The 72,089-nt window shown below is 39.3% G+C and overlaps 2 protein-coding genes across 4 annotated transcripts; both read right to left on the bottom strand.

Moving 5' to 3' along the window:
- Positions 1–3,197: 3,197 nt before the first annotated feature.
- On the bottom strand, positions 3,198–18,468 carry LOC140334992 (uncharacterized). Its single transcript, XM_072417319.1, has 4 exons — positions 18,252–18,468; positions 10,621–10,965; positions 8,986–9,243; positions 3,198–6,277 (listed from the first exon to the last, which is right to left on the bottom strand). Exons 2-4 carry the CDS (start codon positions 10,931–10,933, stop codon positions 6,225–6,227), a joined length of 624 nt encoding a protein of 207 aa, XP_072273420.1. The 5' UTR covers positions 10,934–10,965; positions 18,252–18,468; the 3' UTR covers positions 3,198–6,224.
- Positions 18,469–30,773: 12,305 nt separating this feature from the next.
- On the bottom strand, positions 30,774–65,918 carry LOC140334990 (uncharacterized). 3 transcript variants are annotated; one of them, XM_072417311.1, is made up of 10 exons: positions 65,761–65,918; positions 45,910–46,239; positions 44,664–44,963; positions 37,907–38,206; positions 37,685–37,795; positions 35,351–35,488; positions 34,073–34,285; positions 33,548–33,688; positions 33,297–33,437; positions 30,774–33,173 (listed from the first exon to the last, which is right to left on the bottom strand). In XM_072417311.1, exons 1-10 carry the CDS (start codon positions 65,804–65,806, stop codon positions 32,935–32,937), a joined length of 1,959 nt encoding a protein of 652 aa, XP_072273412.1. In that variant the 5' UTR covers positions 65,807–65,918; the 3' UTR covers positions 30,774–32,934. The 3 variants fall into 3 exon arrangements, with proteins under 3 accessions (XP_072273412.1, XP_072273413.1, XP_072273414.1); XM_072417312.1 differs by lacking the exon at positions 35,351–35,488; XM_072417313.1 differs by lacking the exon at positions 44,664–44,963.
- Positions 65,919–72,089: the final 6,171 nt, after the last annotated feature.

Genomic DNA, 72,089 nt, shown 5'->3' with positions numbered 1-72,089 from the left:
GTACTTTTAAATGTACCACATCAAGAGCCTTGAGCTTCACTGGGCAAGAAGGCACAAAACAGCACAGTTAAAGCAGCCAGTCATCATCATGTGGCCGTCACCCCATAGCGAGCACATTTGGGATCCCCCTGAGGCATATATCATTTCTCCTACTGCGATTTTCAAGTCATCAGTGCGGCGAAGTAAGGAGATAAACTGTGATTTAAAATGGCCCACATCAGATTCTAGGGTGGTCACAGAGGATTGCATAGCACTAGCTTAAGAATCCATGGCTATTACTCTAGTATCAACTACTGACATCTCTTGCTTAACTGCTTCCAAATCTACAAGTATGGAGCCGTCCAGCCTGGCCAACATATTACAAAGGCACAGAACAGTACAGCTAAAGCAGCCAATTATTATCATATGGTCGTCACCCCATAGCGAGCCATCATCAATTGTACATTAGGTCGCCAGACCTGCCATAATACCCAGAAGATAAGGCCATGTAAATAGCTATATGAGAAGGGGCCTCAGCCGACAACCCCCCAAGACCTCGAAGACACTGAGGCAGTTACCACAGCATGATAACCCGGTCCTCCAAGGCGATCTAACTATTCCCAGAAAACATTTCAAAATTAAAGTCATGAAGTCATAGATCGGCTCAACTGTAATGGTAATACTACATTCAACAGCAGTTCACGAAGAGGACAAACCAACAAACCCAGATAGGCACCAGGAAATATAGGGTGAGAATCAAAGTTCATTGGCCGTAGGGCCCAGTGGGATGCTCTCTCCTTGTGTCGCAACACACCCAGATCTCCGGGGAAATTTTCTCCTGCAATTCCATAGCAGAGAGGCCGCCTCTTCAGTAGGAGAATCCAGCCAATTAGGAATTACAATTGGGTCCACACCTAGCATGAAAAATAATGCATTTCAACACAACAATGACCCCGCTCATACATCCAGACCAACAGAAAAAATGGTTTCACAAGAAGAAACCTACAGTTTTAGAAAGAAGACCTAAAATCAATAGAAGATCTGTGGGGCAACCTAAAGAGGGCAGAGGAGATGACTTTACAATCTGACAGTGGGCAAATTTCAAGTCAAGATGTGCCATTCTGATAGACTCTGACCCAAGAATAATGAATGCTGGAATTACATCAAAAGGTGCTTCAACAAAGTAATTAAGGATGTGTGCACCTATGCAACCAGGTTACAACAGTTGAGAGAAGGAACCCTGCAAATCTGGGAGACCTGGAGCAGCTGGAAAAGGGAGAATGGTCCAAAACACATGTAACGTAATGTAAAATACATCAGTTATTTCTTCCAAAGGCTGAGCTACAAAGTATTAAGTTGAGGGTGCCAATAATTTTAAACCAGGCCAGATTTTCTTTCTTCTTTTTTGTGTTCTTCCAGTGCCAGCAAAATAAATAAACATGACAATACCAAAGCATTTGTAATTGCTACAATTTTCTGGAGAAGTGGTGCACTTTCTGACCTAAATGCAAGTGTGCCAATGTTTTATAACTATATATATATATATATATATATATATTCCCCAGATATGTTTGTTTTTAAACTGAATTGTTATAGGTTATAGATCACAGTAAATGCGTGAAAAGTTAGGAAAAATCTGGCATTTTAACAAGGAAGTTTTACACTTTTTATACCCACTATAATGATGTTGCTACTCTCTGTAATATGATAAGCACTTACTTGTTATGTATTTAGTGACAGGTACAAATGGTTTCCCCTTACGGTATTTTCCTACTGACTATAGTAACACAGGGACAAAAGTTGTCCTATTAGGCAGAGTGCTGAATGAGCACTATGTGTGACCTAGGTATCTCAGATACCACATCCAAGGTAAAACCTGTTGTCTATAGGGAACTAGCTCTGGTGGTCATTCAAAATTTCTGTTCGGGTTTTGCTGGGAATTTGCAAGAACAGGGTCTGGTGGGTTCCCAGTTCCAGGGATATATTTTCCTAAGGCCTGGAAACCTATTTAGCCAACCCGTGCTAGGCAGCAGCTGGCTGTAGGTTGAACTAATTGTGGGTCAGTCTGTGTTTGTCTAAACAGAGTTTTATTTTGTTTAGAGAGCAGGCAGTTCTGTGCTTGCCAGGAAGTTGTATATTATTTTTGTTTGGACTTTTCTGTCGCTAAAACCAACCTCTTGTAAGGGTACATTGCCTATTTGCTGTTGCTGTTTGACCAATGAACAAGTCCAAACGCAAACTGGAGCTTTCTGTAATATGATATAAAGACTACACATGACAGACCAGATATCGGCTAAGACAAAAATTGCCAACCTATTTGCACCTACAGACTACTAAACTCACAGGCTCTGGACCATGCACTCACGGGAAGCTGTGTGCCACTCAACGAAAAAGAAACTTCCCCCCTAAGTGATGTCATTATGCCAGGACCCGCCCACTCTCCCATCGCAGGTCTAAGCCTGTCCAGAGACACAACCTGCTCACCGCTTTGAGCCTGCAATGTCTCCAGGAGACGTGGTCTGTTGCTCTGGCCCCCAGCTAGGTCCTTCCCCTGACTCTGCGGGGAGCTGTACCGGCCTGCGCTGCAGACCATCAGTTGGCGACCGCTGGGGTAAGAGACTGACTTGAATAAAGACATGCAGCTTGATTTTATGTTTGCGGCGATGTAAGGGAAATTCTTTTGAGTAGGATTTGTGATATTCCATTATTTGCATCATCATTTCAGTTTTCAGGACAAGCTTTCAGGAATGTACTTCATTTTCATAGATCCAAGCAGTAATGATAACAAGGTCATTTAGCAAAAGCCTAATAAAAAGAATCCAGATAAGGACTAGAATATTGTACTATGGAATTGGTAGGCGGAGGGGGAAGATAAGCTACATATGAATGCTAGATAACATTTGTTATAAATTAACAATTCCCAAACGATCAGCATCCTTGGAAAATAATATTAAATTCAACATATGGCATTGATACATTCATTCTCTGATGTTATAAAACCACTATACTGACTAAAGATGCAATCATGAAGACATCATGGATATGTCAAGTAACTTCCATCCAACCACAATCATTCACTCATCTACTGACATCTCTACACACGCATGAAAATGAATGATATTTGCCTAAGGGAATCCATCAGCATGAAAAAAAATTTTCATTAAAATACCTGATAACAGCTCAAACAAAAAAAAAATTTCACTTGCCAAGGTTTTTTAAATATATTTAATGTATTTCAGGACTGCTGAATCCAGAAATTACTTTAGTTTAATTGAATTGGCTTTAGTTCTTGTGATACAGTAATCCAAATATATGATTTTACCAACAACAAATTTTAACACAGCATATTATTATCAATCTTTATTTACACCATTGTTTTGCATTCTATATATTAAATGTAGCATTATTTTTATGAAACTTTCATTTGCCTTCTTTTTTCAGACAATTTAATTTTTTACAGAAATATGAGTTTTTCAAGAAGAAGTTGTTTAGATGACCCTAATGTATTTTGCTGCATTTGTGGTGAGTATTCCCAGCAAAAAACAGAAACAAATTACAGAAGAAACATTACAGAATTTGTGAAACAAGCATATCTTGCATATTTTGGTACAATGGACAATTTGGTGTACCTATGGTATAGCCAGACTGTAAAAATCATCATAATGTTTGTTATTTTTGTGCTGAAAGTAAAAGGTTTCAATCATTGGAATTGCTGGAAGATAGGATAACCATTTAGAGGACAAGAGAGGTGACACTCCTACCATACTTCAGTGAAGATGGAGACTTTGTGTACTGTTGTAACATCCCTGGACTACTAGCCCATATGGGAGTACCAGAATACATTTGTAGATTCTTCCCTGGACTGAGGAATGAAAAATTAAAAGCAGGAATCTTTGAGGGACCCCAGATTCTGAAACTGATAATTCAATTTTCACAAGTTACATTACTGATACTGATGCTTCTGCCTGGCACAGCTATGTCATGGTTGTCAAGAACTTCTTGGGTAACCATAAAGCACAAAATTATGAAGAACTGGTACAAAATTTGCTACTATGAGCGTAGAGGTACACTATCTCCATAGCCATTTGCAAAAATTTCCAGAAAACCTTGGCAATTTCAGTGAGGAACAAGGGAGAGGTTCCATCAAGATATAAAGGTGATGGAAGAAAGGTATCAGGACAGATGAGATAGACACATGATGGCAGACTACTGCTGGAGCCTTCAACGTCATTATCCTGATCATCAGCATAAAAGTAAATCTTACAGAGTTTTAACAATTACTTATTTGTGATTAGTTCTGTAAATATACTGAATATAGAATTTAATGACATTAAGTATTTAAAAAATTTAACTTTGAATGCATAGGCATATCTAGTTTAATTTTGCCTATTTTTCATGTTTCATTAGTTTTCTAGGTTATGAGGTTTATGAGGTTATTATTGAGGTCGTTATTTCAAAAACTAGAGCCAATCCAGCAAAACCAGTACCATATTTGGAATCTAAGCATCAAACATACCTTAAGATTACTTTAATCTGTTTTGCAAGAAAATGTTTCTTGACCAGTGTAATAGTTTAGAAAGCTAAGATCCACATTCAGCCCATTAAGCATTGGGCCAAGTGGAATTAGTATTCCTATTTCAAACATTTTCAGGTGTTCAAAATGTAGTTCCTATCTTTATAAATGGAGCAAAGCCATTATCAAGTAAACTACAGACTGGTAAGTTTAACTTTCTTTTATAACTTTAACTTTTATAGGTGATAGTCAGCATGGCTTCAAGAAAGACCGAAGTTGTCAAACAAATTTGCTCTCTTTTTTATGAGGAAGTAAGTAAACAGGTAGACAGTGTAGTAGCAGTCGATATAGCGTACTTGGTCTTTGCTAAAGCATTTGACACCCCACAGACTGTTAATATGCAAATTAGAGTTTATAGGTTTCAATATTTAAATGGATAGATTATTCAATATTTAAATGGATAGATCTGTAAATGGATAAAGACCGCATCCAGAAAGTAGTGCTTAATGATTCATACTCTGAATGATCTACGGTTATTAGTAGTGTACCCCAGGGTTCAGTTTTGGGACCTTTACAATTTAACATTAAAAATTGATGGGTCCCCATATAGAAGATAACTCTTTCCCTGTTGTTTGTGACACTTGCTGCTTGAACAGGACTCCCAAACCTAAAATCTCATTCCTCAAACCCAAATACATAAACAGCAAACTACAAATGCACCCATTTTATACCCCAGTGGTCACACTTGTGGCTGCAAACCATTCCCAGGTACATGACAAACTGATACACCCAGAAAAAGTAAACTACACCATGGATTAATGCGTTTGCACGTGTTGCCCTTTAAATTGTGGGTGCAATATGAGACCTCACGACTCCTCCAGGAACTCCGCCATAATCCACAGCAATGCAAACACAACTATTTCCAATAGCATGCACGAAGTGATTCCCAGCTTGTTAAGTAATTTTAGTCTTGTAACATAGAATTTCAATGTTCTTTTCATACAAGAGACTCTGCATGAAGTTTGTAAATTCTCTTCACATCTGTGGGGAGTTTCTGACAGTTTTATAAACATTTCCACAAATGAACGTGTGAATGGAGTTTAGGTGGCAGTCTGGCAGACATGAGATGGATGGTTCTAGAAATGTCCAATGGGTTAGTGAGAAGCCCTGAAACTCACTAATCCCTAGCACAGAAATAATATCTAATCACATAGGTATTACATCCAGGTACCATAAATGCTAACAGCATGCAGTTCACTTTAATGTTCAGTTGTTTAATTACAATTTACGGAATTACAAATTAAGAAATGAAGTTGGTATAGGTATGCATACAGACGGCTCAGTTACAAAAACACATATGCCATTGTGGACTATCTTGGAAAGTTATACAAATATCTTATTTTCCATAAAATGTATCCCGAGGGTCTAGGATGGGGTTGTTTCCATGTGCAAGATACTGATAAATAACTGCACCCCTACATTGTAGGACCTATACAGAGGAGGAAGAAGGCACAATCCAATCCATACAATATTAGAAATAAGCTGTAAAAAAAGTATAATCCATGTAAACAACAATAATCTTATCAGATTAATATTAATAATAATGGTTTCACATTTAATCACATTACATTTTTATCACATTTTTTACTTAGCAGCAATATTGTATTTGTAATACGCAGCATGTAGTGTGATCTTCTTTACTTCATTTCCAGAACTCTTATCAGATTTATTTTTACTCTTTAGGTCTCTGTTGGAGAGATTGCTGCTCACCTTCTGTTCTTCCTCCTAAGGCAAGAGGAGGCAAAAACACTGTTAGTATTTTTTTTTTATAGAAGAGTGTGATGGGTTAATAAAAGGTCCCCTGTGAGAGCAGTCCTGTGAAATGCAGTATCATGGATTGGGTTTGGCCATATGGGACTTTGTTAATTTATATATTTATTGATCTCCTACATTGTTTGCACTCCTCATATTTTTGTAAATTCTGTGCTATAACAATTACCAATCACAACAGTCTCTATCTTGCTGAATTCTGTAAATCTACTATATTTTCAAACTGCTCTAGGTTATACGTTTGCAGAGTGTAATTGTAAAACATGCTCGTGAGATGAAATCTACTAAACTAAAGGACAGACAGCAATGATTTAGTACAAATCCATGCCCCACATTTTCCTTAAATTACATGCAGAACACAAAATATGTTTTTATGACATTGCAAGATTTCAGCTCATCTGGTTTAAAAAAATTACTTTATATGGACAGACCTACTGTTCTCTATAATATGTTAACTGAAGGTATGTTAATCTCAGACATTGTTATCATTTACAGAAAACAGTAGAAGTGGTCCATGGTTTAGAAGGCTCATTTGTCATTGTCTGTTATACAGTAATGTCACCTGTAATGCTGGTTGAATAGCTCACATTAAAGTGAATGTTGAGAGAATTCGGGTAATTTTTAGAGACTATTAAGGGCTGCAAGAGCAATCAGCCCTAGTTGTATGTGTTCTTGGGTAGAGTTTGTCTATCCAAGAACACAGGGAGTCCTGTGTTCTTGGATAGGGAAACTCTATCCAGTAACAAATACTATAGGACTGCAACAGTGATCCTGATTGCTGTTGCTAGTAGTATGTGTTTTTTGATAGAGTGTTTCTCTATCCAAGAACACAGGGCACTAGATGTGATGAATGGGGAAACTTGTCCCCATTCAACCTCTAGTGCCTGGGGATCGCTTGCAGCCACAGCTGTGACCGCAAAGTTCCCACGGACTGTGGGAACTGAACTGCAGATAAACTCTGCAGTTCCACTTCGATCCCCGGGGCACTACAAGTTAACTAAACTGTAGTCCCTTTGGGATCGCACAATCTACTCCACAGACACAGCTGCAATGGTTGAGAAGATGCCCCACAAGTATCTCATAAGCTTCGTACACACTTCCAATTATTATCATTTGTAAACGAACGACGAACGATCCTGCACGATATCTGCGAACGATCGTATAGCACCGATCCTGTACATACAGATAACGACATGATCGTTCAAAGATATTGTACATACGTATATATACACACATACACTCACATACACAATACAGCCTGTATCGATCAAATGTTCCTTCATCGCGCATGCTCAGAACATGCACGATCACTGAACGACCGTAACGATAGATGGTCAATGATCGTCGTCCAATCCGATCCGCCGGTCCGGTCGGTCATTTCCAACGACTATCCTCGTTTGTCGGCGTCGTTGGTTACTTTTTTTTACAAACTATTTTTGGCCAGTCGGTCGTTCGTCATTCATTTCCAACGATAAAAATTGTACGCAGCTTTACGCTCTAACACACTTTTCAGCACAGTAACATCATACATTTGTTACATTGTACTCTGTATGTTACAGAGTAAGAGATATCTTTGTAGGATAACCTGTAGAAAAAAAAAATTAAATAAACACAAACACTTGATAAATTTAACAATCTTTTTTTAACACTTTTTTTATCCAAATTTTTGCCGTTGAATTTTGTTTTTTTTTTCAGGTTGGGTCTACCCAAATTCGAACAGTCATATTTGGGTTGAATATAAGGACAACCCGAAATCGAACACCAACACTAGTCCTACCTTTGGTTCATTCTGCTGCCTCTGCCCAGGGGGTGAAGTCTGTTCCTCTCTCTGAGTAATGCTACCTCTGTGCTTTGCCAAATACAACAATTCTGCAGCCAGTACAGGGAAAAATCCAAGCTATTATGTAGACCAAAACCAATAAAGTATCCACCATCCCAGACAGACTACTCCATAATGCAAACTACTAGGACAGAGGAAAACCGGAGATTTTTGCTGGGAAGACACTAAGAAGACACTCTCCAAAGTGCCATGACCAATGAGAGACCCCAGGAAATGTCTGATATGTAAAAACGTGTTATATTCATGACTGTATTATAAGGCTGCATCACTTGCTGGGTGAGGAAGGTATTGTGATTGAGCTCCTGTGCCTGCTGAAGGTTATTGTGCCAGATGTTGCTGTGGCTGGGAGTTACTGTGTCTGATGGGGGTTTCAAAAGGCATTGAGGATGCTTTCCTAATGGAACATAAGCTGCTCAGCAGAATGAATTATTGCCTTGCAATGCATATATTAATTGTCTGGACAGTTAAACTTGGAGTAAACTAAGAGTTTCACCTCATGCACAAGGCTTGTTACTCTGCAATGTGAACAGACTTTTTTTCTATAATAAATTAACCCCGTTGTTTCATCTCAACTTCTATAAAAGCTGATTTCTAGTTTGCCTTTGAATGAAAGTTATTTCTGCATTTTCTGTAATTGTCATGTTCAATTCCCTGGTATTAAAACAATTTTTTTAAATATTTTATAGTTCAAAGCGGAAGAGAAATTATTAAACCTCAACCTGCCACCTTTTTTTCATAGAAAGTGTGTTACTGGCAGGATTACCAAGTAATAAAAAAGACCAAAAAATGGAAACCAATGCAGCCACCACATTTAGGGACTTACTATTGTCTGTTGTGTTAGGATTCTCTTCTTGTAAAACAACTCTGCTTGTTGGCGTTTTACCGTCTGTTTCTTCATCTCCCTCTTTTGGTGTCTTCAGTTCCTGTTTTTGGCCAGGTGATTCTGAATCCTCTTCCTTTGGTTGAAGTTTTTTTTCAGGTGATCCAGGACTTTTATTACCATTTTTTTCTGTTAATTCTCTTGGTTTGGTTGGAGTTTGTTGCGTGTCTGTTGTTGTTTTAGCTGGGGTTTTCTCACCCGCTAAAATATCAATAATTCATTTTATATAACATTGGACAACTATAAAAAGATGTTTTACAAATAATAATCCTTCCATACATGGTCCAAAATATAATGTCTAGGTTTGCTGCTGGGGGTTATTGTACTGGAGGTCACTCTGTGTGTTGGGGGCTTTATTGTTGTTTTTCTAAATGATTATTGGTTGTTCACTTAGCAAAGTGTATTATTTACTTGAAATGGATATATTGCATAGCTTAGTGAAAATTCACAATACCCAATTACTTAGAAGGAAATATAAAAAAAACCATGATTTTTGCTTCCACATGATTGTATAGTTGACGTCAACAGGACATCATCTCATTCACTAAGCTAAGATAATACTACCACTTAATTATTAATTGATAGTTCTAAACAGAAGATACACTGCATTTCTATATTAGATAAAATAACATTTCCCCCCTTGAGTCAAGTGGCTCAATTCAGTATAACATTCACTGGTTATTTGTCCTTGTGAACATTGTCACCAAACAGAAAGTGATGGTACTCAAATGTTTGGCTGTCCATGCACTTTAAATATACATTTAATACATTTTTATATAGTGCACAAAGTCCTGTGGTTACTGCCTCTGCTGACTGTTAGGAGTTAGCATTGTTCCCCGTTTTCTCCCCTCCTTGTTATAGAGATGAAGAGAGTAGTAGATGTAGCTGTAGTTCTGCTCCTCCAAACATTCAGTTCAGCAGTTAAGTGTTGTTACCATGGGACAGAATGTGTGTTATTGGCAGGATTGTCAAAAAAGCCAGTCAACTTTTCTCAACAAACTGCTTTTTGGGAGGTTGAAATTGGACCTATAAAATGGACAACTCCTCCTGTCATTGTCTCTGCCAAAAACTGATAAAACACATTTGAACATAAATACCTAATGGGACATCTCATGACCAACAAGTTAATCAGCATAAAGCAATAAACATCCCTCGGCCACTGTGTAGACCCCAGTGCTATCTGTCTTACTCTACCTGACATTCCATCATGGCGGGGGCACCCAGTACCCGATTACATTATCTTCCTTATAACATGAAGCATATGATTTCTGTATTACTATTATTTTACCTAAAATCTGGATGCACTAGTCTCTTTTTTCCTGAGGAAGCATATTCTGCCAAATGCATTGACAGCTGAATGAGACTGAAATGTGCACCTTGCAAGTTCAATGTTTGCTGATACTTGTACATTTTGTAAGGATTCTAATAAGTTATGTTTTTATAATAAAAGGTTGTGATGTGGATGTACTTCTTATAGAAGTATCTATTGTTATATATCCCCTATATATTATATATCTGTATTATGTTTGTGTACTGTCATTCTACATTATTTTGGTATAATATAGAGAAACTGCTTACCTTTCACATGTATCGGTCCTGTACGTCTTTCTATCACACGATCTGAGTCTGGAAGGGAAACTCTCACAATGAATTCTGACCCATCATCTGATTGCTCTACAGGTAGTAAAGCCAGGTAAGCTATGGTGTTTTGTTCATCAGATGTGTCATCTTTTTCTATAGATGGTTGCTTCTTTCCATCATAGGTTGCATAAGTTACCTCACCAGTAGATTTCACTTTTACACGCCATATACATTGATGTTTTCCAATATTATAGTTAGAAATTTTGCAAGATAGTTTGGTTATTTTGCCTGCTATCAGTTCTGGTACCATTATTTAACCAATCATCGGGTCAGGCAGTGGTCCTGTAAAAGTTCAGGCAGCATATCAGTGTACAGAAAATCATATATATATATATAAAATAGGATTATTCCCCTCAGTTGTCATATCTGCAATTATACAAAAAGTAAAATTGATGGTCAAAGAGAACCTTTTCACCCAGTTGGTAAACCCCAAAATCAGGGAGTTTTCTGGTACATATATTTTGTTTTAGAAAATATCAAAACATTTCATACCTATTTTACACAAGACTTGTAATAAAATTATACAAAAAAATTCAGTTTGTTTTAAAGAAAACAAGGTTAGTGTCTCACACTAGTCTAAGTATAATTAAATCAGTTATATTTTTATGAGTATTGACACGTGTCGCAGGGTGGACCTGCTTCTTTAGGGGGATATCACAGAAGCCTAAAAGAAGACTGTTTTAAAATAAAGTGAAATATAATTACAAAAACAATCAAATTGTTGAAAATAAAGGCTAGTACGTAAGTAAATTCTAAATTGTGAAAATAATTACCCTTTGAAACCTTGTGTTGAGAGAGATACAAATGCTTTGGTCTTGAGAGAAGCTCACAGAACAGGTGTGTTGATAGATTAGTGTGTATTTGATGATACAATAGATTTCAGTTCAGTTGTATAAATACAAATTTGAATAAATGTATATATAAGGATATTAATAACCATCTTTAGGAAAATTATTTAAGTATAATTGCCTTCAACTAATGCATAGAATAAATCCAATTCCAATCAAACTACGATAAAGTGTTTTGGTAAAAAATAGAAACATAGTTTTAGATTATGGGCTCAGACTTGATTGTCCAACTTCCTGTTGGATCATCATAAAGGTGATGTTTCAGTTCCTTTTTTGATTAGTCATGTTTGTCTCAAAAAACTTTTTGTAAAAACATTACATTGGTTTTGATGACTCCACAATATTTGGTACAAATTCATATGCATGGTAATTGTTCAACGCGTCACGGAACTTTCACTTCATTAGGAACAAATGCCTAAAACAGCATAATAATTACCAATTATATACATTATGATTTAATGATATACATCAAAAAATAAAATACACAAAAGTTTTTAAACTCACATTCACTTCACCGGTGGAAAGTGCCTAGATCTACATGGCGGTTCTTAAATTGTAACTGTTCAGTCGGCTTCTGCATCCAATGAGTCACCAGGGAGTTCCCGGTGACATCGGTGCATGTGTAAGTTGCCGGTGGGGCGGGAAATTCAAAATCCATTTGTATTGCATTCAATACAAAATACTGTATTGAATACAGTACATTGGATTTATATGTGTAAAAGCAGTACATTGTTTTCAAGAAGATTTATTTTACAGTATATATATTAGTATGAGTATAATATGTATTTTTTTTTAAATATATAGATTTTTTAATTTATTCAATTTATTATTTTTGCATTGTTTTGTGTTTCAAACTTTATTATAGTCATACTATTATATTATACTGTAAAATACATTTTCATGAAAAACAATGTACTGCTTTTAGACATATAAAACCGGAAATAAATCAACCACTAGGGAGGTTAATAAAATTTCATACTAGTTTTCATTTGTATTTTTGACCACTTACGCCAAGTGTTTTACACCCAATTATAAGCTCATTATCCTGTATGGTGAGTAATCTCATTCCTATTCCTATACCTGCATCAGAAACATTAGCATTTATATTTTAATGCCAATATTAACCAGACCAATCAAGGCATCATCTATTTAAATTCAGGTATTGTCCCAGGTATTGATAACATCTCATCAGAAGCAAGCCGCATGGTAGATGACTACCTGAGACCATTTGTTTTAGGACTACCTTCTTATTTAGAGGACACTTTAGATGTCCTGAAGGTAATCTAAGACATTAATGTACCAGCAGATGCGTTGATAGTAGCCATAGACGTTGAGGCGCTATACTCTAGTATCCCTCATGGTCTAGGTCTACAAATTATAAGGAATTGGCTATCAGAAACTAGTAGAAACCTTCCACAAAGAAACTTATTTGTACTCTCCGTGTTACCGTATATACTCACCCCGAATAATTTTGTATTGAACAAGAAGACCTACCTGCAGGTACAGGGGGTTGCAATGGGGACAAGATGTGTCCCCACCTATGCAAACCTCTACCTGGGAGGATGGGAGAAGGAAATTTTCACTGGTGATCTCTTGTGTATGTACATGCGCCACATATTAGTGTGGCAGAGGTACATAGACAATATTTTCATGATTTGGCAGGGTTCTTTTGCCTTATTGTCAGATTTTTTTGACAAACTGCAAAGTAATCGGTTTAATCTTAGATTTACAATGCAATAAAGTACCAGAGCAATCTAATTTCTGGATCTTAAAATAAGCAATAATTCAGAAGGAACACTAACATCAAAACTATTTAGGAAACCAACAGTGGGAAATACTGTCCTGGAAGCTTGAAGTGCACACCCTATCTCCTTGAAGAATAGCATACCATACTCGCAATATTTGCGTAAAAAAGGAACTGTTCTAACGAAGTTGATTTTAAGAGTGCAGCTAATGAATTTCATAAAAAATCTGAGAGAGGATACAGTAAAAGTATCCTTAAGAATCCTATACTCACCTCAGATGTCTATATAAGTAAATTTATGGACCCTTACCCTAGGTGTACATACAGAAAACCACCTTCATTAAGAGACAAATTAGGGGAACCGAAATTGGTACTTTTGCATGTGGAGACTATAAAAAGTGCAGGTGGATTTTTTTCTCAAAAAGACACATTTCAGGTTCCTATTTTGGTTAGACCTAAATTGAAAGATAGAATTAAATGTAATATTATTTAGTCTTCTGTAATTGTGGTCGATTCTACATCAGAAAGACGAAACGTTGACTACACAAACAAATATATGAGCAGGTTTATACTATTAAAAGTGGCTAAATAGTGACCCCCCTAAACTATCATATGGGGGTAAACCATAATTTAGATGAAAATGAAATGAGATTCATCTTTTTTGAATGTGTTCATCCTAATAGGATTGGGATTACTCACCATAGCAGGATAATGAGTTTATAATTGGATGTAAAACACTTGCCGTAAGTGGTCAAAAATACAGATGAAAACTAGTATAAAATGTTATTAACCCCCCTAGTGTTCTAATTCTGTGCAAATTTCCATGCAAAATGTGTTCCACTTTTTTTTTGCATGGAAAGTGAAATTTTTGTGAAGAGAGTCTAAGGGGGATATGATCACCCTGTATAAATTTATAAATGGTCCATATAGAGAACTCGCTTCCCCATTATTCTCTTTGAGAACATTATAAGAACAAGATGGCATGCTTTGCGTCTGAAGGAAAAGAAGTTTAAGCCTAAGGTCTGTGAAAATGTGGAATCGGCTCCCTCAGGAGGTAGTTTCAGCAACTTCTATAGATTGCTTTAAGAAAAAGCTGAATGATTTCTAGAAGCACAGAATATAACTAGGGATTAAGGCTTTAAAGTAAAAATAACAGAGACCCCTGATCCAGGGAACATCCGATTGCCTCATGGAATCAGGAAGGAATTTTTTTCCCCTCTTGAAGCAAATTGTACCGGGGTTTTTTGTTTTGCCTTCCTCTGGACCAACTATGTCTTAAAGGGTTTTAAATTTCAATATTTTTTATTGAATTTTACAAGTAAATATACATTTAGGTCAACAGAAAGTACAAAAGATCAACAGAAATATAAAAACGGAGGATGAAAAAATATGCGTGTACACAGGTCAACATTGAAGATCACATCAGATAATGACTGGGCAACAGAATTATTATAGGCCAGGTATATCTAGTAAAGAAGACTGATTGGGATCAAAAAATTAGGGAGTCTTATAGGGTTTTATATCTGGGATATATTTATTACCCAAGTGGTTGAACTTGAGGGACTTATGTCTTTTTTCAACCTAACCAACTATGTAACTGTGTAATTGTAGGCTATAATTCTCAGGCATAACTCATCGACATTGAATACATTTATTAATACATTTTAAACAAAAAAAAAATCTGTAAAGGATAAAAACAAAATATTTAGACATGTAATGTAACATTACAGTAGCATATATATTATATATAACATTTATTATGTATATATATCATTTGAATATTTATTTGTTTTGGATTCAATACAGCTATTTTGTATTGAATCCAATACAAAATGATTTAAATTTCCTGCCGATCTGCCTGCTCCGCCCGCTGCACCGGCATTATCCGGAAACCCCAGAGATCGACGCTGCATTATGCGGCTGGAAATCAGAGGAGCAGTTTGTGTCCCCAGGACCTGCGGGGACCAGCAGGACGCTGGGGAACACCAACGGAACAAAGTAAGTGTTTTTTTTTTTTAGTTTAAAGTGACCCCCAGTGTGACTTGGGATTACCGCTTTTGGTACAATAAATCCACCCTGAGTCACACTTGGGATTACTGCTAGGAGGTTTAATACTACTTTATATATTGTTAAGTTCCTCCTCTCGTGCATGTTGTGATCGTCATCCACCAATTGAACAATTTCATTAAAGAACTGCCATGTAGATCTAGGCACTTTCCACCGGTAAGCCAACAACCTAAAAAGTGAATGTGAGTAAAAAACCTTTTGTGTATTTTATTTTTTTGTGTATATCATTGAATCCTAATGTATATAATTCTTAACCGTTTTAGGCGATTTGTTCCTAATGAAGCGGACATTCTGTGAAATGCGTTAAACAATAACCATGCATATGTATCCGTACCAAATATTGTGGAGTCATCAACATCCATGTAATGTTTTTACAAAAAGTTTGTTATTGTAAATCTGAATAAATTCATGTCTTTAATACATTCATGACATAAGTGAGATCTTAATAATTGTTTGCCTTAAAAGTCCTTTAAAATACCTTTTCTAGTATCCATAAATTTCAAATTATGGATGTGGCATTAGATTGTAACCGTTGGTTAAACTGAGCTGTCAATGTTGCTCTATTTTTGATGTGTGTGTGTGTGTGTGTGTGTGTGTGAATTTATATATATGTATCACAAAACTCCTTGCTTTTCAGGTTCACCATCTGGGTGAATATTTGACCACTCATTTTTCTTTGTAGATATTTACTTAGGGAGGTGGGGAGCTGCTAATTTAACTGAATGTATCTTTTTTGGTGGACTTACCTCTTCTAATATCTGCAATTATAATTTACGGCAACACAATAACAGTAATATTATTAAAGCTGCACACTGGGTTTTGAAAAAAATGTCCCCATAATAATATACATATACAGAAATGAAAATGGTTATTATTTGTATATTAATTTTTATTATTTTTAAGTTCTTCCTAATTGTTTTTATTTGGTTTTGTGTGTTAGTAAGGTAGTTACATGGATACTAAAAAAAATATAACTTTTTTGCCAAACCATCATAAATATAATAAAAAGAAAATCCGGAAAAGGGAGGAATTTTTGGACTACTACATTGACTACTTAAACTTATTTGGTAAGATTTGATTCCTTTTCCTTTTGACTTCAAACACTTTCCTAATTATTCATACCAATACCAAATTACCAATCCATTCAATTATTTACCATTTCATTTTCTCCTTTGGCTTACAGTACCATCTGTATGCTGATGCATCAAAACTATCTGTCCACCCCTGACTTGTCTCCTTCATTCCTGGACAATGTTTCATGTTGCCTGTCGGCCATATCATCATGGATGTCTGACTGATTCCTGAAACTCAAATTGGATAAAACCGAACTCACCATCTCCTCACCCTCTAATTCCAAAGCTCCCCCTGACATATATGTAACTGTTAACAACACTGTTATTCAGCCCTCCCCTCAGGCACGTTGTCTTGGTGTCACCTTTGACTCGGCCCTCTCATTTACCCCCCATATTCAGAACATATCCAGGTCCTGTCACTTTCACTTACACAACATCTCCAAAATCTGCCCCTAGCTCCCCCAGAGACCACGAAACTCCTTGTACACGCCCTTATCATCTCTTGTCTGGACTACTGTAACCTCCTCCTCTCTGGTATTCCACTAACCCGACACTCTCCTCTTCAATCTGTTATGAACCCTGGAGCGAGACTCATCCATCTTTTCCACTGCTCCTCTTCCGCTGGATCTTTTTGCAGATCGCTACACTGGCTTCCATTTCACCTTAGAATCAAATTCAAGCCCCCGTGCTTTGCCTTCAAATCCCTCCACAGTTCTTGTCCAACTTACCTTTTTGACCTGATAAAAAAATACTCCCCCAGCTGGTCTCTTCGCTCCTCCAATGACCTACTAATGACTTCCTCACTCATAACCTCATCAGACGCACGGCTCCAAGACTTTTCCAAAGCTGCCCCAACTCTCTGGAATGGTCTTCCTCATTCTATTCAGCTTGCTCCTACTTTCTGCTCATTTAAAAGAGCCCTCAAAACCCATTGTTTCAAACTTGCCCACACATCTTCTGTCTTTTGAAACAGTCACTACTTCCCACCACTACATATCTCCTCTCCTCTTGTGTTTTACTACCCCACCTTTTAGATTGTAAGCTCTTCGGGGCAGGGTCCTTTCCTCCTGTGTCACTGTATTCGTCTGTCATTTGCAACCCCTATTTATTGTACAGCGCTGCGTAATATGTTGACGCTATATAAATCCTGTTTAATAATGATATTAATATTATATATAAACATCTATTTTTTTTTATTACTTTATTTATATGATTTATTGTGATGATTTTCAACTTTCTCTCCAATATGCGATGAAGTATTATGATTCTTTTGTATATTTTCCAGAAAACATTTGTTATAAATGTAAAAAAAAAAAGTACAAAAAAACCCCTCCTTTTTCCTGATTTTCTTGGTTCCCAGTGTGGTAACAACTTTCCTACTCTCTATTAGCCCTGGTGAGTATTGATTCTAAACTGATGGTAAAAAGATAAAGTAAAAGAGTAAAAAGAAAAATGAAAAACTTAAGAAAAACTTTTGGGAAAATTTAAAAATGAAAACTAATGCAGTCAAAATATCTATGGATTAGTAGGTTGCAGTTTGTGTCCTTTAGTTTGTACGTATGCTAAATTGTCTTCACGTCACTTGTAAATTACGTTACATACTGTTCACTGTTGTGTTCGGATTTTCTTTTAGTAAGACAGATCTGCTAGCTGGAGTAAAACTTTTTCTGTCATCTTTTTCCCTAAGTTTAAGAGGCTAAAATTAAAACCTATGTGGCTCACAGCTGATAGTTAAAAGACCCATAAGTCATTTGCAACCCTTATTTAATGTACAGGACTGTTTAATATTTTGGCACTATAATAACCGTGTATATCATTAATAATAATAATAATCACCTCTCTCCAGATTGGTGGGAGAACTAGTCACTGCTATGTCAATGTTGTCTTTCCCCTCCATATTTACAGGACATTGTGGTTGTTCCTCATAACTTTCTTCTGGGATTTCATTAGATGGTTCACATTGCTCTTCCTGCTCAGATGATTTAGTTTCACCATTATCTGCTAACATTTCTTCTTTATGTGATTCTACGCATTGATCTTTTCTTTCCTGTGTGCCTGTAAATGCAAACATCTATTAATATAATTAAACATTTAAAATAAAATGTAAGTATATAGAAATACATAAGATAAAAACATCAATGCATGCAAATATGTTTTTTTTTACATACAGGACAGTAAATTGAAAAATAATAATGATCTTTGATAACATTTGTCCCTTGACCACTATTGAGAACGTCATGTCTGGCTTCTGAGGGGTGGAGACACCTTGTCATAATCAATATCTTCCACTAATATCACTTATCAAATGATTTCCTTTACTCTATGAAGATGGTTCTGAAGACCGTATACTGTAGAAGATGGGAGCTGCTGTCAATCATTATAGATTATGGGCATATCAATGTACTATGGATATGTCATAAGAGACTGCAGGCTTACCTACTGTTCCCTATATTAATATACCTGAAGGTATTTCAATTAGTCTCAGCCATTGTTATCATTTACAGAAAACTGTAGAAGTGGTCCATGGTTTGGAAGGCTGATTTGTCACCGCCTGTTATACAGTAGTGTCGCCTTAACCTTGGGTCATTCAGCTGCCTCTGCCTCTGCCCTGCCTCTGTTTCTCTCTCTGAGTACTGCTACCTACAGAGGCAAGCTAATTTGTAGGCCAAAACCAATAAAGTATCCACCATCCCATACAGACTACTTCATGAGGGAAACCAGATAAGAAGGGGGAAACTGGGGATGGTTTCTGCTAGGAAGACAAAGTGCCATGACCAATGAGAGAGCCCAGGAAATGTCTGATATGTAAAAACGTGTTATATTCATGTCTGTATTATAAGGCTCCAACATTGCTGGGTGAGGAAGGTATTGTGATTGGGCTCCTGTGCCTGCTAAAGGTTATTGTGCCAGATTTTGCTATGGCTGGGGGTTACTGTGTCTGCTGGGGGTTACAAAAGGCATTGAGGTTGCTTTACTAAGGGAAGGTAAGCTGCTCAGCAGAATGAATTATCGTTTTGCAAGCGATATAGAACTTGTCTGGACAGTTAAAGTTAAGAGTTTCATCTCATTCACAAAGATTTTTACACATTAATGAATAAATTACCCTATTGTTTCATCTCAACTTCATATGATACTAGTTCACGGGCAGTGCCCCTGATTCATCAAGCAAAATCGGGCGCTCGCTCGCGCATTCGTATTCGCGAGCTGAAATCGGAAGGCATCGCGCTAGTCATCAACTGGATAAGATCGCGGCCAAAGCCGCGCATTTCCGGCAGCTTTACACTGGCGAGCAGGCATCAAAAGTCACTGTTCCCCTAAAAAATCATTCTTTCGAATGGCACACATATCACCCTTAGTCCTAAAAAAAAATGTTTGCGCTGTTAAAATGTTTAAAACATTTACGTGCGCCAAGAAAAATATTTTAGAATCACTTATTTCTTTTTTGTTAGGCAAGAGTTAACCGAGTTCAACTCCTCTCCATAGGCGCCTATGTAAAAGCTTCTGATGCCTTGTGGGATACGTGTAAACGAGCGCGATGCTGCGGGCCTGACATCGCACAACTCTTTTTTTTCTCAATAAAGTAACAAGCGCGCACACGCTCTTGTGCTACTTACGTATATGTGTGTGTGTATATATTTATTCCTATCCTACAATAATTATAAATAAATATATATATATATACAGAGTGCAATTTAGTTTAGATTTGGGCAAGCATTGCTTTTGCAGCCAGAAAAGAATGAAAAATACAATCCAGCAGCATGTAGTTAGAACTAAAGCATGACTACCACATCCTAATAATGTAATCTATTTGTTTATAGGGCGATAACATCCCTCTGCTGTGCTGCCTCTGGAATGTCACATCACAGGCTACCAGACATTCGTGGATGATATTCTTGCTTCCGGTTGAAGAAATCCACCTTTATGTTCCTCCACTCCCAAGCTGATGTGAGGAAGTGACTATATAGTGGGCCAAGGTCTAAAATGGCATTAAAACCTTCATAAACACCCAGGAAACTGTACACTGGCTCAGTGCCCAAATTTAGGGCGACGTGGTTTGAAAGGACACCCTTCCTAAAATATAGAGAGAGTCCAGGAGCCTCATCATTCTTGGCATTGCCTAGCTTCTCTTTGTTTTTGCTGCAATTTTCCCTTCCGGCAAGATGTACAGGTTATGGATGACCGTGCGGGACAGGCATAGCAATAAAATATGTCTGGCACCAAGTTAAATTGTCCCTGGCATTTTTCTATACAAAACCACTAATACGATTAGAATCATGTAAACACATAAATAAAGCACACACTATCAACTAAACAACTAATTGACAACCAGTTTGGTTGGAAGTGTGTTTGTATACAATAGTGCTAAGATCAGGCAGCACAGCACAATGACAACAAAGCGATAACACAACTACAAATGAACCCGGGAGTTGTGTGGTTAATTGCTATGATCTCATCTTAGATCCTCCTTAATCACGCATCTGAAATCTAATCGCCTAATTGCTATGATCTCATCTTAGATCCTCCTTAATCGCGCATCTGAAATCTAATCGCCTTAATTGGCGGATTCGCAAACATCCGGCTTGGTAGTGAATGCGAATAAACGAGCGCATATGACTCCAGCCTGCAGTAATCCGGCTCGATATAACAGCGCGAAACAACGCACAACCAGCGATCTAGGAATTTCATTGATGAATCAGGGGCCATGGCTCAGGAGGTTGGTGCCAGCCAGACTTCTAGCTGCGATGAAGTATCAGCTTCTGGTGTCTGGCTGTTTTGTGGTGTCAGACGAAGTTTATTGCTCCAAAATGGGTACTCCAGTGGCCCCTTCAGCTCCCCTAGCTCCCAGTCCCTTCAGCCCACTCTACCTGAGTTCTGTGCAAGGCATCAGGCTATGGGCCCAACCAACAATGAGTAATTGAGCTCAATTCTTGTCTAGCCAATTATTGGCCTTGCAGCTACTGCGGTACAGCATTGTGGACTTTGCTCCCTTCCGTGACCTGATGGCCTGTGTCGAGTGGCGGTGGAATATACCAACCAGTCATTACTTCTCCTGCACAGCTGTACCCAGTTTACATGCACATGTAATGGGTAACCTCTCCCGGGCATTGGTAACCATGGACAGCTGGACAACCAGGCACGGAGTGGGACACTACCTGTCCTTCACCGCTTACTGGGTGGCCTTGCATAGCTCAGTGGCCGGTAGTCTGCAAGAGGCATTACAACACCTGGTACGCCCGAGGGGTATGGTGGGAAAGCATGGACCACCCCAGTCCTCTCCCTCCTCCTCCTCTTCCTTCATTCCTTCTACAAGCAAACCCTCTCTTTTCAACACTCCTCCTGAAAGGTCAGCAGAGGAAGACACTATGGTTAAGCAACGACAGCTCCCTCAAGCACATGCGTTGCCAGCCAGTGCTGAAACTGGTGTCCTTGGGTGAGAAAAGTCACACCGCCAAAGAACTTTTGTCCACTTTGCACAGAGGGGTTGAGGCTTGGCTGACGCCCTCCCAGCTCACAACAGACAGTGTAGTGTGCGACAACGGGGCAAACCTTGTGGCCGCGCTGTGCATGGGCCACATAACACATATGCCCTGCTTTACGCACGTACTGAACCTGGTGGTGCAGAAGTTGCTCCGCAGGTACCCAGGACTGCAGGACTTACTGAGACAGGCTTGCTCAATCTGCAGCCATGTATATCGATCCCCTACCGCCGCCACAGCACTTAGCAAGAACCAACGCCTAAGGTACCGGACCCCTTATAGTGGTGGCAGCAGCAGTAATGGCAGCAGGCCACACACATCCAAAGGTCTAGGCCAAGGCAGGGGGGATTTTCCGGATGCCTGGCGAAACCTGATGCAGCCACCTCAAACAAGTGAAGTGCAGGGGCATAACCATCCAGAACAGATGAAGCACATGGTGCACGATTATGTTGGCACTTTTCTGGGTGGTGCTGGTGTTGACAACAGCAGTTATGAGGAGGATGCCTCTCCGGACAGCAGTGACACCATTAATTTTTGGGTCAACAGGCTTGAAATATGCCCGCAGTTGGCACAGTATGCCATCAAGCTTCTTTCGTGCCCGGCTTACAGTGTTCTGTCCGAAAGAACCTTCAGTGCCTTCAGTGGTCACGAACAACCGATTACGACTGTTGCCAGAAAATGTAAATCGCCTCACCTTTTTGTAAATGAATGAAAGGTGGGTTACTAACAACTCTCATATCCCCGCTGTAAATGTTACTGATTGACTGACACAAGGACTCACTGGCCAACCAAGATGCCTCTGTGAACCCACACTGCTCCTGTGCTGAGTCTATGGCTGCCTATTACCATCACCCTGTCAGCTAAGCCTGCCTCGGTTGAATTTTTCTGCTAGTTATCGCAACGTCCAGGAGTGGCATTCATCGCCAGTGTCATGTTTTCCATTGTGCCAGCTAGCAATATACTTTACATTTCTGCTGCTTCCAGGGGGTCAACAAACTGCAGATGAACACCCCAGTACTGCCATACTGATAGGTACCATTGACTTTGCTTAATTTTTCAGCCAAGTATTGTAGAACTGAGGGTTGGCATTCATGTCATCCACTTCATGGTGCACACTAGCAAAAACATACTTTCCTACTTCTTCCGGCACCACAGACCACAGCAACAGTGCTGGCGCACGAAACGTCTTGGTCTGGCCCTTCACAAATTTTAGATATTTATGTTACACTTCTGGGTGGCATTGACGATGCACTACACCCAGTTCTAGATGCCAGTTACCAATGTGTTCCATGCTCCGTCCCAAGGCCTACCGCCTCCTCCTCCTGCTGTTACTGCTGCCATCTATCAGTACTCCATTCACTAAAATTGTATAACACACTTCTGGGTGGCATTGACGATGTAATACACCCAGCTCCAGATGCCAGTTACCATTGCTGTCCCCACTCCTTCACAGGGCTCACCATCTCCTGCTGTTGCTGCTTCTGCATGTCAGTACTCCATTCACTAAAATTGTATACTTCTGGGTGTCATTGATGATGCAATACACCCAGCTCGAGATGTCAGTTACCAATGCGGTCCCCACTCCCTCACAGGGCCCACCGCCACCTCCTCCAGCTATTGCTGCTGCCGCCTGTTAGTACTCCATTCACTAAAATTCTACACTTCTGGGTGGAATGTGGTCCACGCTCTGTCTCAGGGCCCACCACCTCCTCCCGCTGCTGTTGCTGCCGCTTGTCAGTACTCCATTCACTTAACCTCCTTAGAGGTATTCCCGAGTGTGACTCAGGATAGAAAAAAGATGGTAAAAGTGTTAACCCCGAGGTAACACTGGGGTATGTAAACCTATGGGAAGGTAAGTAAATACAGCGTTTACCTGATCCGCTGGCGTCCCGCGCTGTCCATCGCCTCAATCTCCGTCTTCTTTCTTCTTCCTTTGGCCAGCTTCTGCACGCGATGAGTCACCAGGGAGTTCCCGGTGACGTCGGAGCGTGTGTACGTTGCCGGCAAGGCGGGGCGGGAAATTCAAAATCCATTTGTAACGCATTCACATCAAAATAACTGTATTGAATGAAATATTTTTTATGTGTAAAAGCAGTACATTGTTTTCAAGAACATTTATTTTACAGTATATATAATAGTATGAATATAATGTGTATTTTTTTAAAAAAATTTAAATATATAGATTTTTTTAATTTATTTAATTTAATGTTTTTACATGATTTTGTGTTTCAAACTTTATTATACCCATACTAATATATTATACTGTAAAATAAAAAATTTTCATGAAAAACAATGTACCGCTTTTAGACATAAAAACAGGGAAGAAATGAACTGCTAGTGAGGTTAAATTGTACACTTCTTGGTAGCATTGATGATGCACTACACCCAGCTCTAGATGCCAGTGGCCCATGTGGTCCACGCTTCTAAGGGACCACTGCCTCCTCCTGCTGCTGTTGCTGCTGCCGCCTGTCAGTACTCCATTCACTTAAATTGTATTACACACTTGTGGGTCGGTGGCATTGTCGATGCACTACATGCAGATCTGGATGCTAGTTACCAATGCAGTCCATGCTCCGTCTCAGGGCCCATCGCCTCCTCCTGCTGCTGTTGCTGCCGCCTGTCAGTACTCCATTCACCTAAATTGTATTACACACTTCTGGGTGGGTGGCATTGTTGATGCACCACACCCAGCTCTAGATGCCAGTTACTAATGCGGTCCACACTCCGTCTCAGGGCCCACCGCCTCCTCCTGTTGGTATTGCTGCCGTCTGTCAGTACTCCATTCAGTAAAATTGTACTACACACTTCTGGGTGGCATTGACGATGCACTATACCCAGCTCGAGATGCCAGTTACCAATGCGGTCCCCACTCCTTCTCAGGGCCTACTGCCTCCTCCTCCCGCTGCCGTCTGTCAGTACTCCATTCACTAAAATTGTACACTTCTGGGTGGGTGGCATTGATGATGCACTACACCCAGCTTGAGATGCCAGTTAGCAATGTGATCCCCACTCCTTCTCAGGGCCCACCGCCTGCTTCTCCTGCTGTTGCTGCTGCCACCTGTCATTACTCTATTCACTAAAATTGTACACTTTTGGGTGGCATTGATGATGCACTACACCCAGTTCTAGATGCCAGTTGCCAATGCGGTCCCTGCTCCTTCTCAGGGCCGACCGCCACTTCTTCCTGCTCTTGCTGCTGCCGCCTGTCGGTACTCCATTCACGAAAATTGTATTACACACTTCTGGGTGGCATTGACAATGCCCTACTCCCTGCTCTCCATAACACATACCAATGTTGTCTCCCTGGCAATAGCTGAGCAGAGGCCACACACTTCTACTGCTCTTGCTGACCCACACTCCGTCGCTTGTCCTCCATTCTTTTGTCTAATGTCACCACGCTACTTGTCCACAACTTTATGGGTGGCATTCCTAACACATGTCATCCTGGTGCCAGCTAGCAATGTGCTCCCCCGCTGTTTTGATGGCAGAGACTGCTGCTAGTGTGTTGAGTTCACACTTAGTGCCACCCTTTCCCAATGTCCTAATGTTTATGCTGCCTTCTGTACGCTGTCCATCACGCAAAAATCCTATTTGCCTGCTGTCACTTTGCCTGCTATTTTCTGGAAATCCACAAGGTCCTTTGTAAATTTTGTATTTTTACCTTGTTGCCACTGTTCTTCTACACATACTGAGCAAATTTGGTGGTTCTAACATGTATCGGGCTTTTGCTATTAATGTTTAATGTCAGCCCATTGACTTTAAAGGAATTTGCGAAATTGGTTCATCGAAATTTTGCAGACCCATCGGAAGTTCGAGGAAATTTGCGAGAGACTGTCAGAGGTCTTCTCGCTTATCCCTGTAAATAGCCATATTTCTAATGTTTGGGAACAATTGTACACGTAAACTGATGGGGTTTATTTTCTATGAGATGTATTTTTCTATATAATGGATATGCCAATACACTGTTGATTTGTTCTTATATTAAAAATTTAGGCTCGGAGATAAACCCATTAGTTCAACATCTTTCTTAGTACATGCACTATACTTGGATTGAATACCCAGAGTAAATCCATCACATGCACTACCTTGAAGGTCCATAATAAAAAAAAAAAAAACGAAAGAAAAAAAAAATAAAACTCCCATGCAATACAGGTATCACTATTTATTCAGGACCTATTTATTTAGGACATTTTCTCTTCATATGTTTTTGCCACAGATTTTTATTATTATTAGTTATTTTTCCATATTATATTTCATCAACATCAAAATAATGTGAACTTTGATATCCATCAGAGGGATCATTTCAGTTGATGAATTCCAGGCGAGTAAGCCAGCGCCTCGGATTTGGTTAATAAATTGATTTTAGGGCTCAGATTCCAGATCACTAACATGCGGGCGCGTCGAACTTCAGATTTGGCTTGATTAATCGATCTGCCCATATTAAAATCCAAAATGGGGATTAACCAGTTAATTGACAGTGTCTGATGCACACTCACAGATAAAGGTGTGTGAAAGGATCTGCTTCTAGTTCCTCGAATGCACCGTGACTTCTACTGCACCAGAGAGACAGACGTCTGGAGAGATATCCCAATAACATACACGCACACAGTATGGTTTTAGGAATATACTCTAATGTTTACTTGACGAGGTGGTCCTTTTATACACTATACAAGGGGTGGTCTTTAGTTACATACAGGTATTTAGGTTTTAGCCATATATGGTGTTATTCGATACATTGTATTTCAAAGATTTTTGCAACTTCCAACATCTGTTTACATTTAAACTGTAAAGACAAGAAGGAAGAAGTACAACTTTCTTACAGGAGCATATATGGCTCAAGCTAGATCAGCTATTTTAACCCTTCAATCCTCTCTTAAGTCATGAACATGACTTATCTTCTTCTAACATAGAGAAGTAAATGGCATATTTTTGTCCAGGATCTGTGGGCTTTGGACACATAGCGCTGAATGTTTGTATAAGGGAAGGAATACATTGGATACAATAACATAACATAATCAAGGAAGCAATTATAATTACAATAATGATAAATAATGTTCTTAACCAACTCAAATCTGGCAGCCAGGTCAATAACCAGTCCCACCAGGAGGATGAATCAACGCTTGAATATGGGACTGGATTGATTTGGAGTGGTCAGATAAATTAAAACAACACATTCCTTTAAATCCTGCTATATCCTAATTTCTGACATTCCCCACAGAAGTCATACAAGGGAATAAAAGATTGTGTATTTTTAGTAATTGACCAAACTTCAAGGAGGGATTCATCGGGTGTAGGCACAGCGATAACACATGTTTTTATAAGGTCCCGTGGGCTCTGTAAGTCTTCAAGGCACAATGAGCTAACATTTAGGGCATTTGCCATCCTGACTATACTATTCTGTTCAGAATGAAAGGCATCAGGAGCAAAAGGATCTTGCTCCTGAGCTCTTTTAGATATTGACTGATTATTCAGTGTACCACATAAGGAACTCATCTCCTCTGGATGATAGATACAAGTAGTAATAAGCCAGACTGGCAAGAAAATGCAAAGATTAATAATTATCAACAGACAAACAAATCTCCCAGAACATTGTGGGGTCATCATCTTTAGCCTGTGGCAAGGCACTTTTCAGGGATTTCACACCTGCTTCACCCTCTTTGTCTCCGTTTGACGCCGGAGAAGAAGCCTCAGGGACCTTTTTTACTCTGCTAGCATGAATCCAGATTGGAGCCTCTTCTGTGAGAATCACTGTTCTGGTGACTGCTACCACTCGGGTGGGTGGTCCAAACGGGAACTCTGTCTGTTTTCGTCCTTTTGCCAGGCGATGGACTATCACCACATCTCCTGGTTGGAAAGGATGCGTAGGCTCCTGTGGAGAGAAAGGAGAGGCACGAGCAACATTTTTCTCAACTTGATCTAAAGTTTCTACAAGTTTTCTCACATATTCTGCCTGTACTACTTCTAGATCCCCTTTTTCTATCACAGGGGCCTTTGGACCCCAAGGGGTGGGGAAGGGTCTTCCCATTAGGACCTCAAATGGTGAGTAACCAGTATTCTTGTTAGGCTGCATCCTAATTTCTGCTAGGACTACAGGCAAAAACTTTTTCCAATTAGTAAACGTGCCTCCAGTAATTTTCCTTATTTTTTCTTTAATTGCTCTATTCATCCTTTCTACTATCCCAGAACTCTGAGGGTGGTAAGGGAGGTGGAACTTCCAGTCAATCCTAAGGGCTTTAGAAAGCTCCTTACATACTCTGGATGCAAAAGCTGGGCCATTATCTGAATTAATTTGAACAGGGCATCCCCATCTGGGGATAATTTCCTGTAACAAATTTTTTACCACAATTTGTGTGGTTTCATTTGTAGTAGGAAAAACCTCCGGCCACCTAGAGAACATATCCACAGTCACAAGGGCATATTCCTGCTTTCTTCCTGTCTTTGGAATATGGGTAAATTCAATCTGTAAATGAGTGAATGGTGAAGTCGGGTAACTCAGATGCTGGTGTTGGGCCTTCTTGAGTTATTTGGGTTGTTTCTGAGACATATAATACATCGTGAAACATAAGATTGTACCTTTGATCTAAGGCTTGGTATAAAAAAATCTCTCCTAATGAGGTCAGTGGTTGCCTGTGTTCCCCTATGGCCAAGGCCATGATATTGTGCAAATAAAATTGGGGTGCTTGCAACTGGAATACATGGTTTCCCCTCTTTGCAGATAAGACCCGTATCAGGGTCTTGTACTGCACCTACCAAGTGCCATTCTAACTTCTCACTACTTGTTGCCAAATCCTGGAGGCTTAGCAATAAATTGTCAGTAAGGGTAATTTCTGGGACTAGGGAGGGCATTTGAAACATTGCAGCCTCCTTAACAGCAGCCTCTTTTGCTGCCTTATCAGCTAGGACATTTCCCCTCGCTATGCCTGTCTGAAGACCAGTATGTGCTTTACAATGGATGATAGCGACTCTGCTTGGTAACTGGATGGCAGCTAGGAGATCATGTACTAGGGTAGAACGTGAGATTTGCATCCCATCTGCAGCTATGAAGCCTCTTCTCTGCCAGATTACCCCATGATCATGTATAACCCCAAAGACATATTTGGAATCAGTGTATATATTCACATCTCCTCCCTCAAAAAGACAACAAGCTCTAGTGAGAGCAATCAGTTCAGCTGCTTGGGCTGACTGAAACGGTATAGGATTTGATTCTAGAATAACATTAAGGAGTTGAACTACAATATATCCCGCATGATAAGTGTTGTCATTGGGGTGGGAACAGGAGCCATCCACAAAAATATCAGGAGCTCCTTTAATGGGTGTGGACTGTAAGTCAGGTCTAGGTGAGGTATGTTCATGTATGAGTTCAGAACATTCGTGGGGAGGAGGCAAGTCATCCTGCTCTCCCTTATATCCAAGTAGGGCATTTAATATAGCCATTGGACCGAATGTGGGTGCTATATATTTAATATGAAGTTGGGGGTTAGATAACAGCAAAACTTCATATCCACTCAGTCTTTGTGCTGACATATGCTGTGTGTGTATGTTTTTCAGTAGGGCTAAAACATTATGTGAGGTATGTAGAATGGTGGGATGACCTAGGGTAATAGGCGTAGCCATCTCAGCGACCATTGCACATGCTGCCAAACTCCTGAGACACGCAGGCATGCCCTGAACCTGTACTGGAACCACTTTTGAGAAAAAAGCAACAGGGTGAAATTTGCCTCCATGTTCCTGCGCCAGGACTCCTGGCATGGTTTTACAATTGTCCCTGGCAAATAAGTGAAACATCACTCCATAGTCGGGTGGGCCCAAGCCAGGACTTGAAACCATTGCACATTTTAAATGACTAAAAGCTTGTAACATTTCATCAGACCATTTAATACAATCAAGCATATCAGTCTTAGTAGCTTGTCTCAGAATATTGTCATAATAGGAACAATCAGCTATCCATTGGCGGCAGTAACCAATCATGCCAAGAAAGGTTAACATGTCTTTCTTGGTTTGTGGGCGGGGCAGACCCAGTATGGCAGTAATTCTGGCATGGCTGATTTTCCTTTCACCTTTACTGAGAACAAAACCCAAATAATCAACACTTTCCGTACACCATTGTAATTTTTTCCTTGAAACCTTATGTCCACATTCACATAACCACAGTAATAAACTAACACAGTCTGCCTGGCAGGCCTCCCGAGTAGAACTACATATGAGGAGATCATCCACATATTGTAGAAGGACAGAACCATGAGGGGCAGTCCAAGAGCGCAGTGTAGCTTGGAGGACAATGGAGTAGACTACAGGGCAATCTACATAACCCTGAGGCATTCTACACCAGGTATACTGGCGATGTTTAAATGTAAAGGCAAAAAGTGGCCGTGTCTCCTTGTCAACTGGGACAGAAAAAAATGCATTCTTTAAACCAATAACAGGGAAAAACTCTGCATGGGCAGGAATAGCTGATAGCAGAGATGGCATGTCTGGAACCACAGGGGCTATGGGTATGATCTGAGCATTTACTGCTCTAAGATCCTGGACAAACCTAGAGGTATTGTCAGCCTCACTGGGTTGATAGGTGTGTTGTAGGAAGAAATAATTTCCTCAATAACCCCTGCTCCTAGAAATTCCATCACCATAGGCTCAATTCCCCTTTCTTTTTCTGGGGAAAGTGGGTATTGTTTAATATAAACAGAAGCAGTGCCGGGCTTAAGCATTGCCTTGTATGGTGTACAAGAGATTAGACCAACATCTTGGTCAGTATTTGCCCAAACCCCAGGAGGAACCTGATCAAGTAGCGGATCCTGTGGTTGGCATTCTGTAAGCCGTGTACCGGGGGCTTTCTAGGATACAGCGAAGTCACAAACAAGGAAAAGCAGCCCACTGACACCAATTTATATAAAACAGGAAGTACTTTACTGCATACTATCACAATAAACAAAATTCCAAACAATAACACAAAGAAAACACATTAAATACATTCACCCCAGAGGTCAGCACAGCGTCCTTTTTTAAGATTGGTTATTATGACCTGCCACATACATAGACCCTAACTCACTAACTATTGCAGGTATAATCTCAGTCTCTGATATTTCAGGCGCCAATCCTATAATGTGGTGCGTGCACGATTTTACTGACCCGGGTCTTGTTCTGGATCCATCAATGTCTTTAAACTGAAAAACAGCAACAAGTCTCTTCAGCAAACATGAGGTCCTGCAGGACAGACAGCTCTCGGTTCCTCAGCTTCTCCCAGCCTTTCTGGACAACAATCCTCTTTCCTCTGGACAGGATCTACCTTGGATGGTTGTCAGCTTCACTCAGCCACAGCTTCTGAGTCTCTAGGAACACACTGCCCCTTGGATGCGAATGGATTCTCTTTTACACACACAGTCCTTGCAAGATGTCTGCTCTCCTCCTTCCTGTTTCCTGCTTCCTGTCTTTCCCAGCACAAGCACACCCCCTATCAATATACAAATACTGGCCACTTGTTTAGCTGTGCTCAGAAACAGCGGCATCTTGTGGCTAAAATGCAGAACGACAGTAGTTCTATATTTTATTACAAACATTAAACACATGTGCTGTTTTCTCAATCTCACAATTCCAAATATAAAAAACAATTACTGTTTGGTACATGGATGGGCATGACTGAGGATGTGACATGTAGGTGTCTCGTCGTACTAATCCCCAACTGCAATCTCAATAGAACAAACAAATCTCTCCATAATAAATTCACAGGACAATTCGTAATGATCCTGAAACAGTGTGTGAACATTAACTGGTGATTGTATGGATGTTGGATCGAGAGAGGAGGGGTTTTATAAGGTCTTATAAGTATCCCATTAATTCCCACAGAGGGCTCAGCATTCTCTCTTGGACCACTATAATAATCCTCACATAAAGTGCTACAAGTAGCAGCAGAATCTAAAAGAAAAGGGAGATGACGTCCTTCTATGTTTAACACAATCAATGTCTCCTAAACATAATCCCTTAACCATGTCCATATGGAATTAATCATTTGCTCAGTCCCTAGGAAAAGAATTCACGCTTCCCATCCCCTCTGTTCATTCTGCCATATTATCCATCCAGGGAATAACTAAATAGCAATCAGTCCCACAGACCCGAGCTACATAATCCTTACATGTTTTTCCTACACATGGAGGCGGTGGAGAGACCTTTCCTTGTATTGCACCCATTTCTTGTAACTTAGATGAGACGGAAGCAGAGCTGAACTCTTCCCAGGACTGGCTGTACTGAACCGTAAAGGCTCCGACAATTCCTGTCAACTGGGTACAGAGGACTTATGTCTATGCTCAACTTCCTCCTCAACTGCCTGTTAGTATTATCCCTGAGAACTGCCACTTGCGATCACCAGTTTCTGGGTTAACGCGTTTCCCCTCGTCAGAGTGGTGGGGCGTCTTACAGTTCTCCAGGACACACACAATAAAGTTAGTACAATTTTCACAATATCATTTGCTGCTCACCTTCAGTACAAAATGAAATTACTTAACATCACAATATCATTTGCTGCTTAACTTCAGCACAACATGACAATACTTCATAACATCACAGTATCATAACATCACAACATAGAAGAAAGCGACAGATAAGAAGCGATAGAAATTGGCTGACAGGAGAAATCAGGGTGCAGACAATAGTTAAATTCTTTCCCTAAAGAATACCTCTTTTAAATTCTTCCCTAAAGAATTTCTCTTTTGAATTCTTCCCTAAAGAATTCCTCTATAGACTAAGGTAAGGCAAAGGTAAGGGGGGCTTCTAAAGTTACCCCGAGTGTGACTCGGGATTACCGCTTTTTGCTAGTAAAATCCATCCCATCCCAGCAAATTGTACCAGGGTTTTTTTGTGCCTTCCTCTGGACAAACTATGTCTTATAGGGTTTTATATCTGGGATATGTTTATTTCCCTAGTGGTTGGACTTCATGGATTTATGTCTTTTTTCAACCTAACTTACTATGTAACTATTGTCAGTTTGTTCTTGGGTTATCCATAGGTGTGTTTTTGCTTTCCCTAGACAACCAGATTATAAGTGGCAAGTTTTATGAAATGTGGTTTTCTCTCTTTAACTTGTGGAATTGTGGAGAATCTGCTGTCACTCCTTCTTGTTTTGTTAGAGATGTTGTTTCCTCCTCTTCACTTTCGTCTGATGTAGATGAAGATCTACCCCTTAGTAAGGTAATTGTAGCCTCTTCTTCCTGTACAGATGGTTGGCCGGCTGAACTTTGATCTTCTTTTTGTTCATTCCCCATCTTTATAGGCATTTCTGTTGGATCCTCGTCTGCAAATAGAAAATAAAGAGAGTTTTCTACATCTACATTTCTACATTCTTCTGTTTCCATGTTATCAAGATGGAGTTCCATCTACTCTGTGTCCACTCCTCCACCCTGGTGCCTGTGCTAACCTCCGAATAATGTAGATGAAGAACGACCCCTCAGTGAGCCAGTTGTAGCCTCTTTTTCCTGTTCAGATGATTGGCCAGTAAGACCATGATCTTCTTTTTGTTCATTCTCCATCTTCATAGGCCATTTCATTGGATCCTCTTCTGTAAATAGAGAATAAAGACACTTTTCTACATGGTCTTCTGATTCCATGTTATCAAGATTGTGTTCCACCTACTCTGTGCCCACTCCTCCACCCTGGAACCGCACTAACCTTGTAGTGATGTAGATGAAGAACTACCCCTCAGTGAGGCAGTTGTAGCTTCTTTTTTCTGTGCAGGTGGTTGGCCAAATGAACTTTGAGTTTCGTTTTGTTCATTCTCCATCTTTATAGGCAATTTCATTGGATCATCTTCTGTAAATAGAAAATAAAGACACTTTTCTACATGGTCTTCTGATTTGATGTTATCAAGATTGTGTTCCACCTACTCTGTGCCCACTCCTGCATCATGGCCCCTGCACTAACCGAACTGAACTATTCAACCTATCCTTCTTCACAAATATCTATTCAGCTTGGTCTTTCTGCACATTTAAAAGAGCTCTAAAACCCATCTTTTTAAACAATCCCACCCGTCTTATTCTATCTCTTAAACTCCTTACTATTCATTCACTATCCCAAATCTCTCTCTTATTGTGTGCTTCATCAACCACCCCCTAGATTGTGAGTTGTATTGTTGTCACTATATAAATACTGTTTATCATTAATATTAATACCAATATTAATATTATTAATAATCACCTGTTTCCAGATTGGAGGGAGAACTGTTCACTACTATGTCAGAGTCAGAGTTATCGTCTATATTTCCAGGACCATGTGATTGTTCCTCATAACTTTCTTCTAGGATTTCATTAGATGGTTCACATTCCTCTTCTTGGTCAGATAATTCACCATTATCTGCTAAAATTTCTTCTTTAAGTGATTGTGCATATTGATCCTTTCCTTCCTGTGTGCCTGTAAGTACAAACATTTTATAATACAACTGAACATTTAAAAAAAAATAACGTATATACAGATATATAAGATAAAATGATCAATGCAAGGTATGATAAACAGTATTTATATAGACTTCTCTCTGAATAGTGCTAGCTCTGTGCTTTGCCCCCCGTTCCCAGACAGACTACTCCCCAAGGCAAACTGGAGATGGTTCCTGCTGGGAAGACTAGCTCAAAAGTACAACGACAAATGAGAGAATATTCAGGAAATGTTGGATATGTAAAAACTTGTTATACTCATGTCTGTATTATAAGGGTGCACCACTGACTGGGGAAGGTATTACTTTGCTGAATGTGATTGTGCCAGGTTACTGCCAGGTGTTGCTTTGTTGCTGTGTATACTGGTAGATTTTTTGTCTGGGGATTTGTGCTTTCACATAATTGGATAGTTAAAGTAGACCTATCATCAACACATGTACTGAAGTAGGAAAATAAGGGCCGATATTGGGTAAGAGATATCGGGTCCTTAGTTGTTGGAAAAGATCTTGAAAGAATTGTGAAAGATCATTTCCAACGATTATTAATGCACGTTTGTATGTGACTTTAGTTCCTGTGCACGACCCTGAAAAGGAAATTCAGGGACAGTCAATATAAGTGTAGATATTTTGTATATCAACTTGAAAGCTCCTAGGTACCTATTGATTGAACAGGTTGCCCATGACAACACATCTTTACTTACAGTATTTGAATGACAGCAGTTCAATCCGTAAGACACCCTAAGCACATTATCTTCCACTCTGTACATTACATTTTATTCTATTTTTATTCTAATAGACCTTTTGGGGTTGATAATGATTTTACAGCCGAAACATAGTTTGGGAAAAAAACACAGTAGGTATTGAAAATTAGGTAGCATTAAAGTCTCTTCCGTTACAAAAAGTGATAGCTCTGGGGACAATTTAGTTTTTGGGAACATGATTGAGCTGTGGGTAACAGTTGCAAATGAAGCAGATCAAGCTCCAAGAGTTTTTCTTCTTAGACATACACCACAAAATCAACTACATGAATCTACAGTAGAACTTACCTTTTTTTGTATTCGGAGGTCTCTGCTTAGCCGTATTATTTTTATTTAAATTCTCATAGTAATTGACTATCTCTTTAACCCTATTTACAGAGGAAATGTTACTTGCATGTGGGCTGATATTAGGTGTTGTCTCCGAAGCTGCAAATCAATTGATTAATATCATTATTCCCTTAACAAATAAACAAATATAAATTATTTTCACATTACAATTTTATTCTAACTAATATCTTATTTTTAAACAATGCAAGAAAGTGAACAATTTCGCATTGTGGTAATTTGGTTTTGGCGTCTATCTGTTCCTTTCTGGCAGCTATAGAGAACTAACCTAGTCATCAATGACCCAAACAACTTTTCGAACAACCTCCTCTAACGAGAAATGTTCTGAAGAAAGCTAATTCGCCACATTTCCTGCACCTGGATAAAATAAAGATGCCAGCTGATAGACAGGCTGAGCAGAAACTGTGCAGTAACATTTCAGAATATAGCAGTCTGGAGAAGAAAAAAGATTAGTTTGCTGCCAATCTGGGGCAATCTGCTGGCATTCAAGTGTGTAGCAGCTACCCTATCAGGAACACAAAGCCATGAAAAATAGATTGGTACTTACTGCTAAAACGACACATGATCTGTGTACTAAACATCAGATACAATAGATAAGATAAATCTTATCTTAGTATGAAATGAAACAATCTTACATAACGATGGACAAGGCACATTCAAAAATTGGTTCCCTAATTGGCAGATTTGCTAAAATAAAAGTACCAGCTATTGGCTTTTCATTAGTCAGGGGACTTCTAAGACTGGTGTCAATTCAGAGACTCAGAAACATAGACAAAGCCCAAGCTTTAAAGTTACCAAAATTACATAATTTTGTGTATGTGAAGGGTGACACTGCCAATGGACTAGTGACACAGAAGATCAGAGCTGAAGAACAAGTTGTGGCAAACGTCTAAGTGGGTAAATCAAATGTGCCAGAGCTATAGAGGGAGCAGAACTCTTGGTACAGAAGATAGTTCCATACTGACAGTGTATTTACCTCACACCGCCCAGAAATCCTGGAGAAGTTGGAAAGTAAGCACCTGTCTTCATCCAGGCTACCAAAATAGGAAGTAATACTAAAAGAGTTTGTAAGACTGGAACCTGGAGACATCACAGTTAAGTGTTGTACTACCTTAATTCAGCAGCTTTCCTACCAGAGAAGGGATTTGTGTATTATACGTCTCCTTCACATAACTGTGTCCAGCAAATGAAGAAAAAAAGGGCATAAGTGTTAAAAGCAAAAGAATACCCTGACCCAAATGAAAACTGGTAACTGTGGATGGATCCAGGAGGATTCATGTGGATGGAAAACCTGGGACTGGATACAAGATGACTACTTATATAGGAATAAAAAAATGGCTCCACAGTCCCTTTTTATTTTGTTTGTGGGGATACATCTCATAGCAGGTTACCTAAACCGCTTTATCGAATGTGCTTCCTAGCAAAATTATCCCCAGGAGTAATTTCTATGGGAAATCTGAAATCAACCTGCTTTAGAACTTTTTTAGGATAATAGCCAAAGCTGCACAAACTTTTACTGATACTATTCACACACTAAAGAGTGTGCTAAAGCTGTGAACAGGAGTGCAAAGATTTTGATAAACACCCAGATTTATCATTTCTATTTTAGCTAAAAGCTGCTTATTTGGTTCTCTGGTATAGCATCTGCCTAAAATATAACCTATTGTAATTCTGTTAGCATTTGGGTATTGATGTATTTACTGATTAGACTAGCCCTGTGTGGTCACATGATCAAAACAGACAAAAAAGTATGGGGAAAAAACACACAATATTGGAAATTAGGTAGCATTATCTCTTTTTTTTTTGTTAGAAAAATCTTCCCTCACACTTTAAGAAATTTTTAGGAGGAGTTTACTATGCATGGTGCTGTACCATGAAGTATACATTATAACCTATTCTTGGCATGCCAAAAATGGAGTTAGGGACAATGTTGTCTTTGTGCACATGGTTGAGCAGGATCACTGTGGAAGCAGAGTAATAGAAACAGTTGTAAATTATGAAGTAGACCCAGACAAAACCAAGAGCTCTAGCCTATGTTTTTCTCCTCAATAAACCTAAAACATAAAATAATCACAACTTGTATACGAATCTGCAATATACAAGCTCTTACTCTACCAGAAGCATAAACATTATGGGAAATGACAAGAATCGAAAAATTTAGTTGATAACCTGAAACCCTTGGAAGATATATAGAAAACCATTTAAAACTGAGATTCAGGCCTACTATTTTAGATAAATGATTATTGAATTTAAAAAACTTTAATGTGTAAATGTTACCTTTTCTGGATAATTTTTGTTTGCACAAAATAACTGCAATAGGCACCACAATTATCACCACAACCACTATGACAATTATGGTAATGACCAATGTAGACAGAAATGGTGTCTCTAAAAAAAAAACAGTTACAAAGAGGGAATTATTATTAGTACATTCATGGGAAAATTGCAAAACCAAAAATTAATATTCACATGAAAAGCTAATACTGTATTAATTCTCACGTTGATAGACAAGCTGGAAGTCCTCCTGTAGAGGTTCTTGTAGAGATATGTGCTGGGCTCTGCAGGAGAAAGTTCTGTTCTCATCATTATCATTCGGTGTGATTGTCACAGTGCTGGTCACTTCATAGGTTCCGTTGTTATTTTTGTGTGGCTTTCCCATGTGCTGATTCTTTAGGATTTCTCCATCTTTATACCACGTTATATCAATATCATAAGGGAAAAATCCACTGGCCATACAGGTCAGGGTGCTCTTTGTATTTCTCTGGACACTCTTGCTAAGTATGGAAAGTAGAGGCCGGGCTGTAGTGGACACAGGGAGAGAATATGAAATTGTACATATGATACATAGGAATGTTTTGATCATCAAAAGAAACAGAAAACATTTGTGAACATTAGATCTAGATCTAAAAAACAGTAACCTTATTCAGTAAGCAGGAAGCATCTTACTTCTGGTTTAGAGAAGGTATGATGTGTAAGGTACAATTGCAACGTGATTTCTTCTAGATACATAATTGTAATTATAATCTAAGCATTTTTTGCTGTTCTCTCTGCAAATCCCCTAGCCTTGATCTGCATATTTTAATCATAGAATGCAGACCCACAGAAGTTGATGGGATTTCCTTACTACTCAGAACAGAAATCAGCAAAAAATCAGAACAATATTAGCAGCCAAAGAATGGGAGATCCAGGGTTTTGCAGCAGTGTATCAAGTAAAGTAAATTACTTTACAAACTACACTTACCTTCCCCAAAAAAACAACATGAGAGTTAGGCAAGTTCTTATTTATAGAGAAAGTTACAGAAACATATGCTATCAGATATAAATTGTACTAAAACCTTATGTTCTCATTGTAGCTAACATTACATTCCTGTCATAGCAGTTACACAAACGTGACTGTGCAGTCCAGTAGGCCCTAGAGTTTGACTGTGCACTTGTGTCTATAGTGATCCTATAGACCTAGTTAGACATCGTACCTCCAATATTTCAAAGTGGAGATAGAGGACATGTAGCATGCCAAAAATAGGTGTGGCTAAATGGGTCTGACTATAGTGCACAGCGGCCTAAGCACGGTTCAATACATTGTGGGCGCACATACTGTATACATTCAAAAACACAATCTGCAGTGCTTGTACCTTCAAAATACTCCATAATTACTGTGCTTTAGAAAAAAAGTCTCACTTACATAAACCTAAAGGATTTTAAATTAGGAATATACATAACAAACACTTGGCCTGAATCATCACTAGTCACAGTCTACACAGCAATGATCAACACTTATCTGGGTTATGTTATTTACAGCATATTGTACTACGTTAGGTCTATAATATGCTACACAACAAAGAATGTAACAGTCAGGAAATGCAATGGAATTGACAACAAAGTGTATTGCGTACAGCAGTGTATTGCAGGGCTGTAGGAGCATATCATAGTGCCCCTTACATTGCTAGCCAGTGGGAGAAAACCATTGCCCAGTGCTGGTTTTGTGGAGTGGGGAGGGGGGATTCCCAGGACTGCCTGTCTGATTATTGGGTCTATTGCTAAAAAATGCCCAGAAACTGTAACAGGCACATTAGTTAGCATAATGAATAGAGGAATAAAGTAATAATAGTGGGCAGCACATGGGGTTCAGAGGTTAGCACTCTTTTGCAGACCTTTGCAGCACTAGGTCCCAGGTTTGAATCTCAGCCGGAGCACTGCCTGCATGGAGTTTGCAGGTTCTCCGTTTGTATCTAGAGCTGCGGGTACTCATATTCCAGTGCAAAAAATGCATTGCCCTATAGAGACCCAAATCTCACGAATGAGCAAAACACGGGTCCTCCTTCCCTTGCTCTAATGCTGGATTATCTAAAACCAGGTATAGCAGAGATGGTGATGACGCAATATTGGGGAAGGAAAATGCCTTATGATACACTTTTAGTGTAGATCCAGTCAGGGGATGTTGTTTAAGCTCCGTTACCAAGTTGCTTTCCAACCAGGGTGCTGATGTTAAACCTTGCCTTCCGGCCAACTGCTCCAGCCCCACCTATTTTTTAAAAGAAGCATTTCTAGCCCAGTCTATTACCCTGACCAGGTGAAAAGCCATGTATTACTTATATAGGTTAGGTGTTCCTAGACCTTCCACTGCTTTGGATCAGAATATTAAATTACGATTCAGTCTAAACCTAAGATTACCCCAAAATAAACTGCAAAAACTGCCATGTGAACCCTATTAAAAAGGATTTGGGTATCCATATTGGAAGTGTCTGGAATAAATATAAAAACGTCAGCAGAACATTCATTTTGTTCACCTGATGAACCATGATAAGGTATTGGATTTCGATCTTAATAGATCTATTTTTATCTGTTAAGAAAAAGGTGAGGAGAAAAATCCTTAGAAAGAAAAACTCCAACGTATCACAAACCTCCAGAGGCCCATTTAAAAGAATAACTCCTCCCAATGTTTTCCTTGGATCAAGGAAATGTTTTAAGCCTCTGATTTCCTGTAGGTAATTTTGCATTTTGAAAGAGAACTATAAGTGGCCAATTTCTTCATAAGATTTAGTAATGAGGTAAATTGTAGTCCTGAGTCAGCTCTGATAGCTCTTAACAGGGGTTCTAATGTTAGGATGAATGAATAAGGATGAAAATAAGTGTGGAGAGAGGGCAACCCCACAGGGTACCATTTGATACTCTGAAAAAATCCTAATGACGTGGATCACCCCTGATAGACAGGAGTATTTTGACCTTATCCAAGCTAACATGTTTGGGCCTAGACCAATATGCAGCAAAGTTTGATCCATGAATGTCCAATTCACTCTTTCAAATGCCTTCTCTGCATCTTTAGATAGCAGGAAGGCAGATATAGAATGCAAGGAAGCCAGCTGAATTCAGTTAAGTACTTTAATAGTGTTATCCCTGGCTTCCGTCACTTGTACAAATCCCACTTGGTCCGTGTGAACCAATTTCCTAATTACCCTCTGTAATCTCATTGCCAAGACATTGGTAAAAAAAAAAGTTGCAAGTCTTGGTTGAGGAGGGATAAAGGCCTAAAGCTGGAACAGTTAGCTGGGTCCTTCTCCTCCTTTAGAATCACTGTAATGTGTGCCCTAAATGAATCTGGATGGAAGGTATTACTCATTGAGATAGCATTAAAAGTATTCGCCATGTAAGGCAGCAAGTTTTCCTGAAACTTTTTGTAGTAAGGCGTGCTCGCTATTGCTTTTATTATTTTATCTAAATCATCCTGGTGCAAAAGTATCTGCTCCAGTAGTGCAGAATGCTCCTTGAGAATGAAAGTATGAATGGTGACATGTGCCCTAAGATCATCAGTCGCCTTTTCTGCTACTTCAATGTGGTGTGTTATGTCATGTTTAAGCGTGGCAATTTCAGAGTGGAATGTATCCATCATTGCATTGGCCACGCCCTCCTCCCACATTTCAAAAATGTGCAGTTAGGTTTATTAGCTTCCCCACAAAATTGACACCCAGCAGAATGTGGGGAAGAACAACAGAATCCAGGGATGGGTGTGGGAAAACAATAGTGTCTAGTGGGGTCAGGGAAAAACAGCAGTGCCAAGTTGGATGTGTAAAAGAACAATTGGGAGTATGAGACGTGCCTCCTAGTTATATTGTGTACTTTAGGTATTTTCAAGCAAAAATCAAAACATAGGACTGGTGCAGAAGGGAAGGGTTTGGGTTCATAGAGCACCGGGCTGACTGTATGCCAGAGATGTGCTAGGGGTAAAGATTTAGTGAATTTGTAGAGGGGTATTTAAACTAGTACAGAGGGGGTGGGACAGTTAAATAAGGTGGCAGAAAGGTTAGTCAGGGGTCAGACACTAGTGGGGGGGATTGGGGATAGTTGGGGTCTGCGTTATGGATAAATGTTTGGAGCTTCCCATGTTACAAACAAACATTGGATTGTGCAGTACTATTTGTACTGAAAAACAAAAAGGTTTGGCAAACAATGCTGGTAAATGCAGCAATGGTTTAAATAGCCTGTTCACCAAGGCAAAAATTCTAGCAAACAAGATGGGGGAGTTGAAAGCCTTAATGAGTGAAGTAAATTATGACTATGTCTAGTTGGCATTGCTGAATCCTGAATCCTATTGTTCTTCGCATGACTGGGTTGTCAATATTCCTGGGTATACTCTCTTTCATAGAGTCAAACAAAAGGGTGGTGGTGTCTGTCTGCATGTGAGAAGTGATCTAAAAGTGAATGTGAAAGAAGAAATTGCGATAGCACAAACATTGAGGTTGGGGCATTATGGGTGGAGTTGAAAGTGGGGTTGAATAACAGAATTAATTTTTGGTGTATGCTATAGGCCCCTCAGTGCTAAGGAAGAAATAATGAATCAACTACTAGCACAGATGGAAAAAGCAGCAAAAAGTGAAAGTGTTTTAATCATGGGAGATTTCAACTACCCTGACTGGAGTAATGACACTACAGGAACAGCAAACGGGAGGAAATTTGTGAATTAAATACACGATTTTATGGTACAGTTTATAGAAGTCCCAACTACAAATGATCCTCTGCTGCCCCTAGTTCTTTCTAACAATGCAGAGCTTATAACAAATGTGCAAATAAAAGAGAATCTGGGTAGCAGTTACCATAATATTGATTTCATTTAATGTAAGCTGTAAACAGGAAGCAAAACATTGAACAAAAAAAGGAATGCTTCAAGTCTTTTCTATAAAAGCATACTGAAAAATATATTCCAATGGGTAATAATATCAGGAGGCTAAAATTAAAACCTATAAGGCTCACAGCTGATGTTAAAAAAGCCATAAGAAAGAAGAAAAGGGCATTCCAAAAATATAAAAATGAAGGATCCCCTTCATCGTTTGAAAACTTTAAAGAATATACCAGAGGATGTAAAAAGGTAAAATGTGCAAAACTTCAAAATGAAAGACAGATTGCAAAGAAAAGGAAGGCAAACCCCCCAAATTTTTTAAAAATATATTAATAGCATGTAGGCCCCTTAAAGGATGTCGCTGGGTTGGTAACTGGGGATAAAGAAAAGGCAGATTTACTAAACACTTTTTTTTTTAACTCTGTGTAAACAAAGGAAAATGGCAGAGCTCAAGTCCAAATTCATTATAGCAATGTTACTGCCTTAAATGAGTCACAATGGCTCAGAATGGATATGATTGAGAAACAGTTAGGCAAAACTAGGGTTGTAAAAGCACCAAGACCCAATGGATTACATCCACAAGTCTTCAAAGAGCTGAGTTCAGGTATTTCAAAGCCATTATTTCTAATTTTTAGAGACTCTTTAGTCACTGGCAAAGTACCGATAGATTGGTGTAAGGCCAATGTGGTTCCTATCTTTAAAAAGGGAGCAAAGTAATTTCCAGGTAACTACAGACTGGTTTGTTTAACGTCCATAGTTGGATAGATCTTAGAGAGTTTGATAAAGAACCACATAAAGGAGTTACTGCTAGAAGATAATATTATAAGTGATAGTCAGCATGGCTTCAAGAAAGATCGAAGTTGTCAAACAAATTCACTCTCTTTTTTTGAGGAAGTAAGTAAACAGGTAGACAGTGGAGTAGCAGTTGATATAGTGTACTTGGACTTTGCCAAAGCATTTGACACTGTACCCCACAGACTGTTAACATGCAAGTTAGGGTCAATAGGTTTAGAAAAGTCAATCTGTAAAGGGATAGAGAACTGGTTTAAAGATCGCATCCAGAGAGTTGTAATTAATGATTCATACTCTGAATGGTCTGTTATTAGTGGTGTACCCCGGGGTTCAGTGTTGGGACCTTTACTGTTTACCATCTTTATAAATGATATTGAGTTTGGGATTAAAAGTATAATTTCTGTGTTTGTAGATGACACCAAACTATGTAATGGAATTATGAAATCTACAAGCAGACCTGGATGTACTGTTTGATTGGGCAGCCAAGTGGCAAATTTATGAGCAAAGTTATGCACTTGGGAGCTAACAACATGCAAGCTTCATACTGTCTGGGGGAATACATTTAGGGGAGTCCAAAATGGAGGTTCTGGTAGATCATATACCTAATAACAGCATGCAATGCCGAGCTGCAATATCTAAAGCTAACAAAGTACTTTCTTGTATTAAAAGAGGTGGAGACATAATCCTGCCCCTGTACAAAGCATTGGTCAGACCACATCTGGAATATAAAGTCCAGTTTTGGGACATTGTGGAAATGGAGAGAGTGCAGATAAGGGCAACTAAACTAATAAAAGGAATGGAGGAGCCCAGAAATGAGGAGAGATTAGCTGAACTGAATCTATTCTCCCTTAAGAAGAGACGTAAAAGGGGGGATATGATCACCCTGTCTAAATATATAAATGATCCATATAGAGAAATTTCTTCCCAATTATTCACTTTGAGATCATTACAAAGAACAAGAGGGTACTCTTTGTGTCTGGAGAAAAAGAAGTTTCATCTCCAGATAAGGAAGGGAATTCTTCACTGTAAGGTCTATGAAAATGTGAAATTGGCTCAGGAAGTAGTTTTAGCAACTACTATGAATGATTTAAGAAAAAGCTGGATGATTTTTAGAAGCATAGAAAATAACTGGGTATTACGGCTTTAAAGTAAAGATAACAGTGACTGTTGATCCAGGGAACATCTGATTGCCAATAAAATGATGGAAATAAAGAAAATAATATAACAGACAGATGCATTGAAGAAAGGCATTGATTACAAGCTGCAGGCATATGCATTAACAACTAAATCATACAATGCTTACAATAGAATAAATACAAATTTATATATGTAATTTCTAATATGTAGATTTACCTCCATACACCAGCTGGAAGTCCTCCCGGAGAGGGGCAGTAAGAGACCCATGTTGGACTCTACAGGAGAAGATTCGTTCTCTGTCCTCCTCAGTGGGTGTAATTTTTACTGAGCTCCTCACACTGTACGTCCCGTCAGGGTTTCTCTGAGCTTCTTCCACGTCAATATATTTTAATATCTCCCTATCCCGGAGCCATTTAATATCTATTTTTGCTGGGTAGAACCCAGAAGTGATGCTGAGCAGGACACTCTTAGTGTTTTTAGTGACAACTTTGTTAACAATTAAAAGTTTTGGTATAGCTGTTAAATAAAAGAGAACATATATCTAGAGTGTAAGAATATACAAAATATAAACATTAATACAAGTTTTTTGTATTTATGTTCTACCTATGAAGCCTAAACCTTTTGACAAAAAATACCATGCAATAAATTATCACAAATACACCTAGCTTTTTTTAAGCAGACCTTTCCTGAAAAATGAAATATTTGCTTACCTACCATCGACTGGCCACAATACCAAAATTAGCTGCAAAAAACTGGGTCTACACAGACATTTTTAAAAACGCATGTAAACATTCCTACTGTATTCATATGCATTTGCGTGCACTTTTATTGGCATTTTAAAGCTTGCCGTAAAAATGCTGGTAAACGTCTATGCAGCATTTTCACGCGTTTTTAACGCATTTACGTTTCAAGGGCGTTTTTCAAGGCGCAGCGTTTTTTAAACGTTGCAGGCTACGTTATAGATAGCGCTCATAAACGTGCCTCAAGGCAATGTCCTGGTGTAGATTAGCCCATTGGAATGCATACGAATTTCAAACATGGACTTTTAAAGCCTCAGGTTAAACATTGGGGAAAACGTTTGTGTAGACTAAGCCTAAAGAAGAACGATGATACTAAGTTAATCACCATGATCTTAGATTCTGCAACAAAACATACTATACTTAATCAAGGAATAAATCTTTGCAGAATTTTGAGATCCCAGAACGGAGGCAGCAAGGCCTCTGAACCTCCTGGAGTGACAAAAGTTGGGTCTGTGGTATTTTTTTAGTTTTATCTATATTTTAAAAGGTTTTTGCTTTGTTTGTTTGTGTGCTGGAAGGCAGGAAAAAAGGACAGTTTTTTTAGTTTTGTAATGTTTTTTTTTTTTCTAAAACATTTATTTTTGGGCAGAAAATACCTAGCAGGAGTCCACTTTAAGTATGAGGATGAATATAATTGTGAAATCAAATCTAAATTTCTGTACCTGTAATGTCCAGTCTGATCTCTTTCTCTTTTCGGAAAGGACTGTAGGTCACTGAACATATGTAGCGTCCATCATCTGATACAGATGTATTGAATATGGTCAAATCAGCAATTCCTTTTAATGCTTGATTTTTATCCAACGAGTACCTTGGATTAGTTGATCTGACGGTGTTATCGTAAACTAGGATAGTCTTTCCTTCGAAATACCAGAAGACTGCAAAATATCTTACATCTACAGGAAGTTTATCTGCTGTGAAGGTGCAGGGGATGTGAGTAGTAGAGCCAGCTGTAGCTGTATGTGTTGAAGGTCCGGTCATCTCTAGAGCAGCAACTGTATGAGATGAAAGAAGATCTAATTAATAAGTTACATGATGGCTAGCACTCTTGCCTTAACTTTCTCTATGTTTGTGTGGGTGTCTAGGCAATAAAATTGGTCTTGTTAATGACATTTCACTATAGTAAGATTAGAGTATTAGATTGCATTGTTCTCTCCAGAAATTTTTTGAGCTGGATGGCAGGAAGCTGTAGCTGGGAAGTCAAAATGTGTTCAGGCAAGAGGCATAAAATGTAATATAAATTTAGTATAAATTAGGTATAGCTCTCCCCAGCAGAGCTGGAAGGCACAAATCTCTCTCACTGACATTTAACTTTACACAAAGCCCATCCTGAGCAACTTTCTGATGACAGCAGGGTGACTACTGAAAAGTCCAAGTTCATGCGCTCAGATAAGAAGGGCTAGGGATACACTGAGATTGTGAGCCCCTCTGAATGAGTTAAGCTACGTACACACTTCCAATTATTATCGTTGGAAAACGAACGACGAACGATCCTGCACGATATCTACGAACGATCGTATATATATATATATATATATATATATATATATATATAAAATGTATGTGTTTGAAAAATCCTCTTCTACTTTTTTTTTTGGTTTTTCTATCTACAAACCTAAAGGATCAGATCAATAAATTATTATAGAATGTCAAACTAGAAAAAAAAAAAACAGCCAAATTTCATGGACTGCGCACACCCAATTGTATGGTAATTTTTAGCACCTGTGCGCAAAATGATGATCATATATAAGGGTGTTATCTAACCTGCTTTTTTCTTCGTCTTTTTTTTGTTTTTCAAGGAGGGGCTGTTGTTTGGTTTATTAGCCTAATCTATGTTGCTACATTTGATTCTTTGCTTACCATTTAGCACAATAGCTGCTTTTGTTTTTTCAACTTTAAATGTTTTTTTTTTTTTTAAACATTCTTTATTTAAAAATTTTCAAAACAAAAGACAATCAAGACCGCAAAAGAGACATAGAAAGTAACAAACACATTATAAATGTGGCAGGACAGCGCCTAAAAAACATCAATCTTAATAATAGCCCAGTCAATACAAAGCAAAGTTGAACAATAAAAGTAAAGCAGAGTACAAAAATCGCAATTCTAAAAGGGCAAAACAGGAACCGAGTAATAAAATAAAGAAATAAAATAAAATAAAGTGAACTACTCTCTAGGTGACGGGCAGAAACCCTGTTCCAGGGATACCCATTGCTTAAATTTCTCATGTCTGCACCAATCCAATACACGTGTCAGATGGGCCGACAAATAATAATGAAAGAGATTCGGAACTCCCAACCCCCCATCTAGTTTGGACCTCATAAGCAGGATCTAGGAGCCTTATTACGCCAAATGAAGCGAAAAAGTCTGGAGTTTAGGCTCCTAAAAAATGACCCCGGGATCTTAATGGGTAGTGCTTGAAAGAGGTATAAAAACCGAGGGAGAATATTCATTTTAATAACGTTTATGCAGCCCATCCAGGAAAAGGTCAGTTTATCCCACCTATCCAGGTCAGAATTTACTGTGGAAAATAGCGGGATAAAGTTTCTCTGAAATAACTCTGAAAGTGTCTTTGGTATTTTGGTACGCAAATAAGTGATCGCATCAGGTTCCCAACGAAAGTCAAACGAACGCTGGAGGAGGGAGTGGGTATTAGTCAAAAGTGACACATCCAAAGCTGCTGACTTCGAATAGTTAATTTTAAAGTTGGAAAGGGAACTAAATTTCGATAGGATTGTCAGGAGGTTAGGCAGGGAGACAATCGGGTTGGTTATGGCAAACAAAAGATCATCCGCGTAGGCCGCTACTTTCTGAGTCCGGCCTCCAAATTCTAGACCCAAGATCGTGGGAGAAGTGCGAATCACGCGTAGGAGCGGTTCCAAGGATAGGATAAAAATCAGAGGAGATAGGGGGCAGCCCTGCCTTGTACCATTAAAGATAGGAAAGGAGTCAGAGAGCAGGCCATTCACCCTGACCTTGGCTGTGGGATCAGCATATATGGCCCTCATCCACGACAACATCCTTAGACCTAGGTCTATGTGCGATAAAATGCAGTCCATGTAAAGCCAGTCAACTCTATCAAAAGCCTTTTCAGCATCCGTGGACAGCAACATAAGGGGAACATTGTTAGATGTGGCATAATAAATCCAATTCAGCACTCTAGTCGTGCTATCCCTGGCCTCCCTGCCTGGCATAAAGCCAACCTGATCAAAGTGTATAAGTTTATACATGACCTTAAGCAGTCTAGAGGAGAGAATTTTCATAAAAAGCTTGAGGTCCTGATTGAGAAGGGAGATTGGTCTATAACTGGCACATGGGTCCTTACCTTCCTTGGGTATGACCGTAATGGTGGCCCGCAGTGAGTCCAGAGAAAACCGAACTCCCTCATTAATATAGTTAAGCGCTGCCGAAAAATGAGAGGCCAGGGGGGTCTGAAAAGCCTTGTAGTATACCAGAGGAAAACCGTCTGGTCCAGGGGTTTTCCCCACAGGAGTATCCTTAATGGCTGCCCCAATTTCCTCCACCGTAATAGGGGCTTCTAACAGCTCTCTCTCAGAAGAAGAAAGAGAGGGCATTCCACTGGCCAAGAGATAGTCATGGATCACCTGTAATCTTCCCCCAGGTGCTTGGGGAGAGGATGCCTTTGATAAGTTATATAATGAAGCATAGTATTGGCGAAAGGATTCCGCAATATCCTTAGTATGGTACATTTTGCGTCCATCGCTGTCCGTGAGAAAAAGGATATAAGAGCGAGCCTTTTGGGCACAGAGGGCATTGGCTAACAAACGTCCACTCTTGTTACCATGTTCATAAAACATTCTTCTGCATTTAGTCAGAGCACTTTTCGCCCTGTCTAAGCAGAGTAAGGAGAGTTTCTCACGAACAGCTCGGAGTTCAGCACCGACTGTAGGATCGAGAGAGGATTTATGAATAGATTCAAGTAATGCAATACGCTGAAGAGTGTCACCTATTTCCTTCTGGCGGGCTCTTTTAAGTCTCGTACCATGTTTAATGAATATTCCCCTTATGACAGCCTTGTGAGCTTCCCATAGTAAGAGGGGGTTAAAATCAGGGGTGGCATTAGTTTGAAAATAAGTGGATAGTTCGGAATGGACATCAGCCAAAACAATTGTATCCTGTAATAGGGATTCATTTAGTCTCCAGTTCCATGATTTGGGGCAGGAGTAAGAAAGTTCAAGAGAAATGGATACGGGGGCGTGGTCAGATAAAGTAATGGGGCCAATGGAGCACGATCGCACTCTGTGCAATTCCGAATGAGGGATCCAAAAGTGATCAATCCTGGAATATGAGCTATGTGGGGGGGAGAAGAATGTGTAGTCTCTAGCCTTGGGATGTAGTACACGCCACACATCCAAAAGCCTATATTGAGACAATGCTTTTAGGATTTTATCATTAGAGCGATGTGAGTTGGAAGAACATTTTCCACCCAAGGTATCTATTGCAACTTCAGGCAAAAAATTAAAGTCACCTCCCAAGATCAGAACCCCTTCCTGAAATTTCTCCAACTTTAGGAGTGCCTCAGATAGAAAAGAAGCCTGGCTAGTATTAGGAAGGTAGATCGCGGCTAAGGTAACTACAAGGCCCCCTAAAAGTCCTTTAACAAAAAGAAATCTGCCGTCAGGGCAGCTTTGACATTCCTTGATCTGCCACATAACAGAGGAAGCTATCAAAATACTCACACCTTTAGATTTAGATGTCGCAGTACAGCTGTGATAAACAATCGGGTATCTTTTATCCCCCAGCTTCGGAACTTTATCTGCCCGAAAGTGGGTTTCGTGTAAAAACGCTACTTGTGCCTTTAGTCTGTATAGTTCCGCCAAAATGGAGGAATGCTTTTCAGGAGTATTCAGTCCTTTAACATTATAAGTAACAATGTTGATTTTACCCATCACGATAAAAGAGGGGAAGGGTAGAAAAGGAAATGCAAAAATATAGTAAACAAAACAAACAGACAAAACAAACAAACAGTAAGCGCAGATCAACCGCGCAAAGTCCCTTGGAGGGGGAGGCTCAGGTGGTTAGGACGAGGCCCTCATCACCCGGGCCTGGCCTATCATTACACGCCAAAAAATAAAAATTGGATGAAATATCAAGTGTAAGCTGTACGGGGGAGGGTACAGAAGTGCATCCACATTCTCTAAACATAAAACAGTACCAAAAATGGTTATGTCCATAACTGTAACAAAAAGTGATCAGTATAAAAACAAAAGTCACACAAGTTGTATTCCTACATGGGCAAGTGTTCCGAGCCCATCAAGGATAGGGAGAACCAATTTTCCTATGTCATGAGATTGGAAATCCCCAATAAATCAATCTACAGTCATGTGGGGGCCTGTGGTAAGCTTTGAACAATCTCTTCAAAATATCAAATGAAAAGGTACACAGCTAGTACAAGAAAAGTAATTTAGGATGAACTCTATTCAAGAATGCCTGGATTGGAAGGATGACTATGGATTGAAAGGCTGCATGGCAGCAGTTCAAAAATGGCAATCTGCATGCCTAATCATTATAGCAGAAATTCACAGCAACCACAGCAAGTCTCAGAGCAATCCTGTCTTCCAATGTCCCCCAGCAACAGCACAGTGTACCTCTAGTGAAGAGCCTAGAGCCCTGTGTGTGAAGATGTCTCCTGTCTCAGCAGCACAGAGAATGGAAGCCCAGGCTCACATCCACACCAGGCTGCAGTCTCCAGCAGCTGACCACAGTATCCAGGACAGCAGCAGCAGTCTTCCCCTGCACCAGATGGAAGTTCCCGGTCTCCAGAATCAGTAAACACACAGGCAAGTCTCCAAACCCAACAGAGCTCCGTGTAACTTTAAATGTTTTAATGTCCATTTTGCAATTAAGAAGTCAATGGTAATGCTATAGTTTTGTGTTTGTGGCCATATTATTTCATTTAAATAATATGTCTTTATTGCCACCTTTAACTGTTTGTCCTGCATACATATTTTCTAATCCAGTTTCCACCCTTGATAGGGCAAAATTGCATATTGGTTTGGTAAGTATTTTTGGAATGCTATATTTCTTGGGTCATTTTTAAACTATTTTGGCTTTATATGAAAGTGTGGTTTCACATGTGTTCTTTTTCATGTAAATTTATTGGAGTCTGTGTGGTCTGTAAATTTTAATGTGACCTTTTAGCCAATGTGTTTTTTTCAAATAAAATTGTTTCAATAATTTTGTATTTGTTTGTTTTTTGGGGGTTTGTTTTTATGTGATCTCTTTTACAATCTCCCTGGAGCTACAATTTACAAAGTCCATTGTGATTGTTTTTAGGCCGTACCTTTCTCTGAATTGTTTGAAAGGCTAAAAACAGCATAAATGTGGTATTAAAACTCAGTTGTTTGATACTTATAGCTGTGCACCAAAGCGGACCGGCAATGTGAGTGTGAATTGTGTTCTAACAGTAGAAAATGCGCCAGCCGCTATTGCGGAGAAGTATCCTCCTTCAGGTAATTTTTTTTTTTAAGTGTTGGTTTTGCTCAATGAGCATGTATGTACATATATGTTTGTACATATACATATAAAAGAGAAATTATAGGAAGAAATGGGAAAAGAGGGTTTTTTATTGCTCTTTATTTCTATAGCAATTTGCCCAAAAAAGCTTAACCCCCCCCCTAGCGGTAATCCCGAGTGTGACTCAGGTGGCTTTTACATGCAAAAAGCGGTAATCCCAAGTCACACTGGGGGTAACTTTAGAAGTCCCCCTTACCCTTGCCTCGCGCTCCAGCGGCGATCTGATGGTCCCGCTGTGATGCCGGGGCTCCGGTCCGTCGAGGGGCGTGGCCAGGTGGGAAATTTAAAAGCAGATTACTGAAATACCACCCGGGTCCCGGCCATGCCGCTGTTTGCATCAGCAGTGAGATGCCAAGCACAATGCAGGACTTCTGCATTGTGCTTCACATCTCACTGCAGATGCGAGTAGCAATAGCAAATTCTGGGGGTGGTCCATCATTCCACTGTCTCAAACCAAGAGAAACCTGGCTGTGCCAGGAATGACGAGGCTCCTGGCCACTCTCTATATTTTAGGAAGGGGTTCCTTTTAAACCTCCTCGGCCTTAATTTGTGGACTATGCCAGCCTACAGTTTCCAGGGTTTTTTTGAAGGCCATAAATGCCATTGTGGACCTTGTCCCACTATATATTCACATCCCTTAAACATCTCAGGAGTGGAGGAAGGTCAAGGTGCAATCACGAGTTTGTTGGCACAAAGCAAAAAATATGTTTGGCACTAAGTAAAATTGTCCCCGGCATTTTTCAATACTAATACGATTAGAATCATGTAAACACATAAATAAAGCATACTATCTGGTATTTAAGAGTGCTTGACCCTGCTTGTGAACTTGTCAATCAATGTGGTTTGATGTTGTGCTTGGCAACCTGGACCTCCTTCCACCCCCATCATTGGGGAGGGGCAAGTAGCAGTTTCTAGTGGAAACCATGCATACATTTGTACTAGTTATTTGTGGATGCAATATCAAAACATTGCTGAAGAATTGCTGAACAACCAAACTGTAATTAGAAACTAGGCACAAAAACATTGCAGCAATAGATGAAGCAACTATAACTATAAGATGAAGCAATAGATAAGAAAACTTCCTAGGTTAGCCCACCATAAACCAGTCCAGTTGAAATATCCAAAACTCAAATGCATTTGTTTTTTTTTAAACGTAGATTGGCATTTTATCAAGACACAAGTGACATGACTAAATATTTCTTGATACATGTATTCTAAAATCCTTGCCAACAATCCTTGATTCAAATATTGGATTTAGCTAAAACAAAACAATAATGAAATGTAAAGATCCAAAATGGTTTGTGTCATTTTTTTGTGACATTCAGACCATTTTGTGATGACATATTCCAAGGTGCTAATAATATATATATACAGCTTGACAGAAATTAGTTAGCAGTGTTGCAACCCTTAAAAAAGGATGAATCCAACAACTGCAACAAATCGAAGTGTAAAGCTGCGTACACACTTCCAATTTTTATCGTGACGAACGAACGACGAACGATCGATTGGTCAAAAATCGTTCTTAAAAAAAGTAACCAACGCTGAACGAGAATAGTCGCTGGAAATAAACGACCGGACCGGCGGATCAGATTGGATGATGATCGTTTACCATCTATCATGTGTACGGTCGTTCAGTGATCGTTCATGGCCTGAGCATGCGTGATGAACGAACGTTCGCTCACTTCCTGTGGTGCACTTCACTTTCTGTATCGTTCAAACGATCGCATCTATTGTGTGTACAATATCTGCGAACGATCGTGCCGTTATCTGCATGTACAGGATCGGTGCTATACGATCGTTCGCAGATATCGTGCAGGATCGTTCGTCGTTCGTTTACCAACGATAATTATTGGAAGTGTGTACGTAGCTTAAATGAAGCCTTTCTGTGAATTAGTATAAAGTAATATACAAATGTAGCACTTACCAAAAAAAGATGAAGGAGTAGATTGTAATGGACCAGTAATGGACTATAGATGCACACAGAACAAGTATGGGCCAACCAAGTATACCAAGTATGGGCCAACTGATTGCTATACATCAGCATTGACATATCCTTTTAAATTGAACAGCTGAAACGTAATAACCTTAATTGGCACAAGCGCAGTGCTAGTACAGTAGGTGTGCGATAACAGATGCTCAGAGCAGCTGAAATTTAATTGCTCTCATTGTCGTATTCTCGACCCCATTGCTCATTTTTCACCCCAGGATCTGTCCGCCAACTGTAGTCGAGTGTACTAGTGCTCGACTTAGGCTTGCTAAAATACGCCTTGTATATCGGCACGTAAATACATGTGTCAAGCTTCTGTGTACTTGCTGGTAAATCAGGCCCATTGTTACAAAATGATGTATGACCTCTGATGGAAAAGGAGTGTACCACTCATTGAAACACATTGAGCCTGATTCATCAAGCCAAAGCAGAAGCTCGCTCGCCGCGCATATTCGGGCACCAAAAACCTATTTATCAAACAAATTTTGGCCTGTGAGAATAAGCTGGCGTATTCCAGCAGTTATCAAATGATCACTCACAAGTTATGAAATGATCACTCGCTCCGAACCGAGCATATCCGTGAGCTTGCAATAAAAGTCACTGTTCCCCTAAAAAAACATTCTTTCTAATGGCACACATCTTTTACTTAAACAAAATAGACCTAAATAAAAATGTTTGGGCTGTTCAAATGTTTCAAACATTTATATTAGCTGAGAAATAGGCATATTTTTAAATGACCTAAAATTTCCAGGTACAGAAAGAGTTAACTGATTTCAGCTCTTTACATACCAAAACACATATGATGCTGGACCCAAGGATCTGTCTGGTGATAAATTCCTGCGAACTCTGGCAGGGAAGCTCACTTTTGCCAGCAAACTAGATTTTTTCAACAAAAGTCACAAGCACACACAAGTTCTTGTTTGCAAGATATATATAGATACATTTATATTTTGACATATATATATATATATATATATATACATAATTAATAAGAGTAATGTGCTTTGATGTTGTGCTTGGCAACCTGGACCTCCTTCCATTACCATCAGGTGTGTTAGAATAAGCATGCAACTCAGCTAAACAACTAATTGACAGCAAGTGTGTTTGTATAGTGTGATCTAAGATCATGCAGCACAGCACAATAAAAAACCTTTAACACTACTACAAATGAACAGAGGAGTTGTGTGGCGGCAAATCAACATGAGTGCAAATGTCAGACTAATAACATTAAAACAAAGAAATAAAAACCATGACAATTTATTCAGAAAAGGAATATGTACATAATACATTCAAATACCAATATGTGACAATGTGACTTTGATAATGGGACAAAGGCAAACGGGGGTCAAGTAGCAGTTTGGAGTGGAAACCGTGCAGACATTTGTACTGAATATTTGTGGATAAAACAATGACAAAACATTGCTGAAAAATTGCTGAACAACAGTAACTGTCATTACAAACCAGGCACAGAAGGATTACAAAGTCACATCACTGAATACCATCCAAGCAAACTTACTTGATTAATCCCCCCCCCCAAAATGCATATGTATTTATATGCATTTAAATGTATTTTGACATACACACACAAGTGAAATCATTAAATGTTCCATGATACATATAATATCTTTAGCAACAATACATTTTTCAAATATTTGATTTCTATAAAGCCAATCTGCATAGAAATTTTAATCAGATCACAAATGCTTGGTGACATTTTTTGACATTGATACTATTGTGTGATGACATATTATAAAGTGCTAACTAGTATATATCCAGCTTGATCTAAATTAGTTTGCAGTGTTGCAAAGCAAACCAAAAAGTATCAAAACAGTGCAAAAAATGTAACAATAAATAACAATTTTGTGAATGACAGCTCTGCTCCCTTGATCGCTCCCGCAGCCCTAGAGGAGCTGCGACATGTATTACACATACAGAATACATGTCACAGCTCCCCTAGGGCTGCAGGAGTGATCAGGGGGGCAGAGCTGTCAGCATAGTAAAGCTCCGCTGATTGCTCTGCTCCCTGATTGGCTGAGGAAAGGGAAATTCTGATGATGCTTGAGCTGATTGGCCAAGAAAAGTGACTAAGGATGCCGACAAACACGGATTGTCGTTGGAAATGAACAACCGCCACGGTGGATCTGATTGGCCGACGGTCTTTCACTATCTATTGTGTACGGTCGTTCAGTGATCGTGCATGTTTCTGCGGTACACTTTCTCCTTTACATGTCCCTCCCTGCATCGTTCAAACAATTGTATCTAGCGTGTGGACACTGTTGGTGGATTATATTTGAACGATCATATTGTTACAGCATGTACAGAATTGTGCATAATATGATTGTTCAAGTATATTCGTGCATAATCGTTGATCGGTCGTAATCGTTCATTTTCTAACAATAATTATTGGAAGTGTGTACCTAGCTATAGCCTAATATTGATGTGGCAAGTGCTCTTTAATCTTCATGTGAGGTACAGGGGTATGTAATAGTGTTATGTATCTTTTTATATTGTATCTTTTTACATCTGTTTGGAGGCTGTAGAAGCTCTACACAGTGCTGAAAAAAAACCAAATTTTTCCTCCCATTGACTTTAATGGTGTTCGACTTTGACATTCGACCACCCGAATTTTTTTGCTCTATTCGAGCAAATAGCTGCCGAATCGAATAGTGAGCTATTCGACCAACACTACGTATTAGTCTTAATAATTAAGATCATATGGTATATCAAAGATCAAAAAGAATATCCTGTACATACAATATGTTCATGTAGTTGCCTTGGTTCATAAATATCTTTACTGGCTATCCACATACTGCTTTTTCCTTACGCAGATAGGCATACTTTTATAAGGATATATATCCGCTGAAAGCATCAATGTATGTTCCCTTACTGTCAGTACAACCTTACTAGTGAGTGATTTTATTTGGGAGAATGAATAAAATGTCATAAAAGTATGATAACAGATTTACATTATCCTTACTTGTGCGCATATGTCAATTTGTGGCATAAGATAAAGAAATAATTCTCTCAGGCTTGTGTGAACAGTCTCTCTCCTTTTGTGTAGGGGGTTTCTTGCAGGTTTTCTTAAGGAAAGGTCTTTAAAGAATAAATATATTAGTGATAGATATTCATAATTAAATAAGTAATATGCTGTACAATAATTATGGTAAATATTGACAGTGTCACCCCATCATGCTGTGTCCCTGTATGCGCCTGTTCTTTTGGACGGGTGCGCTTTGATAACTGCGGTGCATCATCCAGATGCACGGTGTGCTAGCACTGAGCTGGGGGGTCTGCCCTGGGACTCCCCTCTTTCTTCTCTCCCGCTCCCCCCTTCCCCTCCCACATCATTTGATGGGCGGACTCCCACGGGATATCCTCCAATCGCATGGTTCAGTGCACGTCCCGGCCACGCCGAGCTACATGCACAGGGTGAGGAGAACTTTGGGAACGTTGACCCATTATTCCATATATGGGCAGCTTCAGAAGACTCTCCTGTCATTCAGCTTCCTTTGTCACGGTCCCTTCCGTAACAAGCTGCATGTGAGGTTATCTGACAGTCTCTTTGTTTTTACTTGTTTCTGTGTTGTTTGTAATGACCACACCCCTTTTATCAGCTGCAGCTGGTGGTCATTACTGCCCCTCCATTTAGTCTGGCCTCACACTTCATTCTAGGTGGTTGATATTCACTTCTGGGATGTGAAGAGTTGGTGTGTTGTCCTATTCAGGGTTCCTGCTCCTCTATTCGCTATTTAGGATATGTTGAACTACTTTTGGTATTTTGTTGTTCTTTTGTTGTTACTAGGCCTCAGGGAAATGGTGGTTCTTTCATCAGGGAAGGAACCAGTAGTCTCAAGCCCAGGAACTATTCCTAGGGCAATTCAGGGCTACCAGGGCCTAGGTTCCAGTGTATGAATATTCCCACCTTCAGGGGATATTCATACTGTCAGGAGTCAGGACTAGATTAGGGTGTCCATAGGGGGTTACCGTTTCCTTCTCCCTAGCCTTTGAAGGCCTAGTCCCTTGTATTTATCCTTCTGTTTTCCTCCCCTCCCCATTATCCGTGATAGCCTTTCCTTTGATTGCAGCGGCAGCTCACACTGCTGGCAACTCCGCAACACATCCAGGGGTAAGCCACAAAACAAATAACCTAACTAATGGCATAATATACCATGGCACAGAATGAATAAAATTCTATTGCAATACATTACCCATTATAGGCTCAACAGTGGTTCCTTAGAAGTATATTAGAATTAGAAGTATATTTTTGTACCTACTCATCCTCATATTGGAGGTATCCCCCATATCCAGAAGGGTAAGAAATATGTTTATCTAACTTTAATATTTAACATAACTATTATACAGCATATTACTTATTTATTATGAATATCTACCTATTACTATAATATTTATTCTTTATAGACCTTTCTTTAAGAAAACCTGTAAGAAACCCCATACACAAAAGGAGAGAGACTGTTTTTTCACACAAGGCTGAGAGAATAATTTCTTTATCTTACGCTACAAATTGACATATGCACACAAGTAGTGTTGGTGTTTGAATTCGGGTTGTCCTTATTAGTGTTGTTGTTCGAATTCTGGTAGTCCTAATGTTTGACCCGAATATGACCGTTTGAATTCGGGTGGACCTGACCTGAATTGTGCTGGATTCGAAGCCCCGAGTTTGACCCCCCCCCCCCCCCCACAATGCCTGGGGACCTCCCCCATGATGCCTAGGGCCCTCCAATAACAGCAGGGATGCTCCCCCCCATGTTTGTTGTAGCAGGCAGCCGATTGGGTGTCTGTCACTGCATACCACACAGGCAGCCATTGGCCTATATAAGGCCACAACCTTTCTGTGCTGCTTGGTTTGCTTTGTCAAAGTAAAAAAAGTGCTTTACTTAGACTGTGTCACACTCACACTATTAGTCAGATAGATTGTTGGATTGTACTATATTGGTGCTGTCCTGAAATCTATTGTAAAAAAATACAGAATATTTCATTCTGATACCACTTGCAATCTATCAAAATAAACAGAACAGTTTCTGTAAAACAAAAATACAGATATTTAATTTTGATACCACTTGCTATCCATCAAAATAAACAGAAACAAATTTGTATTTCTGTAAAAAAATACAGATATTTAATTCTGGCTACATCTTGATATTTAACAAAAAAGCCATAAAAATGTATGTATTTATCTCCAAAAAATACCGATATTTAATTATGATTCATAATTAAATATCAATATTTATTTTAGAGAAATACAGCTTTTTTGTGGCTATTTAGATAGTAAGTGGGATTAAAATTAAATATCTGTATTTTTTTTAAAGAAATAAAAAAATTTATGGGTTTTTGGATAGCTTCTAAGTGCTATCAGAATGAAATATCTGTATTATGGATAAATTATTATGATAGCGCTTGGTATCTATCTTAAAACCCATAACAATTTCTATATTTCTCTACAGAAAATACAGATCTATAGTTCTGATCCCACTTTGCTATATATCCCTAAAGCTAGAAAAATTGATGTATTTCTCTACAAACAATACAGATATTTAATTCTGATAGCACTTGGTATCTATCCAAAAGGCCATAGAAAATTATATTTTTTTCTCCAAAAAATACAGATATTTTATTCTGATAGCACTTGGATATGTATCCTAAAACCCATAAAAATGAATGTATTTATGTGAAACAAATACAGATATTTAACTGTGATAGCACTTGCTAGATAGTGCTATCACAGTTATGATAAAAAATGATAAAAAATGTATGTATTTCCCTGCGGATTCCACCAAGCCCGTTCCCTTTTATGTGGTTTCACTAAATAGTAGGTATGGAAAGTGTGATTTTTGTTAATCCATTCATGTCTCAATTAGCTACAGCTTCTACAATGTCCATAGAGGTGATGGCCTCAACCTCCAATGCGGTCCACACTCCGTCACAGGGCCCACTACCTCCTACTCCTGCTGTTACTGCTGCCGCCTTCCCAGTACCCAACTCTAGATGCCAGATACTAATGCGGTCCACACTCCGTTTTAGAGCCCACCGCCTCTTCCTCCTGCTGTAAATAATGCTGCCGCCTGCCTAGTACCAAACTCTAGATGTCAGATACTAATGCCATCCACACTCCATCTTAGAGCCTACCGCCTCCTCCTCTGGCTTTAAATGATGCTGCCACCTGCCCAGTACCCAACTCCAGATGCCAGATAGTAATGCCGTCCACACTCCGCCTCAGAGCCCACCGCCTCCTCCTCCTGTTGTAACCGATGCTGCCACCTGCCCAGTACACGACTGTAGATGCCAGATTCTAATGCTGTCCACACTCCGTCTCAGAGCCCACCGCCTCCTCCTCCTGCTGTAAATGATGCTACCGCCTGCCTAGTACCCGACTGTAGATGCCAGATACTAATGCCCTCCACACTCTGATTAATCAATGAAATCCGCGCTTGCTGGACGGGCGTACGTTCGCGCTTCCAGCGAGCCGGTTTCCCACGGTCCGGAGTCGAGTGCGCTCATACACTCACCCCCTCACTGCCAGCTGGATTCCTGCCTTGATAATAATGAGCAATAAGGGTCGCAAATCTGCCAATTAAGGCCATTAGATTTCATCTGCGCGATTAAGGAGGATCTGTTAAGCTGTCAATAGTGAGATCATAGCAATTAATTAGCGCGCACCTGCTCTCTGTTCTGTGCGTATCTACAGTCACACACACACACATATACATAAGAAGCAAACAAAAGAACGTGTGTGTGGGCTTGTGACTTTTGTGAGAAAATCTAGTCCGATGGCTTCGCGCCCGGTCAGTCGCGAGATAGTCACGAGATTTACCCGCGAGCTGCTCATCCGACAAGGCATCGTAAGCTTTTACATAGGCGCCTATGGAGAGGAGTTGAATTCGGTTAACTCTTGCCTAACAGGAAAGAAATAAGTGATTTAAAAATATGCTTTTTTCTTAGCGCACATAAATGTTTAATACATTTCAACAACGCAAACATTTTTTTTTAGGGCTAAGGGTAATATGTGTGCCATTAGAAAGAATGATTTTTTAGGGGACTTTTCATGCAAGCTCGCCAGTGTAAAGCTGCCGGTGATGCGCGGCTCCGGCCGCGAGCTCATCCAGTTGCTGAATTGCGCGACCGCTTCCGATTTCAGGTCGCGGATACGAGTGCGTGAGCGAGCGTCTGATTTTGATTGATGAATCGGTCCCTCTGTCTCAGAGCCCACCGTCTCCTCCTCCTCCTGCTGTAAATGATGCTCCGTCTGCCCAGTACCCTACTGTAGATGCCAGATACTAATGCCATCCAAACTCCGTCTCAGCGCTCACCGCCTCATCCTGCTGTAAATGATGCTGCCATCTGCCCAGTACTCGACTGTAGATGCCAGATAATAATGCCATCCACACTCCGTCTCAGAGCCCACCGCCTTCTCCTCCTGCTGTAAATGATGCTCTTTGGTCCTCTTTAATATTGATGTTACAGGTGCTCTTTAATATTGTTGTGACAGGTGCTCTTTAATTTTGATGTGACATGTGCTCTTTAATATTGATGTGACAAGTGCTCTTTAATGTTGATGTGACAGGTGCTCCTTAATATTTATGTGAAGTACAGGGGTATGTAATAGTATTCTGTATCTTTTTTATTATGTATCTTTTTATGTATCCTTTTATTATGTATCTTTTTATGTATCTTTTTTTACATCTGTTTGGAGGCTGTAGAAGCTCTACACAGTCCTAAAAAAAAAAACAAATTTTCCCCCATTGACTTTAATGGTGTTTCAACTTGACATTCGATCACCCCAAACTAGTAAGGTTGTACTGACAGTATGGGAACATACATTGATGCTTTCAGCGGATAGGTATATCCCTATAAAAGTATGCCTATCTGCAAAAAGAAAAAGCAGTATGTGGATAGCCAGTAAAGATATTTCTGAACCAAGGTGACTACTTGAACATATTGTATGTACAGGATATTCTTTTTGATCCTTGATATAACATATGAGCTTAATTATTAGGACTAATATGACATTGATTATTTTAAACATAGATAGTATATTTTAATGGAAACAAATCAACCATCACTAAACGTATGAAATAGGATAATTATTCAAATGCCAATATACTATTGTAACATATGCCCATTAAATATTTAAATATATCCAAGAAACAGTGCTTTGAACTTTAGTATACATAGCATCACCCCTGAGAAAGCCTAGATTGGGCGCGTCAGGTTAACAATGCTGCGCTATAAAAAATACTTATATGTTATATGTTCTATGCACTTTAAGTGGTTGATTTGTGTCTAGCATAGGAGGTACATAACCTCAATAAATGAGGGAGTACCTCTTTAACTGTACTGTGGATGTTAATGAAAATGTTTAGGCAACTAACCTCAAGGGATGAGGTAGTACCTTACAAATTTGTATTGCTGTTACCATATTTGGTATTGTATACACTGGATAATATATTAATGAGTTTTGGTTAATACACAAAAAATTTGTTTTCAAAAAACCTTGTCTTTGGACCATACTTACTTTGATACTTAGAAATAACAAGGCAACATGTCATTGTGGAGAGAAGAACAGCTTATGCATGATATTGGAATGAAGTCATGGGACCCTACAATGGACATCGCTAGATTTTAAATCACCACTGGACAGTGAAAGGGTCTGAGACACTCCATTTTGTTGCCTGAGACACTTCATTTTGTTTCAGTTTTTATTTATGAGAGCTTAGTTATGAGAACTAAATGCATTCCTTGGTTGTTTAGACTATATGTGTATAGACCTGATGTTCTGCCAAGACGAGTGTCCTTGTTAATTCTGCTAAACTCAGATAATGTTGATTGTTTATGAATAACATGGTGTTTTGTATCTGTCTGAAATTATGTCGCTAAATAATCTCATTTAGGATACATATATATTAGTGAACTTCCATTACATTCTAATAAATAAGCATGCGCAATGGCATATTGTTATATTATATATACTAGATGTTTGATATAATAAAGTTGAAGATTGCTTGATACCATACGAGTGTATGGTCGTTGACCAATTTTCCCAGGCACCTGTTCTGATGCACTGAGAGACACTGGGATGGTGAGAGATCTGAGAGGAATAGAGCCAAGAAACCTGCAGATCCTTTCAGACAGCAAACCTAAATGTTACTAAAAAAAAGAAAATAAATTTTTTTTGTGAGGCCATGTCCCCCAGCTATGGCCCTTTTCACTGTTTGGGCTAGGCAGAGGTTTGATTTTTGCCAAAAGGAAAGGGGGCTACATGATTTTTCTCCCTATGGTAGTAAAATTCAGGAAGACTGTTTATGGGAGAAATAAAATTCAGGTAATATCCAGGAAGGTCCTAAGCCTATGAAGGGGTCTGGCGTTGATATGGGGTGAAGTAGTGGAAAGAGGAGATGGCATTTATTTATTTATTTTTTTTAAAAAGGCTTTACAAGCAGTTCCTATACGTTTAAGTAAAAACAAGAAAGTAAAAAGGAGGAATGGGATTGAGGAAAAATGAACCCAAATGAGAAAACTGATCAAACCACATTGTTTGAAATCCAAATTGATTGAAATACCATCAAAATAACAAACTAAAAATGTTTAAATAGACCCCTCAAAGTTATTGCAGACTTAAATCTAAACCCTTATACAGATACAAGATTCTTGCTGCCCCAGACAATGGTTTGTGATAGTACTGGGTGAAAATCTAACAATCACTAATTATCGTTTCTAGTGACAAACATTGAACTTCTTTACTCAGCTTCAGTCATTGGGTCTTGTGGAATTTTAGGTGTCCACAAATAGGAAATGTATCTGCTGTAATACCAGTCAATTCAAATTTTGGGTTCTTTGAGTTCTTGTAAAAATGGATTACCATACAAAAGTCCCTAATTTATAAAATTATGAAGAACTGGTCAAAAAATTCCTGTGATGACAACCAATAGTTATTGATAATATTAAATTTGTCCTGTGCATCAAGGCGTCAATTAACTTTTAGCATGAAAGGGTTTCAGAGTCTATTTCAGTGTGAAGAGTGATAATTTGAATCTTCACCATATTCAATCATCTTCTATTCTTCTGGAACTCTAATAGTGATAATGTATATCTACTATGCCCATTATAGGGGTCTCCCACCATTATTGCACTGAGTTTCCTAGTCTTCAATTCTGCTACATGCATTATTAGGGGTTACTGATATAGCCAAGTTCTAGGATCTTTACCCCTGTGCCCAATTTGCCTTCCATGCAGTGAGGTCCCAGGTCTGTGCTCCTCTTGTGCCCATTGTGAGTGGTGTCCATCACCCTTGCACTGATTTCCCATGAGAGGTTATTTTATATAATGGAGAATGTAAAAGGAGCTAGAACACAGAAAGCTGGGCAGAAACTTCCCAGGTGAATAGGAAAGGGGTCAGGATTTACAGCAAGGAGATTTACCCGTTATAACATCAAAGATTTATAGGAAGTTGGAGTGTAGTAATTTAAGCTTATAGTATTCACCAGGGCAAGAACTAACATACACCTGCAAGCAGATCACTGACAGATCCCTAGTAGGTCACTGATCTGGATTTTAGGCCAATGAAGAAAGAAAACACTTCATAATATGACAGCATTTAATTTAATTGGTTCATATATTTGGGATAAACATGGGGATCTATTTTTTTTTTTATCAACTTAACTGTTTTCACCATTCTCTTATTTCCCACTTTTTTTGTTTTTTGTTTTCCAAATTAACAGATCAAAATGTGTGTAAATCATATATGCTTGTATTTGTTCTAGAGATCCTTGCATAGAAGAGGGGTCTTTCTGGACGGGAAATGGGGCAATGAGTTTGTCCCCCAATTCCTATCCATACCTATTCTAAGTACCTCTAGAATCTGACTTTCCAGAAAAAGAAGAAGACAGAGCATGCAGGCCCTTGCCTCAAACAGACCTCATCCTTCCCCAATAGGGGCAAGGGCTTTTGGGAGAGAGGACCTCATCACCACACCATAATAAAGAAAAACTGGGGAAAAGTGAATCTGATAGGAAAAATTAACTAAACAATGCAAAAAGGACTCTACCCTATCTGCTTTGTGCTTTATAGGAATCTCCTGCACTGAGCATCTCCATCCCTATACTGAGTTCTAGTGTCTGTACACCTACCTGCTCTGCCCATTATGAGAGATCCCCGCTATCACTGAACTGAGTTCCAATTCGGAGTTATTTTATGTCATGGTGAATGTAAAAGACAGAGCTAGAACACACAAAGCTGAGCAGAAACTTATAAAACTCAGGAAAAATTTCAGGGAGAACATTAAAGGTCTATAAGAGTGTGGTACATTAAGCTTTTAGTATTCACCAGGGCAAGAACTAACAAGCACATGTCAGCAGATCACTGACAAGTCCTTAGTAGGTCACTGAACTTCTGGATTTTAAGCCCAAGGAAGAAGGAGAAATTAGTAAAACAAATTGAATTTGGTTGCTGTATTGCATTTTTTTCTCAGATATATAGCTCCAGAGACCAGCACAAGAGGGGAACATGTATAAGAACGCTGTGTGAGGTCATTTTGTATAATTGGGCTTCGGCTTACATATATTTGATCAGAAAGGTAATAGGGCAGCAACTTTGACCTCCTAATCCTGAGAATATCTATAGATATATTATTATGGTATTTTCAAAAGGCTAAAAATAAAGATGCCTGTCCTTATGTAAACTTCATAAACTGAGCTTAATCCCTTCTAACAATCATTTGACTTTTTGTCTATTTTCCCATTTGAAGGTAAAACAATTGTACACAGTATGTATGCAAACTTCTTTCATGTATGTTTAACATCTATATTTTCTTAAATCCGTATTTATAAGTAACCTTGTTCCTTGGATCATTCATCTACAAAGCTGACAAGCACAGCCCTGTACAAATCAGTGAAAGTTTCTGGCTTTAGATACACTTTAACTATGAAGTATGAGCTGTTCTACCATTATTTCATAAAATCAAAAGAAAACAGAAGCAACTGACCTGTGTAAAACAGAAGAGAGAGAAGCAAAGCAATCTTCATATTCATTTTGTGTCTCTCTGCAGTGAATGCTGATCTTTGATCTCCTGTACAGAAAAGATAAAAAAAAATATGGAGGAACTTGCTGCTCCAGCAATCCCTACACTTTCACTTTAAAGGGGAAATACCACTAAAATACATTTTTTTTTTGATAGTGATATTATATCCAGGAGATTGAAATTACAGAAACCATTGTTTATAAGACTTACAAAATGTTCTATTGCTGTTTGTGCTCTTTAGAAAAGGTAAATAGAAATTCCTATACTGATTAACCTCATAAAGCTTAATAAAGTAAAACCAGTAAAGGAGTTTGAACAAAGTCTGCTAGCTATATACATTTTGTTTGTGGTTATGCTGGTTTTATCTTTACATTGCTTCAGTTTATTGCTTTAAACTGGTTTGATAAGTAAAAATGTGTTTCTGTTCTCCTGCCATCTCACCCTGCAGAGGGAACAACAGAAAATGTACCAAACTGCATTCCAGGTGACTGCCAGGATCTCTAGGTGTTTTTAAGGCTATTTTCAGACCTGCAGTTTTCCAGACTTTCTCATTATTAGTGCTTTAAAATTACTTTAAAAAGATAGTTATAAAGAAAGGGAATGGGCCTGTTTTTTGTACAGATGTACAGAAGAGTTTATAAATGGTTAATCAGAAGCCTTAGTGGTAAGTAGGACCGCAGTACCTATGCTTAAACCTGAATTCTAGAGAAAGAGCTATTCAGCTGAAATACACATGAAATGTCTTTCCTTTTGTGTGAAACTTCCCCCACTTCCTAGATTGTAAGCTCTTTGGGGCAGGGTTCTCTCTTCTTCCTGTATCACTATCATTTGCAACCTTTTCTTAAGGTACACTGCTGCGTAATATGTTGGCTCCATTAAAATACTGTTTATTATTAATATTATTATTATTAACCACTTGGGCGATTCACTGATGTCTGGATTTCTGTACCAAAAGCGGTACACTGTTATTTTTAAATCGTAGATCTGTAACTTAAATATGTCCGAACAAGGGTCTAACAAATATCCTGAATATAACAAAGTTTGAAACACACAATCATGTAAAAAAAAAAAAAAAAAACTTTAATAATAAAATTAAATAAAAAACACAAAAATCAGCTTAAACAAGAATGAATAAATAAATAAAAAATACTGAAAATGCAATAATTCTGTATACTGTATAAAAACATATTTTTCTAATACACCTCCCTAGTGTGGTAAATTTTAAAACAGAGTCCAACGTCACATACCTATAGACAGAACCACATTAATATATTTTTTTATTATTTTGTATTGGATTGGATACAGGACTTTGTATTGAATCCAATGGAAAATATTTGAATTTCCTGCTACGACCCCCATCGACGGGCATATGCACTGACATCATCAGGAATCAAAGAGGGACGCCTGCACGAACGCCAGGAGTTCTAATTCTTTCCGTACTTCCATGCAAAAAACATTACATTTTTTGCATGGAAATTTTTTTTAGATTGTAGGCTATAATTCTTAGGCATAACTCACCGAAATATGTCCAATATTTAATGAATTCAATAATAAAATGTAAAAATTTTTTTTTATAAAACATTATAAAAAAAAATCTTTAAAAAAAATAAATAGTGTACAATGTAATGTAACCGTACAGTAGCTTATAATATATATAAATATATATAACACAATTGCATACATTATATAAAGATTTCTTTGTATTGGAGTGCATACAGCTTTTTTGTGTTGAGTTCAATACAAAGTTATTTGAATTTCCCGCCCTGCCTCTCGCCCGCACCGACGCGTGCAGCGACGTCACCGGGCAACCCCGGAGATCATCACTGCACACGCTGGGAGAAGACAGCGTGTGCAGTGACGATCTCCGAACGCCAAGAGAAGAGGACGGACGTCCCTGGAGGAGCTACGGGGACAGGGTAAGTATTTTTTTCAGTTATAATCCGATTGTCATACAATGTTGTATGACAATTGGATTGCACTGTAAAGCTTGTTTATATTTTTAGCTACCCGGAACCTGGGGTAGCAATTCTAGCAAGTTTTCTTACCCCGAACCAAGCTCGGGGTAAACGCCCAGGAGGTTAATAATAATAAAAATAATAGTAAAAGCTTTATGCATCTTCTAGGGACAGTTTGACCACCTATGTAGACTTGCATTGATGTGCTCTAAATGCTTGTGAAGAATTTATTAGTGTTTCCTGCAGGTGTTTGTAAATGCAGAGAAATTGCTTGAGTCCTTGCTGAATGAAAAAAGCAAAGCTTTTCAGGTGTTTAAAAAGTCAGAAAAGGCAAATAAATAAAACCACAGGCATTTGCAAACAGAAGCATTCTGTGAGCCCAGCTGTGCACAATAGGCATCCAGAAGCAGTACGTCCATCTTTTTTTTTTTTCACCGCAGGGCTGAACATAGCCTTAGAGGGATCACTTCAAATACAATTGAACTTTAAGGGTGTGCACACTTATGCAACCAGGTTACAACAGTTGAGAGAAGGAACCCTTTAAATCTGAGAGACCTGGAGCAGCTAAAAAAGGAAGGCTGGTCCAAATTTCCTGTAGAGCAATGTTAAAGAAAGCGATTAAGATCAGTTATTTCTTCCAATGGCTGTGCTACCAAGTATTAAGTTAAGGGGGCAATAATTTTGTCCAGGCCAGATTTTTTTTTTTTTTTTTTTGTGTTCTTCCAGTGCTAGAAAAAGAAATAAATATGACAATACCAAAGCATTTGGAATTGCTGCAATTTTCTTGGGAGAAGGGTGCAAATATTTTTTATGGCTGTAAATATATATATATATTCCTCAGATTTGTTTGTTTTTACATTGAATTGTACAGGTTATAGATCACATTAAATGTGGGAAAAGCTTGGAAAAACCTGGCATTTTAACAGGAATATTTTACAAATTTTATACCCACTGTAATGATGTTGCTACTCTCTGTGATGGGATAAGCAATTACTTGTTTTGTAATTAAAGACAGGTGGAAATGGTTCGGCCTTACATTATTTTCCTACTGACTATAGTAACACAGGGACAAAAGTTGTTTTACTGTAATGCGCCTGGGCACACAAACCACAGCCAACTCCAAGAATCTCTTGTCAAGCTTTATTGGTAGTCATAAAACAAGGCAGGGTTAATCACAGATGATTAGTCCAATAAGTGTGGCACAGAGAGGTAAAGCAGAGACAGGTCAGGAACAATCTGAGGTCAGGGCAGTCAGTAGGCAAGAGTGGTCATAAACAATCCAAGGTCAAGGCAGGTGGAGTTCAAGCAGAATCAGGTATCAGACCAGGTCGCTATGGTAATGACAAAACAGGTTAATATAAACCGACAGAGAGAACGCACCCAAGCACACTGTACTCACAGAGGCTTATAGCAGGCAATGGTGTTCAGGACAGGTTCTCCTTAAATGGCCAGAGTGTCCAATGACCTTGCGCCACCTTGTGCCATTTGATTGGAGGGTAACTGAATCCCCTGCGGCTGATTGGCTCCAGGGAATTCAAACTATGTCCCGCCCCGCGGCGAGGCAGCCGAGTGCCACGCCACCTGGGGGTACAAGAGGCACGCGTGGTAGCACATGCACCTCTTCCCACAGCACCCCTGGGACGTGCCTTACTTTGCACATCCACAGAAGTGCTGAGAACAAGACTTTCTATAATCACTTTCATAGGGATGCTGGGTATGCCGCCTGGCCGAACAGTAGTTCGGCTAGAACGGATCCCTCCGCCTGCAGGAAGAGACACGCTGCAAGTAGGGCAGCAGCCTCAGCCATGCTGCCTGTTGCAACGGCGTCTCCCTCGGTGGCTGCGATCCCCAGGGACGTTGCAGGCTCACTGGACAGGTAAGTTCCTTACAGTTACTAGGCAGAGTGCTGGATGGGTGCTATGTGTGACCTAGGTATCTCAGTTACCACAATTAAGGTAAAACCTGTTGTCTAAAGGAAACAAGCTCTGGTGCTCATTCAAAATGTCTGTTCTGGTTTTACTGGAAATTTGCAAGAACAGGGTGGGGTGGATTCCCATTTCCAAGGTCACATTTTCCTAAGGCCTGGAAGCCTATTTAGCACACCCTGTGCTAGCCAGCAGCTAGCTGTAGGTTGAACTGATTGTGGGTCAGTCTGTGTTTGTTTAAATTTGTTTTTATTTTTAGGGAGCAGTTTTTTGTGCTTGCCAGGAAGTTGTGTATTATTTTATTTAGCCTCTTGTGAGGGAACACTGCTTATTTTCTGTTACTGTTTGACCAATAAATGTTGGCAGGAGTCCAAAAGCAAATTGAAGCCTTCTGTAATATAGGAAGACTACACATGACAGATCTAAGATCGACCAAGACAGTGGTCGCCAACCTTTTTGGACCTAGAGACTACTAAAACCACGGGCTCCAGACCATGCATGCACGGGGAGCCATGTGTCAATCAAAAGGGAAGAAACTTCCCCCATATTGATGTCATGATGTCAGAACCCGCCCACTCTTCCACTGCAGGTCTGTCCACTGTTTTGAGCCTGCAATGTCTCCAGGAGACGTGGTCTGTTGCTGTGGCCAGTGCGCCCCCCCCCCCCCCGCTAGGTCCTTCTCCTGACTCCGCGGGGAGGTGAACTGGCCAGAGCTGTGGACCACCAACATTTTCTTGCGGACCACCAGTTGGCAACGGCTGGGCTAAAGAACTGACATAAATAAAGAATTGCAGCCTTATTTTTTTCTTGCGGCCACGTAAGATAAATTCATTTGAATAAGATGTGTGAAATTCTATTATTTGCACCATCATTTCAGTTTTCAGGACAATCTTTCAGGAATGTGCTTCACTCTTGTCGATTCAAGCAGTAATGACACAAAGGTCATTCAGCAAAAGCCTATAAAAAGTAGGGAAGAGGAAAAATGCAATGATAAAAAGAAGCCAGATAAGGACTAGAATATTGGACTATGGAATTGTCAGGCAGAGGGGGAAGATAAGCTACATATGAATGCTAGATAACATTTGATATGAATTACCAATTCCCAAACAATCAGCATCCTTGGCAAATAATATTAAAATCAACATATATCATTGATACATTTATTCTCCGATGTCAGTAAACCACCATACTGACTAAAGATGCAATCATGAAGACATCATGGATATGTAAAGTAAACTACCATCCAAGCACGATCATTCACTCATCTACTGACATCTCTACACACGCCTAAGGGAATCCATCACCATGAGGTGAAAATTGTAATTAAAGTACCTAATAATACTAAAGAACAGTGGTTGCCAACCTTTTTGGTCGGGCGGACCACTAAAATCACCAGCTCCCCGCACGCGCGGGGAGAAACCTACCTCAAAGTGACATCATTATGAAAAAACCTTGCCCACTCTCCCATCACAGATCTGAGCCTTGCGATGGGACAGTGGGCAGGTTGTGTGCAGGGACACATCAAACCCATTTACCTAAACCGAGAACTGTACTGGGGACCACCAAAATTTTCTCACGAACCAACAGTGGTCCATGGACCACTGGTTGGCAACCGCTGGTATACAAAGCTCAGCCCATTAGGCATTGGATCAAGTAGAGTTATCATTGTTTTATTTCAAACATTTTCAAAGGTGGTCAAAATGTGGTTCCTATACTTAAAACTGGAGCAAAGTCATTATCAGGTAACTACAGACCGGTTAATTTAACTTCTATAGTCAGAAAGGTTTTATAGAGTTTGATAAAGAACCACATAGTGGAGTTTCTGCTAGAAAAAATTATTATAAGTGATTGTCAGCATGTGTTCAAGAAAGACCAAAGTTGTCAAACAAAATTACTCTCTTTTTGAAGCTGATTTATCAAGCTAAAAACCTATTTATCAAATAAATTTCCGCAGGGGAGAACACACTGATGTATTCTCCACACAGTTATCAACTGAAATGATTGCTCGCGCCGAACTTCGCTTCTCCAGTAGCTTGACACTGGCGAGCTTGCCAGTGTTCCCCTAAAAATTCTTTCAAATGGCACGCATCTTTCACTTAGACCTCAATAAAAAAAGTTTGGGCTGTTCAAATGTTTCAAACATTTATATTAGGTGAGATATAAGCATACATTTTTTAAATATATATTGAAAAAAATGTTTCCACAAATATAACAAATTTTTACATTAGAGATGAGCGAATTTCTCAAAAATTAGATTTGGCCGGTTTGCCGAATTTTCCGAAAAGATTCGCTTTGATCCAAATTTATTTGTGGCGAATCATGCTAAAAAACGTCTCTTTCCAGCCTGCAGAGAGCCTTGATAGTGGTGTAGAACACTGTGCCGTGCAGTAACACGCACAGGGAGTCTGCTGTG

Source organism: Pyxicephalus adspersus, chromosome 7 (genome assembly GCF_032062135.1).
Source record: "Pyxicephalus adspersus chromosome 7, UCB_Pads_2.0, whole genome shotgun sequence".
Lineage (NCBI taxonomy): Eukaryota > Metazoa > Chordata > Amphibia > Anura > Pyxicephalidae > Pyxicephalus > Pyxicephalus adspersus.
Note: the sequence above shows the minus strand (reverse complement) of the source record. Positions and strands in the feature narration are given on the sequence as shown.

What these genes read in the sequence shown, in the direction of transcription:
- LOC140334992 (XM_072417319.1), bottom strand. Translation starts at nt 10,933, where the DNA reads ATGGTACCAGAACTGATAGCAGGCAAAATAACCAAACTATCTTGCAAA. An exon ending in AGGACCGATACATGTGAAAG is followed by an intron (nt 9,244 to 10,620) that starts GTAAGCAGTTTC and finishes TTGATATTTTAG; the next exon opens with CGGGTGAGAAAACCCCAGCT. An exon ending in TCCTAACACAACAGACAATA is followed by an intron (nt 6,278 to 8,985) that starts GTAAGTCCCTAA and finishes CTCTTGCCTTAG; the next exon opens with GAGGAAGAACAGAAGGTGAG.
- LOC140334990 (XM_072417311.1), bottom strand. Translation starts at nt 65,806, where the DNA reads ATGAATATGAAGATTGCTTTGCTTCTCTCTCTTCTGTTTTACACAG. An exon ending in CTTCCAGCTGGTGTATGGAG is followed by an intron (nt 38,207 to 44,663) that starts GTAAATCTACAT and finishes TGTCCACTACAG; the next exon opens with CCCGGCCTCTACTTTCCATA. An exon ending in TCCCTCCAATCTGGAAACAG is followed by an intron (nt 33,689 to 34,072) that starts GTGATTATTAAT and finishes TTCTATTTACAG; the next exon opens with AAGATGATCCAATGAAATTG.